A 54,913-nucleotide genomic window follows, 5' to 3' on the forward strand; every position below is an offset into this window, starting at 1 on the left:
TCTTTAACAGAAATAACAGTCATTTGAATTATATTACAACAAATCTTAGCACAGTTATACCTTTAAGAATTTCGACCTCATCCCATGTAGTTTATGCAGTACAGCATGAGTATATAACAAGGGTAAAACATGCATTCAATATCTAAATAACCAGTCTGAACGGAAAAAGTGGTTTCATTAAGACGTGTGCAAATTAATTAATACTAGTATGAAATTATTGATACTATTTGACCGTGTCCTATGACTTTTTTACAAGTTAATGCTTTTTCTAACCTATGCAATATTAATTTCCTAGAATAAGTTCCATTAATTGTCCCTTTCAACTAGCCTAATCTTTAAAAAAAGCCAACTAGTTATCTCTCATTGTTATATTGTCCTCTCATTTTAATTTCCTACAATTTTCTTCAATAAATAGTAACTCATTATGCATTTAATTAAATAATTGTCAATAGAGTGATTTGGTAAATGTTTTGGACTCTTGTTAACCAGTTGTGCCCCAGACACTAGTTAAGTAATTTAAAATGGATTTTTTTAATTAAAAATATTATTAATGTACTTTTAGTGTGATTTCTAATATTCAATAAAAAAAATTATATTTTGAATTCCTTATCATTTGCAAACGTTTTTTTTCTTTATAATTATTTCATATACAGTGCAAATTGTCCAATTGATAAATAAAGATTAATTTATCCTTTTAATAAAAGTGATCGAAATAGACTTTATGTCTCCCAACTCCCAATTGAAGCAATCACTACAAATTAGATAATTAATGAAACACATTAATTAAATCATTAATATTACATAAGCAAAAATTGTTTATACGAAGGATAAATAAACTATTGTATAAACTTAGTTTATTTGTCTTTCGTATAAATGATTTTTGCTTATGTAATAGCAATGATTTATTAAATATATGAAGATTCATATCACATGCATAGACATTCTCCATTATTCATTTAGTAGTATTATTTTGCTTTTCTTATATAAGAATTAAAAATTAAAAATTAAAAATATAACTCATACCCATGAAAAGAATTATTTCTTGGAAGATATAAAGTTAATCCAGGGGAAGGGAGAAGGGAGGAAACAAGGTCACAGATTTAATTTTTTTTTCAATTAACATTTTTAACAAAACCAACAAATTAACATTTGTGAGAAAAAAATAGCAATATTATATCTTACCCCACCTAAACCAATTAATTTTGTGCATATTTTAAAAATTAAATTATTTTTTTTTATAATATTAATTAAAATAAACTAATTTAACTATTATTATTCGTCCAATGAACGGTGATAGTATTTATTAAGACGCATCCATTGATATGTTTCACAATGGTTGACTGGTGAATGTAGTAGCATTACTTTTATGAATCATGATGCAAGTGACAGGAATTTCTAAGTAATTAAGCAAGTGGATGTTTCAACTGCGCTAGCTGCAAGGGAGAATGAATAATTATTAGACTAAAAGTTTAAGAAATACAATAATAAGACTTAACTCCACGTTGACATTGACCATGCCCACAAAACACAATTTCCTTTGATGGTATAAGTCGCAACAGCATTAATAGGGCAATCTCATATTTTTGTCATATTCTACTTCAAACAAGGTTATGAGAAATATGGGAATGTCTTCGATGAGTTTCCTCATTGCTTTTCTAGGATGTCTAGTTCTTGCTGCTCTGATTCAAGCGCAGGACCAATCAGGTTTGATCATAACAAAACATAAACTTTAATATATATATATATATATATATCATTAGGACTTATTTGGGTGACCTTTTTCAAAATTATACCTGTTTTTAAGAGAAAAAAATTAAAAATGAAATGAATTATTTCATAAGTTTAAATTGATTTATACACACGTTAATTTATAGTTTTTTTGCATATTTTAGGAAAATTATATGGGAGGACTTTTATAAATTAGTTTATATAAATATGCATTTTTATGTTTTAGGATTCATCAGCATAGATTGCGGAACTCCTGAAATGAACTACACTGAGCAGTCAACAGGCCTAAATTATACTTCAGATGCAAATTTCATAAACACTGGTGTGAGAAAGTCAATAGCATCTCAACTAAGAAATGGGTATCTGAAACACATGTGGTATGTCAGAAGCTTTCCGGAAGAAGGAAAAAGGAACTGTTACAAAATAGAAATCACAAGAGGCACTAAGTATCTCATCAGGGTAGAGTTCTTGTATGGAAACTACGACGGTCAAAATATGCTGCCTCAGTTTGATCTTCTTCTTGGGGCTAGTCAGTGGGCTACAGTGACTATAAAAAATGCAACCATTGACCAGGCTGAGGAGATCATACATGTACCTTCACTAGATTACCTACAAATCTGTCTGGTTGACACAGGCCATGGGACACCATTTATATCATCTATAGAATTGAGGACTTTGAGAGATGACATTTATGTCACTCGATTTGGATCGTTGCAAAATTACTTCAGATGGGATTTAGGTTCTAGCAGAGGTTACAGGTAAAGTCATACTAGTTCTGCATAAGAAAAAAAAAAGAAGAAGAAGAAGCTTAGTTCTAGTTTTATCTCAAGAAATTACTATTTGATGTATTTTTTTTATGTCCTGAAATCATGATCTCTGAAAATGATAAATCCCAAGAATGATTATTATTTTTGGGAATGAAAAAATTTGATTGATTGGTCATAAATATTTTTGGAAAAGTTTCTTGAAAATAATAAATTTACTTGGTATTTTTATCGGTTATTTTAGTTATTTATCAAATTAAATTAAACCATCGAGTAACATAATATTTTTATTTGTAGTAAAAGGATACTTTTACTTGCAAAACTAAATTCTCACCTCTCTCCACATGTTCGCGAAAATCTGCACAGAAAATATTTTAGAAAACTTCTTTTACAAGAATCTTATCTTATTTTTTTAAAATAAATACTAAACATAATAAACAAAGATTCTCAATCAAAGATTTTCAAGAAACACAAAATTTCTCCCCTAAAATTCTCTCCCTAATTTTAAGGAATTCAAAATTTTTATCGTTTTACCATTAACAAAATTATTGTTTTTATCTCAATTTTTTTTATTTGTTTTGACAAATTTTGCATTTAAATTTTTAATTTTAACCAATTCTATCATTATTTTAAAAAAAATTGTAAATTTTATTCTATTTTTTTTATTTTGATGAATTTTACTTTCAACTTTCATGTTTATTATTAATAGACAAATAAAAGAAAGTAGAATATGTAAATTTTTTAAAAGTTAAAATAAAATGTGTCAAACCAATTTGTTGGGATAAAAATTGTATAAAAAATAAAAAATGCAACTAAGCCCGATTCAATTAGTTATTTTGATGATTTTTTCACAGGTACAACTATGATGTTTATGATCGTTACTGGAGCTACGGCAACATCAATGAATGGAAAATATTAAGTGCTTCTATTACTGCTGATTCTTTAGACCAGAGCCAGGATGATTTCAAAGTGCCAGCAATTGTTCTGAGCACTGCAATTACACCACTAAATGCTAGTGCTCCATTGGTAATATTGTGGGAGCCAGAACATCAAACTGAGCAATTCTATGTTTACATGCACTTCACAGAGATTGAAGAGTTAGCAAAGAATCAGACTAGAGAATTCAACATCACCTTGAATGGAAAGTCATGGTTTACAAATTTGTCTCCACAGTACCAAGGTGTCACCACTATCCGGAGCAAGTCAGGCACCAGTGGGAAAATAATTATATTTTCACTTGAGATGACTGAGAATTCAACCCTACCTCCCATCATCAATGCCATTGAAATCTATAAAGTTATAGAGTTCCAACAAGCAGACACATACCAAGGAGATGGTATGACAAAAAGAAATACATGCATATGATTTTTTTATCTCAGAACTCATCCAACAATGAGTAAGACCTAAGTAAAACATGAAAGAAATTTCCAAATTCACTTTAAATTTAAATTTAAAAAATTAATAAAAAAATATTTTTTCTATTGGTAAGTCTAAAATTTAAATTTTAGTTATTTTATCCTTGAATCAGCTTGTCTCATATCTAAAATTCATTTCTCTGGTTAACACTAATACAAGTAATCTAAATTATTTTCTACAATTTTTAATTGTATTTCGAGGAACAAACAGTTGATGCGATTACAACCATCAAGTCTGTTTATGAGGTGACAAGAGACTGGCAAGGTGATCCATGCGCCCCTATAGACTACTTGTGGCAGGGTCTGAATTGTAGTTATCCCGAAAATGATTCTCCAAGAATCACAAGTTTGTAAGTTATGCTTCTTAAATTAATATTTGAATTTAATTACCATACACTCTAAAATAGTTTTATTATTAATTAAAAATCATTATTGATATGACTTTTTAATTAATTATTATAAAATCCAATAAATTTATTATATACGATATCCTATGATTCAAGGACACTGTAAAACTGGAATAATAACATATATAACTATTGGTTGTGCATAACAGGAATTTATCTTCAAGTGGATTATCAGGAAAGATAGACCTTTCGATCTCAAAGCTCACCATGTTGGAGAACTTGTGAGTTTTTTTTTATTTTTTAATTTCACCTGGTCCAGTAAATGATGAGATCAGAAGAACATACAATTTTAAATATTTTTATTCTTTCTGCTATGTACTTAGTTTCAAGTTTCAACATGTCTTTTGGTACATGTGACAAGATTGAAAGATACTTTAAAGGGTTAAGTTATTTGTGTTCCAGGGATTTATCAAACAATAGCTTAAACGGTGAAATTCCCGAATTTCTGTCTCAACTACAACACTTGAAGATATTGTAAGTTGCTTTGTCAGTTGTTCCTGTGATCCTCTGTATCAAGACATAGAAATTGATATTATAGTTTCCATGTTTTGGCAGAAACTTGGAGAAGAACAACCTCTCCGGTTCAATTCCACCAGCACTAAATGAAGGTTCTGTCTCACTAAGGTATGAATCTTATTGAAAATTCTCATCAATCTTCTGTAATTTATAAATCTTTTGTAATTATTATTCTAGTGTGGGCCAAAATCCATATCTATGTGAATCTGGTCAATGCAACGAGAAGGAAAATGAAAAGGAACAAGAAAAGAAAAAGAAGAATATTGTTACACCCTTGGTAGCATCTGTTGGTGGGGTTGTGATCCTTCTGGTGGTTATGGCAGCTATATTGTGGACTATTAAAAGGAGAAGATCAAAAGGTGACACTAAAATGATAAAAGATTCGTAATTTTTATTGATAATTTGCCAAACTCACACAATTTATAACCTGTTAGTTTTCAAAAATATTGCATGATGTTTAACAGATTTGATGGTAGAAAAGGATCCAAGTCAGATCTCACCGCAATACACAGAACAAGATGATTCATTACTGGAATTCAAAAAACAAATATATTCATACTCTGATGTCCTTAAAATCACCAACAATTTCAATACAATTGTTGGTAAAGGAGGATTTGGAACAGTTTATCTGGGCTATATTGATGACACTCCAGTTGCAGTGAAAATGCTTTCCCCATCGGCCATTCAAGGTTATCAACAATTTCAAGCTGAGGTAAGTTGCTAATCACTTTACACTAGGTTTTTGAGCTAAGTAACAAGTGTATATGGTCAAAAATGGTTGTGATTTTGTTTACCAGGTTAAACTTCTAATGAGAGTTCATCACAAAAATTTGACCTCCCTTGTTGGTTATTGTAATGAGGGAACCAATAAGGCTCTCATATACGAGTACATGGCTAATGGAAACTTACAAGAACATCTATCTGGTTAGTTTCTAAAGAGATGTGATACACATACAATAATTTATACAACATTGTTCTTTGTGTCTATCTCTCTTCTCCCATCATTTATTACATTTTCAACTTCTCTTTTTTTATCTTTCTCTTAGTTGTACAATTTGATATACAAGTATCATTTTTCACTCCAAAATAAAATTAATTTCTTAAAAATTGTGCCAATAAATCTCCAAACTAGTTTTTGATTTATGAAACAGTGGGTATGGATATTTCCTAAATGGACAATAGTACGAGTCATATAACTTAGTCAACAAAAAATAGTATGTACATAAAGTTATTGAACTTGATGATTCTGAAGGTAAACGCAGCAAAACAAAAAGCTTGAGCTGGGAAGACAGACTTCGTATAGCAGTGGATGCAGCCTCAGGTCAGAAAGTACACTTAATTATAACTTTCTTCTCTTAACTCATCCTTTTCTCTCTCAGTATATTTTTGGTCTCAGGATTGGAGTATCTGCAAAATGGTTGCAAGCCACCTATAATCCACAGAGACGTAAAATCTACAAATATCTTGTTGAATGAACACTTTCAAGCAAAATTATCTGATTTTGGTCTATCCAAAATTATACCTACTGACGGGGGAACTCATGTGTCAACTGTTGTTGCTGGTACTCCTGGTTATCTAGACCCTGAGTGAGTACTTCAATTATATTGTCCTATTCCTATCCATCATTTTCTTGGAAAATATATATAGTTTTTTCTTTTACCAGCTAATGTTAGTTGTTAACTTTTTTTTAGAATGTTAATGGGAGAATATGAACACGTGAACTTTTCCCTTAACCCTTAGGAAATATTTATTTCAAGATATATTATTGCATTCTAGGAATCTCATTCCTAGGAATGATATGTTAGAGAATATTATTTCCATGAACATGTTTAGTTGGCATTAGTGATGGTAAAAAAATTAAATAAATTTCATTTAATTAAAAATAAAATAAAAATGATCATGGAAAAAAAGGAAATGTGAAACAGTGTAGTGGGGGAGAGATGATTACTCTAGAAAGTAACTTTCATACCCATGGGAATCAAGATATCCATCTCTTATCATTGAGATGTGAAAATATGAAGATTTTGTATTCATGTGAATGTTTTTTTTTTTAACTTGTACCAAATATGAGAATATAATGTTTCGAAGTTTACAATCTCAAAAATCCTTTACAAAGTTTCCTTAAAATTTTTCATTTTCAATCATCAAGTTAATCTTATAAACTTCTTAAAAATATAGTGATTTTAAGTTGGCTTAATTAAATGTTTTTTATTCTTATAATTAAGTTAGTGCGTTTTTATTTTTGATTGCTATAAATTCTTTTTTTTTTTTAATTTTAGTACCTGTAAGTTATTACTTTTTTAATTTTGGTTGGTGTAAGTTATTTTATTTATTTTTAGTCCTTGTAAGTTTATCCTTCTATAATTTTAGTCACTTTAAAATTCTAATTTTTCATTTATACTTTTCATAAGTTCACATTTATAGGAACAAAAATTAAAAAAAAAATGTAAATTTATAATGACTAAAATTAAAAAAAATGAAATTACAGAAATCAGAAATGAAAAATCACTGGACAAAAACATATTTAAACATTTTATGTCCACAAATTCTGACAAAATAAAATTGAGTTACATTTATTGTCTTTCAGGTACTACAAAACCAATAGATTAACAGACAAGAGTGATGTCTATAGCTTTGGTGTTGTTCTTTTGGAGATAATCACAAGTCAACCAGTGATAGCGAGGAATCAAGAAAAGATTCATATAAGTCAATGGGTTAACTCCTTGATGGCGAAAGGAGATATCAAGGCCATTGTTGACTCAAAGTTAGATGGAGATTTTGATAGTAACTCAGTTTGGAAAGCAGTGGAAATAGCAATGGTTTGTGTGTCTCCAAATCCCGACCGAAGGCCAATCATAAGTGTGATAGTGACTGAACTGAAGGAGTCTTTGGCAATGGAAATAGCTCGAACTAAATATAGCAGTGCCGATACAAGAGATTCAGTTAAACTTGTAACCATGAATCTGAGTACCCAAGTTGTTCCCCAGGCCAGGTAAAAAGCTTGTCCAAAATAAGGTGGTTTCCTCTTGACGAATGCTAGAATAGATCAAGCCACACAAGTGAATATGACCTTGAATAAGTAGTGAATAGGTGCTTTAATTTGCATGTATGTTTTCTGTGGGAGACTTTGTTTTAATAGTATACTTAATACTTGTCCTCCAAGTGTGTTAGGATTGGTGATTCAAATGGAGTGAGCAAATAGAAGAAAAATAAATAAGGAGGAATGAATATCATTGTATAATTGATCGTCATTGGATGCGATTTATAAAATAAGTTGTTTTTACTTTGTGTTTGTATTTGAATTAATGTAATGTAATTTCATATTTTAAAAATATGAATTGTTTGCGACTTCACGTACATGAATGCCTTTTTTTGAAGGAGTTGCTTCATAAGAAAATTAATCAAGAGATAAGAGGGTAATTTCATATACTTAAAGAGTTTTGAAATTTTGGGTTTAAAAAAAAGCAACAATTTATGTAATATCAAACTAAACAAAAAAAAATCTAACAAGATGCAAGGCAATTGATAAATAATTAAATTACTTAAACATGCTATATCATGTGACTGAGAAAGACAAAACCCACTTCAATATTATTTGCATATTTTATTAATAGGTGAAAAAAAATCTTGCCACCTAAAGTCAATTTTAAGAAGAAAAAAAATTCTTTAAATGAGAGAGTTATATATTAAACTTTTTTTTATCAATATATGCGATCTTTTGGTTAACATATTTGAATTTTTTTGCTATATAAAAATTAATAGTAATTTTTTTATACTGGTGGGCCTAAAGCTTAAAATTTAACTGTTTTACACTTGAACTGACCTAGTGCAACCTTCTCCGCATCCATCTTCATCATTTTCTTTCTCTTCACTCCTTTTCTTGTATTGTTTTGAAACCCATCAAACCTGTTACACCCGTGAGACACACAAGAATGAAGAAGGTAATTTGAGTTGAAAAAAACAATATCTATCCCCTTTAAGAAATCTCTATTTGCAGCTCTTTGAGTTTAATTATTTGGATTTTTATGATTTTCTCAAAATCCTAATGCTTATAAATTGGACATTTTGTTTAACCTCTTTATTTCTTATTCTTGATGTTTAGTTGGAAAATATATAGTATGGCTTCTCTCCCAATGACATTGGAAAAGATTGACTTGATTCTCTATAGTTGTGAGTAATTAATCTACCTAGTGGAATTTGTATTCGTATTTTTGGAGAGACGTTTAAATTTTCAAATTAAATAGGTTTCTTTTGACTATAGATTCAATGAGCACTTGAGAATGAAGATCAATATAAAGACCAATATAAAAACTATCTACTTGCTATGAAATTGATTCTCCATGGCTCTTAATAATTATGATATTGTAATTTAAATATGGATTTGATTTTTCGTGAGTTCTATGATACAACACTATATGCTCCAGCAAGGAGAGAATGCATGAAACCATATATGGATTTAATACTTATAGTTCCTATAGTTGTCGTTTATTGCAACGAATAGAGAATACAATTTATGACATAAAAGTGTGTTTGGATAGAGAATTTTAACTGAGGAAAGTACTTTATCAGAGAATTTGAATTTTTGTAATCTAGAATTCACTGTTCGAATATTTTTTTGTGAAGAATTTAAAATTTTGAAATTTTAAAACAAAATTTTAAACAACTAAAAATCTGGAATTTCAATTTCCTTCTAAAATGTGAGAAATTAAAATTCTCTTCTTACAGACTTCTTCAAAGTCTTCTTCAAGAAATCTCGTCTGAGCTCGTGGAACATTGATGGGTGCGAGAGCATAGTAAAGGAACACGTATAACTAGCACACCAACCATATATTTTCTTTTCTTTTTTTCATTCATTTTTTTTACCCTCATAATTTTAATTTTTTTTATCCAAACACAAAATTTTGAAAATAAAAGAATTTCAATTGAAGTATTTGAAATTCTTAGAATTCAAAATTTCTCAGAATTTAAAATTCCCCCTTCCAAACACACTCTAAGTGTCATAGCCCCATAGATATCTGATAACGGTTAAATATGAGTTATTTTGATAATAAAAATATATTGAAAATATCTTTAAAAATATTTATTTAACAGTTATCTTTGACTTAAATATTAAGATTTGATATTTATCTTATTTATGACTTGCAGATATGAAAATGAGAAATTAAAAGAGAAAAAGATCGAGAAAAATATTCAAAATATTAGGAAGTCTCAAGAAGATATGATTAAAAGCAAAACAAATCCAAAAGATATAAAAAATGTCAAAAAGTAAGATTTCTAAGGGTTTCATTTACTCCATTTCTTTCTTTCACCCCTCTTATCCCATCTTAGTTCTTATACACATCCATTGTAAAGCCCTTAATGGCCATGAGTGATTAAACCCCTAGTTAGGGCCTGACAGGCCTAAAGGTCAACAGACCTAAAGGTCATGCGATGTATGATGTACTCACTATTTATCAATGTTGTTTTCTATTCTATTATATTTTATGCTTTTATTTTACATTATTCATCTTTGGAAAGTCATTGCTAGGAATAGAATGATAATTTTATGCCCATGCATTCTTGCAAACATCTAGAATTCATACTTCTTGCATTTTATTTGTGTTGAGTCTCTGCAAAGAAAGGAATTTGGAAGATAGATAAATAAAATAGGTTTGTCATCGTGAGGAATCAGAGACAAGTCATTGAACAGATGTGGGTAGAATATAATCACTTAAATTAAAGAAAAATCATAAACTCATACATCAGCAAACAAGGCAGACCAGGTCCCAACCTTATCAAATTTTGATTTTATTTTATTTTTATCTTCTATTTTTATCTTTTACTTTTCTTATCTTTTATCTTCTATTTTCTTTTATCTTTATCATATCTTAATTTAAATATTTTATCTTCTCTATCTTCTATTTTTATCTTTAAATATTTTATCCTTTCTTTTAAATCATTATCTTATCTAATATATTTCTTTATCTTTATTTTAAATTCTTTATCTATTGCTTTTAAATTGGGTTTGCATTAATCTAAGTACAAACAAAGTCCTTGTGGATTCGACACTCAGACGTGCGAGTACTTTACTACTTGTGACAAATTTGGTACACTTACCAACGATTTAACAAGTTTTTGGCGCCGTTGACGGGGACTTTGTTTTTTGTACTTGATTATTTGCATATTCCAATTTTAAAGCAATTAGTTTTCACTTCTTATTTTTTATTTTACTTTTTTATCTATTATTTTTTTAGTTGCTTCATTCTATTTTTCAATTTTTCTCTTTATTCTTTTCCTTTTTATAAAAAAAATTAAGTTTAATTTTTATTCTGTGATAACGTGCAAGGTAGTTGTTTCTTCTGTGAACAGTGCACATCCCTTCTTTAAACTATTATTTTATCCCTAGCAATGACTTTCTTATGAAATCTTTTCTTTTTGTTCTATTAGAAGTTACCCTCTCCGAGCGTCTAACCCCTAAAATCAATGCATGCATACCTTCTTTACATCTTATTTAGAAGTTACCCTCTCCCGAACTTCTAACCCCTAACAGAATATAAAAGATGAATAATGCAAGATAAAAGCAAAGAAGATAATAGAATAGAAAACACTTTTGCATTGATAAATAGTGAGTACATCATACATCGCTTGACTTTCAGGCCTGTCAGGCCCTAACTAGGGGCTTAGTCACTCATGGTCATTGAGGGCTTTACAATGGATGAGTATAAGAACTGAGATAGGATAAGAGGGGTGAAAGAAAGAAATGGAGTAAATGAAACCCCTAAGAGAGGGGGTTCTGTGGTGTTTTTTTGCTTGGCTTGACTTCCTTTTTATAGTTGTTGTAGTGGACTTGAGTCTGATGTTAGAAATCTTCCTTTTTGACATTTTTGATATCTTTTGGATTTGTTTTGCTTTTAATCATATCTTATTGAGACTTTCTAATATTTTGAATATTTTTTCGATCTTTTTCTCTTTTAATCTCTCATTTTCATATCTGCAAGTCATAAATAAGAAAAATATCAAATCTTAATATTTAAGCCAAAGATAACTGCTAAATAAATATTTTTAAAGATATTTTCAATATATTTTTATTATCAAAATAACTCATATTTAGCCGTTATCAAAATCTCCCAAATTAAAACTTTGTTTGTCCTCAAGCAAAAACAAAAATGAAAGCAGGCTTCGAATGCTCCAACACTTTCAATAGCTACAATTTTTTCAAATTCTTTAAACATGCAGTACTTTATGCTACCTTAGAGTGTGAAATTGAATAGTAATTGTAACCATAAACCAAATGGGAAGATAAAGGATAAGTGTAACAAGTTAAACACATAAGCCCCATATTAAAATATGTGGCGGTGATGTTCTTTTTTAGGATTGCCTGAGCAATGTTTCTAATATCTTGTGAAAAATTAAACACAATTTCAACAAAATACTTAAATAAATTATAAATGTTAGTTTCAAAAACAACAACCACTTGCCAAAAAGGGTTTCCATGTCTTTCGCAACATTTCTTCCACTTTTGCTCCTCAATACCATACTTTTTATAAGGAGTCTCATCATCGCCCTTGACTTTTGCAAATGCCCAATGAGTGGTCAAGTTTGACTTAAATTGCCTTCATCTCATTCCTGCCAATAAAATGATCTTCCTTCTAGCATTTGATACATTTGGAATTTCAAAGTGTTCCTTCATTACAAAATGTTATTTAAGAGCTACTGAATAATAAGAATATATATGCAAGTTAAATACATCAATTACCATAACATAGAGAGTTTAGTGGAAATTCCAAAATATCCTCCCAACTCATCTTCTCAACTTCTAACAGATGATCCCAGTTATGATGCAAAATACAAACATTTTCTTGAGAAATAATTATAACATCCCAAATTTATGGACATTAGTAATAAACAATTCAGAGACCTTTTATGGAATAGTCTTTAATCTAAATGGTTAAAGGATACCCTTAGGCATTATTAATAATAGTTAGCATGATAGGATTTGACATACATAATAATAGGACCCAGATGGGCAAACAAGGCCCAAAATGGGTCGAGGCCCGCTAAGCTCAACACACACACTTTAAATAGAATAAGGAAGAGATAATTAGAGAGATAAACAAGAAAGAAACAATTAGAGAGAATAAGGAGAATGAGAAGAGGAAGAGTGAGAAGGAAAAGAGATCTAAAGACATAGTGCCCAAAGTTCATATCCATGTGTTCTTGGAGGTGAGTGCTTACTCCCTTGCCCATCCTTATCCCTTTGGTTTGTTGTTTACTCCTTTTTCCCTTTTGAACTCTAAGCTTGGAGATAGTAGGATTTTGAGGATTATGTAAGGTTGATGATGTTTTTGAGTCAATAAATTGGTTAGAAAGCATAAGGGATCAATATTGATGTGTTTATTGTGAGTTTAAATGCTTGGGTAGCCATTAATGGGGGCAAAAGCTTGGATTATTGAAATATAACTTGGTGCAGATTTTTTTTTTAGCTCAAGCTACGTTTCTGGCTGAAGCTAAAATTCATTAGGATTGAGTCTGCTCGAATTTAGATTAAACTATGATTATTAGCTTAAACTAAATTCTGGTTGTATTAAGTATGCATGAATTTAGCAATAGCCATGATTTCTAGCTCAAGCTAAATTCTGAAGAACTGGAATCTACACAAATTTAGCTCGAGCTAAATTTTCTAGCTAAAGCTAAATTGATGTAAAGTGCTACTTTCTTTAGAGTTTCCAATCCAATTCCAAGTGCACAAATTATTATTTTTTTATTGCTAGGATAAAGTTGATTATAAGTTGAGATCATTTAATTCATATTTGTATGTGGTTTTGGTGAAGCGACTATGAGAACTCTAAGTGTGGAATGTCTTACCTTGTTTAGGAAACTAGGAGTGGGTTCATAAAGGTGTCGAATAATGAATTAATGATATAATGAATGTTATGTGATTGTTTGAAATATTATCATCAAAGTGGATAGTAGATATTATGAATCCTAGCAATAAATGTTGAAATATATTGATTAGTCTACAACTATTTCTTCTACTATTGAGAACATTATATTATGTTGTTGTTGTTGATATGTATTTGGACCTTAAGTTAGGCCACGAGAGATGGTGGGTACGGAGGTGTTGTATCTAACACCACAAAGGATTCTAAATATGTTTTGTCGATGGTATACAATGGTTGCATAGTTGGTGCACTGACATATACCATTTATGCACTGTTGGTGCATAGGCTATGCATGGTCGGTGCATAGTGCATATGAGTTGACACATAATTTGAGGGTGTTAGCTGGACTCTCAACCTAGTGTTGGAGGATTTTGTGGTAGCTAATAAGAATGGACCTATATAATTGACAAGTGACAAAATTTCTATGGATGTATGGTCTTGCAAACCTACAGATGTCACTATCCACACTTATCTATATTCGATAAAACCACACTTCCTCCGTAGGATTAGCCCAAGAGACTCCCTGAATTGTCAAAAAATGAGACTATGTTAAGAGATGAAGCTTATGGGAGATTTCTCACATTGTGTAGAAAACTCCATGGAGTAGAGTTTGTTGTTAATGATGTTGTCTGCATCAAATGTGATGGTAACTGTAAGAGGATTTATGTTATGATGATGTTGTTGTAATAGATAAGATTGTTGAACTATGAAGTTGTTGACTATCGGTGTTTATTGGTATACATTAGTTATGATGATGAACTTTAATAATTAATTTATGAAAATAATCTTGTATATTTGATGGTTAATTGTTGTCTTATGGTGATTAGTTGGTGATCGAACTAGGAAGATGGTATCTATAAAAGAACATGTTTGAGATGACTTTATATAAATAGTGTTTTGTTATAATTCCTAGAAATTATATACAATATTTTCTAAATTTATAAAGTTTAGTTTTCTTCTATTTATCTTGATTGGAATATGTTTATGTTAAGTGAATGGATGAGTCTAACTTAGTGATGTATATAATTGTTGGGAATAAATGTGTATGCCTAAGATCTAAGCCATCACGTTATCAATTTTAGTAAATAATTTTTCTTTATTTTATTATCATATTTATTGTTTTTATTAAACTATTAATTTGATAATCATTGATTAAAATTAGAGACTTGTTATCATGATAAGGATTATGATAATGAGAAACAAGTCCTTTATAATTTTAATTTTAATTGTTTTTTTATCATAGAATTATTATGAATAGGAGATCAATAATCCGAATAGATCAATATATATGTAATATTCTTTATTGGATAAAGATTATTAGATATCATTTATTAAATTGTATATATAGATGATGTACATGTAGATGTCACATTGAACTGACTCAATTAAGATTTTCTAATGGTTAATATTACCTTAATTTGTCAATAGAAAGTTTTCAATAAGAAATATAATAGTTTTCTTTGACATGAGATTATCATAGTAATTAATAAGTTATTTGTTATATTTTAATTTCGGACACCTAATGTCTTAGGGAACTAGTTGAATGAATAATGGATATGATTAAATACTTGTAGAATTAATGATTAATCAAGAAGGAATTTGTCAACTCTAGGCAATGAATTTGAGTTCTATGATAAAATTAAAACCTTGATTAGGGCAATTGAATGAAAGAAGAAAAGTGTTTCTTAAGTCATTCATTGATTAAATATAATGTGTTAATGTTGATGGATTAACAAGTGTACTAATTCATCCTAAGTAATAAAGTTAAAATGAAAGACCGAGTATCGTATCCACATGGGCTTTGTTTGTACTAAAGTAGATGTGTATTTGATTAGTAAAAGAAGTTAAAGAAAAATTGATTTGAAAAAGATATGAGAAAAATAATAATTTAAGTTGACAGAAAATTAAATCAACACAAAGAGAAATTAAATAAGAATTCAAATTAATTAATTAAAAACAGAAAAAGAGAAGTAAAGTCAATTATTATAGAAGTTAAATTCAAAAGATGAGAATGTTGGAAACTTAGCCTACCAAAGCTACCCTTTGATGTAATGTTAAGGATTTTTCTCTAGTTATAATTATTCCAATTTATACATACATCTACTAGTATACTTTAACTTTGGTCCCTCAAGAGCCTAATTTATCTATTTTCTCTCCCAAATTCCTTTGCAGAACTAAAATAGTGAATTGCATTAAGAATAAATAGAGATGTATAACAGACTAAACAAAATCAACGTATCCCTAGTGATGACTTTATTTAGATACTCTTTTCTAGTTCTATTAGAAAATCATGCATGTTTTCCAATGTTATCCCTAAAACTTATCATGTCAATGGGTGATCAAATCACAAGCAATAATATTACACACAAGAAAGGATAATGCAAATGTAATATTCATAAATAGATAAGAAGAGAAATTACATCAAGAATAGTTGGTTGCCAAGTTCCTAACAAAAGGGATTTAACCTCTCATAGTCATAACAGGTTTTACAATTGTAAGAGGAGAATATTTAATGAAGGGGAATAAGATAAGAAAAGGGGATGGAAGGAAGGAATGACTCATAATAATTACCTTTCCTTCTTCTAGCTTTTGCCTTCTATAAGGAATTGTATTCTCTTGAAATTTCTGTATGTTTTTCTTCTTCTCTCTTCTTTTTTTATAGGTACAGATTAGCTTAGCTAGGTAGGCTTCTCGCGCTAAGTTCATCTTTACTTTTCTTAATTAATATGTTTTCCTTAATTAACTCTGCTTTTCTTAATTAACCTATTTTCCTTAATTATCCCTGCTTTTTTTGGGCTTTATTTTACTCACTAAGCATCATAAATTCATCACTTTTAATATTTTCTGCACAAAAACTTAAATGATGTTAATTTAATAATTATTTGCTCAAAAAGAAAGAATTAGGAGAGAAAAATTATAAATTCCTATGTAATTAAATCCCAAAATATACTCATAATTAGTCGTTATCAGTTAACTTATTAGAGTTTGATAATAATACTATACTCTAGAGTTAACCTTGAGCTGTAAATGATGGAAGAAAATATTACATTATTCTTCTATTAGTTCTTGAATGTAAAAAAATATTATTTCATGTTATCCGGACGTTAATGACTATTGCTAGATGCTTACCTTGATTAGTAAATTAATTATGATTAATTTACTATTGTTTTAGTATTGAACTTACGGAATCACACACAAACAAGTGTTTCAATCTTTGCAAAAGAAAATAATATATTTGATAATTAAATTATAGAATTTAATTTAATCAAATAAATATTTTAGTAAAATATTTTTATATTCTTTGCTAGCACCAAGAATATAATTAATATAAACAAAGATTATTATTTTATAAATCTAGAAGTTGATCATAAAATAAGGATAAGATTTATTACTACATAGCATAATCAAATCATATGATTAGTTATCGTAATTAGTTATGTGATTATTTGAGAATGATCTTTGTCTTATATCAGGAAGTTTCTTAAGATGAAAAGATGAGATAATTTTTAATTTTTAAATATAAAGATAAAGATATATAAAAATATTTTAAATAAAATCTCTCCTTTTTGAAATTATTATAAATAGAAACATCTACCTGAGAGTAAAGTATATCAGACACAAATTAGAAAATTCTAAGCCTAATTTTTAAACTTGAAAAGTAGAAATAGAGTTTGCTCTTTAGAGTTCTACTCATCAAAATGGTCTCGGTGTGGATACACGTAGAGTCTTCACATTATTAAAGAAAAAATTTGTTGCTTCAAGAATGTGCATCTAGATACACAAATCTATTTTTTTTTCTATTTATTATTGTTGTATATTTTGAATGCAAAATAAATCCTAATTTTGTGCTGCAAGTGTTAGGAACACTTCTCGTAACTATCATGTAATTACCTTGTAAAAATATGTCATGTCATGCCCGATAGAGAGGCAATGTAAGCCCTAATTGCATAACTTAGAAAATAAAAGGTTATACACATTTTTATAAAACACAATAATTAATGAAGTGAGATTCTAGTGAGTGACCAAGATTAAAAGAATGATGTTTAAGTGACATAGAACACTAGTGGACTTAGAGATAGTCCAGGTAATCAACTCTAGGTGCCTAAGGGAAGGTTAAAGTATGGTCCAAGGAGATATAAATGATAAGCTGTGACAATAGTTGTGAGATTAGAATGCTTAAGAAAAGAAAGGAAAAACCATGAGAGTTAAGAAAAGATCTCTAGAATAGGGTTGGCCTAGAGTCCTTAGGGTACTCATTGAGACATTATGTCTCATCCCTTTTAGTTTTTATTTTTACAGGTTAAAACAAGTGGATGCTAGATGAGTTGAACTTTGTGCATGAAGCTTTTGCTTGGAGGAATACATATATAGTTATGTATCCCCCAATGTATGGGAATAAGTTTTATGGACTATGTGTTTTGTTTATATTTTGTAAGTTACATAAATGCCAAGAGCTTTATTTTAAGTTTTATCCATGTTATGTATTTAATAAGTTTTAGTTTCTGCATCGACAACTCTAATATTTTTATATACTAAAGTTTTTTAAAATTTAGTAATATAAGCAACAACAAAAAGAAGTAACACTCTTTATAGTGTTACAATGACCCCCCAATTAGGTCTTCAATTTAGTTTTATATGGACTTAAAGCTTTTCCAGTGTCTAGATCAATATGAACTAGTAATCTCTCCAATCAAGTGCCTAATAATCAATCTTCTAAGTCGTGTGAATTATTTACTCCTCCTTAAGGTAGACTCTGAAGGAGCTGACTTGACAGAAGGAGAGTTCGATATGTCTATTCAAACAAAAAAACAATTAAGGTCAATAGCAAGTAAACAAAATTAATAAATTATAAATATTAAAATAAATATATTGAAAAAATGATTAGATTATTAATTAATAACATTAATATTACTTATATATAACACAATTAAATAAGAATATTCTTCCATAAGCCTTCGTAATGATCATGATAATTTGTATGTACGTCATCCAGTTCATTTTCTTCGATAATAGTAGGCATGCATGTGTGGAGAAAGGAGTCACACAAATTTTCATTTTATTGGACTAATACTTATCATGTGATTCAAATCTACCTTTTAACTTTATCAATATATATCTTTGCTTATAAAAAAAAAAGGTCGAATCAGGTGTCCTAAACATTCTTAATTAACATAAGAATGTTTACTAACGGACAAACTTTTTGAATCTAAACACAATGTCCTGAGAGAAGATTATTCAGGTTTGAGCTTCACGTAACACAACAAATAGGAAGACACTGCAAATTCAACTTAGTAAGTGATAGTCAGAATTAAGCGACTAATTAAGGCTTTTTATCTAGTGTTTGATCTGAGTCAAACATGTGCTTATTTGTCAAATGATGAGTGCGAAAATCCGGGAAGAAACCAAGTGTAAACAAGATTGAGAATACGGTTTTCAATTTCAATGTCTCCAAAAGCTAAGCCAAGAAGCGGCGCTCTATACCTTTTTTTGGATTTTTGTTTATAAGATTGCGCAAAAACTGGTTCATGAGGTACTCGATCGCGTTCTGGCTGCTCCAAGTGATCCATGCCACCAAAGCATGCATATCAATTTGGTAGTTTGAGGTGCATTATAATAATATTATTATTTTAACTAAGGTTTTAAATATCCTTTTATCATGTTTATTGATATCGTGACGAATTACAGACAAATGTAACCAACACATGCAGGTTTAATTATGATCATGTTACGATTACAAACACTTAAATCTTCTTGATGTTGTGGCACAAAATTTCGGTCGTAGAAAACCTTGAATTTATGACATGTTCTGTTGCATTGCAATTAACAGCTATACTTCTCTACTACTGAGGAAGAAAACATAAACTTGTATCCAAAGTGATTTTCAAGAAAATCAACTTCATGCTGACGGGGACTACGTTACTTTGATCAATTTTTACACGAATATAGTGTAAACTTACATCACAACTAATCAAAGTTAAAGATATTTATAACATAACTTTAACACCGACTTTAATATAGATCTTAGCATTAATTTAACTTATCTTGTGTTTTTTATTAGTTGTGTCCTTATACTAATTGACAAAAACATGATAGGCGATAAAATTGTCACCATTTATAAGACCTTTGTATAATAGGAATTATTTTTTGTAACTTAACAAAAAAAACTAATAAATTGTTGGTATAACCATTACAGATCTACACTAATAATATGATATGTATTGCATTAATATTTGATGTACTAATCAATACTTAAAAATACTTTTAAATGTATTGTTGCATTCCTAGTTATGACAGACAGTATATATCAATTTTTCTTTATACAAAACAAAATTCTCTGTTAGCATGATGCATTTGTTAGTATAATCGTGTGATGTCTATATTAATAATATTGTTTATGCTAGAAAATGACTATACTAACAAAGACTAATGCAATATTAAATTGTTAGTACATGACATTTTTTTTTAGGATTATCTCCCTGTACTCTCATCATTTTTGTTGCCGGCTTCTAACACACTTTGTGCTAAGTTTGACTGCTTATTATCAATTATAATCATGCGTCTTTGTTATATATATATATATATATATATATATATATATATATATATATATATATATATATAATATATATATATATATATATATATATATATATATAATATAATATAATATAAAGGGACATGATGGTTTTTAAGCGTGTATATATATAGTCATTGTATTGTACTCAAGGAAGTATTGTTCATCATTTTGTTCTGCAACTGTCACTATGGATGGTACTAATTAATAACTCTCATTCAGCTAGGAGCAAAATTAAAATTTAATTCCTTTATTATTAACCATCCAATATATCTATGTATAAATCCAACCAATCCGGTCCATCCACTTATAAAAAGAAATAATGGATTGGTTGGATTGGATCATCATTTATTAATGAATCATCTAATATACTTTTATAATTTATGGGGTAAAGTAAATCCAAAGTTAATTGGTTGAGCACAAGCTTTTAAGGGACAATTAAGTTCTGAATGTATTTGGATATAAAAATGTGTATAAATATTGAACTTTATTTTATAAATATAATATTTAAAAAATATAATACTGTATACTTTAAATGAATGGATTGAATATATATTCATAAAAAATGATTAATGGGTTGGATTTTTTGTTTATCGAATGAATCGTAGATGAATTAGATTTTTTAATACATTATTAATGGATCATATATAAATGAATCAACAATTTCTTTTCAACTTAATCATAATTCAGCACGAAATTTCTTCGATCCATTCATTTGACACAAAGGCACCTGCATTCACCACACATCAAATATTCAAATTCAAACTAGGTATCCATTGTACCATTTCACAGCAAGAATTAGCTAGTTATGTATAGTTGTCCTTTGAATCAAGAACGTGTACCCCTCAACGCCATTCACACCTACACCAGACGAGGGCATGCATAGGATTCCCATATCTCTTAATTAAGCCAAAAATATTAATGTTAAATGTAGTGTTCGTAAAGGTAACGGCACCAGCACTAGTAAGCAAGATGCATGTGTACACATAGTATAGTATAATATTTACAATTAACAAGAAGCTAGATAAAATGGTTATAAATGGTTCAATAAATTGGTAGCTAGGAATTAATTGTGATGGAGTTTGAAGAGGAAGTCACGTTATAATGAGAGGCCAAAGTCTTTATAATGAGGGGGCTTTTGATTTTTGATTCATTCATTACGTTCATCTGCGTGGTTGACCAGCTAAGTAGCATAGTGTGAGTGAATTTTTCATGTGCAATAAGAGTGGGGAGGTTGCGTGGGAATCCCTTTGGTGAATTTTGTGAGAGATCGATCAGTCACTGAAACAAAGCCTTCCAGATCCCGGTTTTGCACCTATTTTGTTATGAGGATTTATGTGACCGAGACCTTGAATTGTGTATTCTATGTTGGATCAGCACGTGTATAAGCCACGGACTTTAAGGAATTTTGCTTTCTCTCATACCCTCTTTTTTATGTTTTTATAACCTTTAATTCTTATAAGTTTGTGCAAAAAATAGAATGGCAAACCCCACGCCATCCTTGTGACATTTTGGGCATATATTATCCACCTGACCACACACTAGAATTTCAGGAAAAAAAAAATGTACTTAAGCAGTATACTAACCAATTAGTAATTTTAACGGGATGTCAATACTCTTTCATTACTAGTTAATTTGCCAATCTCATCGTGTCATGAAAAGAAATTACACAAAATTAACAATAATAAGAACCATTTTATTTTATTTTCTCGTAAACTTAAATAGTCAAATATATACTATGAAAGATCAAGTTAAATTTATTTATTTTTACATTATATATGTGTGTGTGCGCGCGTTTGTTTTTGAGAGAGGAATTATAGTCCGAATATTTCGATTGCAGCCAAAGTGATCAATCTGTTCTCAATGAAATTAAAGAATCATGAAAAAAAATCCACATGACCCACTTTAAAATATTGCGAGCCTCTAGACAATAAGTATTAACAGAACCAAGGTGCCTGTCTATATATGTTATAAAATTAAATATGATAGAGTTGTTTGATATATATACAGACAATTTGTTGCCTTTAATCACCACATATTTTTCTGCTTCATTTCGGATACATATATGCTAAACAAGGAGTGTTGTTATATGGTTAAAATTACATTTGATCGTTAGATGCAGTCAGCATGTATGACAAAAGGTAATACGCATCTTTGGATCAGAATAAATTTCAAGACAAAGGTGTGGTCAAGGACATGTTATGTTATCCACGTATTGTGTACTAGCAAACAAATGTGGTCTCACGTAACCACACCAAATGTTCCCATCTTTTTCAATGGAACATAGCAATTAAAATATAAAGTATAAACCAGCCAGAAAATAAGGAAAAATAGAAGTTAAAAGAGCAATAATTAGGGCAAAATTACACAAACTAGGTAGAAATTTTGTGAACTTTGTGGGGGCTTAAATGGTCATTTTTGTTTAGCTTGCTTTAGCTTGACTAATTCTTCTATTTTTATTACCACCTAGGATCCGGAATCATGATGCACCATTCATAGGTAAGCTGCATCTCAATAACCCACAAGATTTAAATTGGTAATTAACTAATATTGCGTATGCTCTTTGCCAGAGAATTACGACTATATATACACATTGGTAGACTTGGAACTCCTAAGTTTGACACTTACACTGAATTTGATGCAAATTTTTCACTTTTTTATGAACATGATTTCAAGGATAGCCGCTGGATCCTTATCCTTTGATTAGTTGACTGAAGCTTTACTAACGCTACGTACATTCATAAAGTAATTAATTATCCTAAGTGTAAATTAAAATATATAGATATACATAGCTAGCTCTTAACTGGCTTAAATTAAACCAGCCAAAAAGGAAGCACATGCTCACTTGTATAGGTTTCAGGATATAGTTTGGACTTGTGAATCATGATAGTACTTGCAAAATAATAACATATTATTATTGTGTAATAACAAATGTATTACTATAGTCTTGTAAGAATAATTATTATATTATTTAATAACATTAAGATGCATGTATTAGGAATATTGGAATGAGCAGAAAATGCCCTCTATCTGTATCATTCTTCTTTGACTTTGACTAGTGCGCGTGATAGTGATCGAAGACGGATACATTTTCATCTTGTAATTAAATTAAGGCACAAAAAAAAATATACAACAATAAAATAAAATCCACCCTTTAGCTTTAAATTTACATTTTATATAATATTTGGAAAAAAATAACACATATATATAAAGGAAATTAAATGAGGAAAAAACCAAAAGAAGTTACTGTGACTATATTATAGATTAGTGATTGATAGTTAAGCAGATTTTCTTCATTGTAATAAGGCGGAACATGGGAGGAAGGTCTCCCATTCAACGGACATTTACCAAAGCCTATTTTGTATACTATTCTTAATCTTACAATACAATGCATAATTGTCTGTATATAATATACAAAATAAATTACCCACTTGAAAGTTTACAACATAACATGGGCCAAATGGTGTCAAGAACAAGCTCCATAGGCTTCAATTTGCTTCTTATTAATAATGTACATTTCTGATATCATCATAAGTCATAACACAGCTTGCTCAGTGTACTTCATAATTTATTTAATTATTCTTCATTTTGTTGCAGGTAAATATATAAATAAAATAAAATAAAGTTGAGTTTTTATATATTTCTGTGCCCATTCTTGGTTGTCAGTCCTTGTTTGTGAAGCTAGCAATATTTGCATTGATCCATTAATCTCTCTTTCTCTCTCTCATTCTCTCTTAAAACCCACGTCCGTGCCCTTGAAGCTAAGCAACAGTACAACCAAAGACTCCTCCAAGCTGTCTGTTTTCCTGTGTAGTTCTTTTGTCTGCTTTCCTTTGTCCTTGAGAGGGTTTCATTTTTTTGCGTATCACAAAAGGTTTGTTTCCTAATTTTTTCTCTTCTTTTTGGCATCACTTCTTTGTGTGTCATGAAACCATTTTCTTGCTTAGTTGATTTTCTTTCTTTCTTTCTTTCTTTTTTTGTTTACTCCTGGCTTCCTTTGTTTGCGCCTTGCTTTATTACATAATTTCAGAAACCCTTTTTGGATAGTAGTACTTGATTATATCTCTTATCTCTTTCTTAATTCACAATTTCCTTTTCCTTATAGCTCTTGTTTTAGTTAGGTTAATTTGAAAAAGATGTGTGTGTGTGTGTGCGGTTCAAACAGAAAATTATGTTAGGACAGAAGCAACGAGGGTTTGATTTGTGTGCCTTATGGTTCTTCACTTCTTCCTTTAATTTTCATCAACTTAGTTATCAGATAATGGAGTTATATATATATATATATATATATATATATATATATATATATATATATATATATATATATATATATATATATATATATATATATATATATATATATATATATATATTGAACGTTTTTGACATATATAATTGCATACAAAACCATATCAAGATGTGAAGATGAAGACTGATAACTTTTTCTCTTTCATTTTTCTTCTTGGAACAATGCTTAGCCCTTTTTATGCACGTAACAGTTGGAGGAAACGACTTGTTTTTGTTATTTATTGAAATCAATCCATGGATATGAGCATACATATTCCTCTCTTTCTGCTGTTTCTAAGGAACTGTGTTCTAACGTATATACTACATGGTGATGTAACTAGAGGGAACGAAGCATGGACAAATATATTTTTTTTTCTAGTTACTGTTCTAATAATTTGTAAGCTGTTCAACATCATGGAATATATAAAAGGTCTAGATATTCTGAAACTGAAACTGCTCAGCAACCAGGGACTTGGTCTGAAAAGTTAACTATCTAGCTTTTCTTTTAGATTCTTCCTAGGGTTAGCACTCAGATTTAGATTCCTCGTGTCAGGAAATGTCCCCTATTATGCATGGAGAAGGTTTTACATCCAATATGCTCATTAGTTTCCTTTGTTTATATAAATTTATGATGTGTACAATTCTTACTTTTTGTCTTTGATTTTGATCTACAGAATTCTGGTTTACATATAGCAGTGTACCTAAACAATGGTCTTGGAGAATATTAAATAATTTTCTAAGCTCCTCCATGTTTAATTTATTTATTTTATGGTCAAAAAGTAACTTTTTGACAGTGAATATGAAGAACTTACATGATCTCGAGATTAACAATCTTAGGCCATCATTTTTTGAATTTCTACTCCATGGACTACTAGTATGTTCATACCTTCATGAAAAATAAAACCGTTTCATATACCCTTCTATAAGCAACGTACCCCTGATTTAATAAATGTATGTAATTTTATATCAAATTAAATTGTTTATCATCTAAATAGTAAATACCAATGGATCTTAATTTCTCTCTTGTTCAGGTAACAGAGTCAAAACCCTGCAAAAAGTACAAAATGATGCCAGGCAATGGACAGTTAACTGTTCCTCCGGGCTTCAGGTTCCACCCTACTGATGAGGAGCTTCTCTACTATTATCTGAGGAAGAAAGTTTCTTATGAAGTCATTGATCTTGATGTCATAAGAGAAGTAGATCTCAACAAACTTGAGCCTTGGGACCTCAAAGGTACACAAAACATTCATAATAAAAGAGATATATAGTTGGTCTATATTTCATTGTCACATGTTATGATACAACTAATATTAAAGAAATAGTTGGTCTATACACTATAGGAGCTACAACTGTTTTTTTGAAAGCTTCTCTACAAGAAATAAAGTTTTTTTCAATAGAAAACTCTCAAAAACACTTCTAGCTTTGTATCTAAACAGGCTTATAATATGCTTAAATTAATACAGATAAAATCATAAATCCATGCATATATGATATATCCTTCCCTTTGTACTATTCTTCTATCTAGGGTTTTATTATCATGGAAAGAAAGACATAGACTTGTTAGCCTTGAAGGTTATAATACTTCTTGAGTTTTTTGTAGCATGAACTAGTTAACATATGTTGATGCTTCTTTTCAGATAAGTGTAGGATTGGATCAGGGCCTCAGAATGAGTGGTATTTCTTCAGCCATAAGGACAAGAAATACCCAACAGGAACCAGAACAAATCGAGCAACTACAGCTGGTTTTTGGAAAGCAACTGGAAGAGACAAGTCCATATACCACACTAATTCCAAGAGGATTGGCATGAGGAAAACCCTAGTTTTCTACACTGGTCGTGCTCCTCATGGCCAGAAGACTGATTGGATCATGCATGAGTATCGCCTTGATGAAGATGATGCTGATGTTCAAGTGAGAAAACCACACATACACATACACTTCAATTATAGATGTCCATTCTCTTGATCTTTAGATTAAGGGCACATTTTTGACAAAAATTTTACTTGAGTATTTACTTGGTTAGAATTTATTTTATGAAAGTTTATTCATAAGCATGATAAATATGATTAAAATAAGCTTAAAATAGTTTATAAGGTCATGAAGCCATTTTCAAAACCTAAATAAACATTGTAATTGAAAACTTTCAAACATCCTTTAAATTATTGATTTGAAGCAATTAAGTTCATTGTATTCTTTAGTGAAACATGACAGTATTTGCTGAGAGCAGTGATTTTTGGAAACTCCACTTTTTCAAACACCTAATTAACACTTATCATTTGTTTCCTCTTTTTATCACTTCATATCACTTTAATCACATATAGTTCAAATAACACTCGTACGGATCCAACTTAATTTCCAGATAATGACAAAGTGTTTTCATGTGTTTAATTTCTTGCAGGAAGATGGGTGGGTGGTATGCAGGGTCTTCAAAAAGAAAAACCAAAGCCGAGGTTTCCAACAAGAACTTGAAGAAGAAGAGCACTTAACCACCCACATGAGAGCAAGTGGTCCATGCCAGGTTCTAGAGCAGAAGCATCTTCACATGCAAGGAGGACCATATGATCATTACAACTTTGATGGGACAATGCACCTCCCACAGTTGTTCAGTCCAGAATCAGCTATTGCACCACCTACAAATTCTTCCTTGGCCTTATCCATGAATGCCATGGACATCCTTGAGTGCTCTCAAAACCTGTTGAGGCTCACAACCACTGGCTGTGGACTTAATCTTATGCAGCAACAACAAGAAGAGAGGTTCAGTGGTGACTGGTCTTTCTTGGACAAGCTACTAGCATCACACCATGGCATGGATCAAAGCAAATGTAACCCTCCTACTAATCATCATGCTGCAACTGCTGTGGGCACTTCTGCTCAAAAATTCCCATTTCATTACCTTGGCTGTGACACCACCCATGATATCATGAAATTTTCCAAGTAGGAAGGGATATTGCATTTTAATGTGTTATTATACTTAAGGTGATCATGAGGTGAGAAATATTTGGTTTCTAAGTATGTGTAATATGTAGCACCTTGTTAGATACTCATTGAGATTCCACTCATTAATTTAGTTATTTCTTGAGTGTCAATTGTATATATGTCTATGATATCTTTTACGTTTAATTACATGCTATCACGAAGTATCTTAGTGCATGGGGTACCCTAATTATCCTTGTTACACAAACTATTTTGGATACTCTAATCTAGCTTTCTACAAAATAAAAACACACTTCCTATCCAACTCATAATTATATTCTAACTCATACACCAATTTCAGATTGGGGTACCTTTCTCATTCTAGCACCAAACCTATATGACATGAGCTAACCTCAAATCCATCACTATATATAACGAAGTCACACCAATCATTTCAGGAAAAATTTCATTCCAAAAGTGATCATATACGGACCAAAGTATAGCATTCCAAATCACCTTCTAAAGCTTTCTTCCCACCCACACCTCCTTTAAAAAAGGCCTGAAATTTCAGATAATGCTCAAATAAGTTATGGGGAGTCAGAAAAACAATACTGATCCAATTGTTTATAATATAATAAGCCAACTTAGTCCAAAATATACAGTCTGCCGATAACAATTAGAAGAAACTTAACTATTAGTATTAGATATTGGAAGGTAAATACATCCAAACACATGCACGAATGAAAACTATAAATCTGAACTGGATAAGTATAACAAAACAATGATAATCAAAAAGAAAAGTCAATTGATAGTGACATAATTACTTAAAGAATTATGTACTTTTTTTTTAATTTTTCTTATTAAAATATTACATAATGGTTTATATTTCCAGTTCTCATTTATTACAATAAAAGAAAGTTCTTATTTGATATGTACATATATAGAGAGGCTCCTGTAAAAATACTTAATTACTGTTATAAATAAAAACTATAAATATAGACTATTAAATCATATTTTAATGATGAATATATTAAAAGAAAAATATACATAATTTTTTAAGTAGTCATCTAATCACCAACTTATAATATTAATCATTCATATAAAAGTATGATCTAAATTTATAGATATCATCAACCAAATATTTTCATAGTAGTCATCCCTTATATATATGGGGCATATATATCAAGTGAGAAATGACAACTATATATTTGAGTAATATAATTATATATAAGTGATCAAGATTATAAGTTAATGGTCACACGATCACTTAAAAAAGTCTCACATGAAACATCTTTTAATTTTCATTATTCAAATATAATTTAATGGTTTATGAGTGTGTTTCGAATAACGTCCACTCACTGCATGAACTACAAGAATCACATCGACATATACTCTGATGAAGCTGAAGCTACTTCTTCATATTTTTTATGGATGTGGAGGGTGGCAATCTGCGTTCCAAATGAAGTTCCGAACACGGGCACTCTATATTTATAGTTTTTGTTTCCCACTTTAAGAAGATATCTTATGTAGAATTTTTTTAAGCTAAATTTTTAAATTTAGAATAAAGAAAATTCTTAGGGTTACTCTACCCGTCTAAGTCTTATAATGTCATATTTACTTATCTTTAACTGTTAAGAATAAAAGAAAATTAAGAGTGAGAATGACATTATTCTTCAAGTAACTTGATTTATCCTTCTATACACACGGTATATGTCTAGTTGACTACTTAAGATAATATACATTCTAGATCTGTATTTTTTGGGCTGATATTGATGCACCCTAGTGCTCTCTATATGTACATTCTTCGCTTATCAAAATAAATAAATAAATACATCATATAACTAACCTGCAGGCAATTCCATAGCTTGTATTTAATTATATTTTTTATGTTTCACTAATATGCAAGAATATGTCTGTCTATTTCGAAAGTGACAATGATAAAAAAGACAAAAATCAAAAAATAGGTGGAATTCAACATCTCATTAACTCTTTTCTTTCTTTTTTTATATTTCTCTCTTTTTATAATATTGTAAATCCTATCATGTTTATAAATTTTTTTTCTTTTTTAACTCTCTCTGGATATAAGGATGTTTATCAAAGATTGTTCTGACAAGCTAGATGCAGAAAATGTGTATCCAAGCAACATTGTACTGGACCTTGTGCTTATCTAATTGGAGAAATATGAAGTGGTCTAAGCACGCGATGAAAACTCCATCTATTCGTACAAAGAAGACACGACGTTACACTAATTCTGAGTGACTCATCAAAAATGTTTTTCAAACATATCATCAATTTTAGAGACAAACAGCTGAAATAATCTGTACCACTCCTTTTTTAAAATTCAATCTTAATTGGGCCTAATAGTGGCTGCTAGAAGTTTTGATTTTCATGAGAGGAGTGGATATGCTAATGCCTTGTAAAGAATATGGTGGCTTAGTATTCTTGTACATTATATTGATCCAAAGGTCACCATCTATAATTTTTATAAATAAGAGAAAGATAAATATTTATTTTGATCCGTAGAGATATAAGATGATGACATATTTAGTCCTAGAAAAATAAAAAATAAAAAATTTAATCATTAAATATGTAAAAAGTATAACAAATTGGTACTATAAACAATTTAATGATAAATTAAACTTTGTAACTTAATGTCAAATATAAATCATTGAAAATTATAATTTATCGTTAAATTGATTCTTGAACATTATAACTTAATAACAAAATAGTCTCACAAATTTGATAACAAGACTAATATATTGTACTTTTTGCACATTCATAAATTAAATTCAATTTTTTTTCTTTATAGATTAATTTATCACGGTGTCACATCTTCAAACACCAAAATAAATATTTAGCTATAAGAAAACGTATGATACTATTGAATCTCAGTGTCATTAATTATCATGTATTCGCAAAACTGAAACATCCTCAATCCGAAAGAGAAATCCAAAAAATCACTAAGAACCAATCACTAAGCTAAGCCACATAAATTATGTAAAAGTAATATTAGGAAGCCTTTGTATTAGAGGACGTTGACTATTATTTGTGATCCCTTATATAGTTTATAATTCAACGAGTAGTCTAGCTGGACCATCGGTGTTGATCAGTTGGAATTAAATAAATGCTAAAGCACAAAGAAATCTTAATAAGAAGATAGAAGATCAAGGTGCATAACCTTTTGTTTTAGGGGAGACTTGCTTAATTAGGTCACAGCATAAGTCTTAACACAGGTTTATAGTGAATTAGTATTAATGGCCAACACCAATAAATAATCACTTCCAAGTGTCTATATGACAGTTTCATATTAATTAACATAATTTCTGAAGCAGTAGTGACCTATGTGACCATTGCTTAATCGTACGAAAATTTTAATAAAGTGGTGAATCAACTTCTGTTTCAGTGGTTAAATAACAAAGTAAATAATCAAAGGAAGGAGGCGAATTAAAATACATCAACCTTAATTATGACCATTGGTATACAGTTATATAGTGTTCAGATTTGCATCTTTCGTATGTTCGTGTGTCAAAATAAATTTTATGATGGCACAACCGATTTCTCACAGCAGGTACGTTTAAAAAAAACGATACAAATTGGTTAGAGGACCACCTTTTTTAAATGTGAATAGTGTTTTGGTTAGATGTTTAAATAATTTGGAGGATAGGTTAGTTGAGTATTTATTATATTTTTTTTGGGGGGGGTATATTAACGTAAAAAAGTCCCAAATGACAATTATACATTAGCGAGCCACTAATACTTATCATTAAAATTAAACATTGTAAACTTTTACTTTGATATGATAAACGAATTAAACTATAACAGACGCGTTCAAACTGGAGGGGAAGTGAGCAACGTTAAAACACAGCCACAGCCACAAGTTAAAATTGAATATTGGAAAAAAAAAATATTTAGAGACCTATTCGTAATGTATATTGAACAAGAGAGATTAGAAAGAAGAAGAAAAATACACAGAGAGAAATATAAATAATGTGATGAATAGAACGCTGAAGCTTCCCACCAAAAGCAAAAGGGGTGGTAAGGGTTAACTTTGATTTTTTATTTTTTTTTTGGTACGGGTTAACTTGGATTTGAAAGTGAATTGGAAAGATAAATTCATCTCTAGTTTTTTTTTTCTTTTTTTCATGTCGTTTTCTTATATAGGTTGGTGGGTCTCAGTTTGTTTAAATAATTAAGAAATTAAAATATACCAAATAATAATAGAAAAAGTAAAAAAGTATGATCTTTTTAAGAAAAATGATTAAGAAATAATAAGATTTAAGTTTAAGTCAGAATCTTCATAAACTTAAAATTAAAATAAAAAAAATCGATAGGTTAACTCATTTTCCTTTGATCCATCTTAACTTGTGGTCATGGGTTAGATAGGACACGATAAGTGGATTGATATATAATATTATGGCCTGATATATAAGAAATAAAAGATAATATTTTTTTTTAATTATAAAAAATTTATAAAATTATTTTATTATTAATTTTTTCTATTCATAATTAATTGTGAGATCTATAATGATATACTTTCATTTTCTTCATAAAAGTTGATGTATTTATTGAGGTATCAACAAATAGTTATACTCATTTGTTGAATTTCAAAAATAATCATCTCTTAAATCATTTAATATCATGAATAATCTTAATATAAAATTAAAATTTATGACAATTAATCAATTTAACTATTTTTATTGATCTTGATGTATTAGAAAATTATTTTTTATATACAAGATCGGGGGTAGTATATGAAATTAAACTTACTAAATGATAGATTAAGTAAATTAATTCGATACGCGACATGATTAATATTATTATTCCTAAATTAGTGATATTATATGGAAAAAAAAAATTATTCAGAGAAACAAAACACACTTCAATAATCTCTACGGTTAGTTTTATGACTTTCGTTTCTGAGAATATCTTACTTTTAAAAAAAATTAAGAAAACCAAAAAAATTACAAAAGATAGTATATGACAATATCTGAATTATCAAATATTTGTCTTTTTGAGCTGGATGCTTTAGACTTATAGTGCATTATATTCCCACTTGTGTTTAATTACACATATGTGGTTTTGTAGAATTTGTTTGTATTTGATCTTTAAGATGAAAAAGCATTTTACATGAACTAACGAGTGTCACATGGGTGACAATAGCACCCAACTTTTCATTTAGAAAACGAAGTTCTAAGTTCTTTGCACATTAACTTGTTTGTCGCTTTCCCCCGCTAGCTAGTTCACACACACATAATCAACGATCACAAGCCTAACTTGTGAGAATCTAATCCTCAAAGCTGATGGGATAGGACTGCCAACGAAGGATACCAAAGTCCAGAATTTTCAACCAACAAAACAAAAATTTTATAATTTTATTATAAATTTGGTCTCTTTATTTGTTTTAAAATTTGATTTTGATCTCCCTATAATTTAATTTACAAATTTAGTCCTCCAATTTTTTGCAATCCCGTTAGGTCAGTTTTCAACTCCAAAATTGAACATTGACTACTACTTATCAACTTTGACCACCACGTGTCACGCTTTTAATGGATATCGACCGTCGCGTGTCATATTTTTCTTGGACGCTAATTTTGTGTACTTAATTAACGTCAACCTCCAATAAAATCGCAATACGTGGCGGTCAACATCCAATAAAAATATAACGCATGGCGATCAAGGTAAGCAATTAACGTCAACGTCAAATTTTGGGCTTGGACACTGAAATAACGAAGTTGCAAAAAACTAATAAACTAAATTCGTGAATTAAATTATAGAGAGACCAAAATCGAATTTTGAGACAAATAGGGAGACTAAATTTAAAATTTAGCCTAATTTTATAGATATGTTTATAATATTTCTATAATTTTTCATCATATTAAATTTAATTTTATATATTTCTCTTCTTTTTTCTATCATTTCCTTAGTTATTAAAATTTTATATAAAAAAGTGTTGTATAAATAAGATTTTTATAAAGAGAAATGTCCAGTGTGGTATACAATTCTTCCCATGATCACAAAGGGCAATATATGCTCCAACAAAGTGGGTATGGAACCTACAATTTTTTTTTCTTGGTGATAATCGAAGTTGGTTGCTTTTACTACATAAGAGTTAGGCATCTATCTAGTATCTAAGATAATGATTTGTGGAGACCATAAGATAATGTCCTTTGCCATATTTTGCCTTTACCCTAACATTATGGTGTTTGATAAAGATTTGTGAACATCATAAACAATGTCCTCTAAATTTGCAATATTTAGCCTTTAACATTAACGTACGTACGTTACGTAGGAATGGGTAGTTGGGTGACCATGATACGGACAATAGTACCCACACACGTACGTATTGTTAATTGTTGCTCAGAACGGTCAAAGGTTATGTACGCGAAGGAAGAATATTACGTTCGTGAATCATATTTTATTGAGCTCTTTCTAAATGTGTGTTAATTCATTCTTGGGTTATGTTAGGTATAATATGCAATCCGAGCAAGGGGAGGATCCTTTTGGATTAATGAGGTGGCCTTGGCTACCTTAAAATAAATAGACATTATAAAATTTGTACGTATATATACTTTTTATTTTGTCTTCCCATAAAATTATAAATATGTATAATAAAATTTGTACGCATATTCTTATATTGTAAAATTTTCTTTCCTTTAACTTGTTTTAATTTATATTTTATATGAATAAAAGTTATAATAAATCTTTTGTTTTATTGGTTAGATTTAATATGTTAATTTTGAAAATATTTTTTTACTCTTTGAATGTGGCCCCTCATAAAAAAAATGAGCTAACTCCGCCCTGATCCGAGCCCTTATATTTTAATAACAATAAACAAAATATAAAATTTGTTATAAATAATAAATACTAATTTTTATTATCCTATTCATCCTAGCTAGCAGCTTAATATCATTTTAGGTACAAAAGGTTCATCTATCCATGCACTACTAAAAAAAGGCCTTCTACATCAGTTCTAATAGCCTTTCTACATCGGTTATGACGCGTGGTGGTAACACAGTGTCATTAAATACCGACATCGATTAGAGGACCGTCTTTGAAGGGCAACCTTTCTACATCGGTTGTGTAGCTCAACCGATGTAGAATGTGAGCTTTCTACATCGGTTCTAAGATTAAAACCGATGTTGAATGATAGAGTTTCTACATCGATTATCAGTCAACCGATGTAGAATAGGTAATAATGACAAGGTTTCTACATCGGTTATAAGTCAACGGATGTAGAATTTGAAGGATTTCTACATCGTTTATTACTGAACCGATGTAGAATTTGAAGGGTTTCTACATCGTTTATCACTTAACCGATGTAGAATAGTAAAATTTTTATTATTATTTTTGCGAAATTTATAATTTCCCCTTCAAATATTGATGTGATGTTAAAGTGCATGATTGTGGTTTACTAAATGTAAAAATACACATATTTGAGTCAGTAATAAAAAAATCACAAACTACATATAAGACTAATGTGAAAAATCAAGAACATCAAGAAACAGTTTTATTGAAATGTTATTTAACAACTTCTATAAAGATTTTGCAGGGTCAAGGAAAGTACCTACTGGAGAAGCATTAATCTGCAATAGATGGTGTGAAAAGCCCAAGTTATAATGCACTAACGACCCATCAACCAGCTGATAGACGAAAACAAGATTTAAATAATTAATATTGCAGAAGATAGGAATAAAGCATGACAATACATTTTCCTGTTTCATGATTAACAAACAATAAAAAAGATAATAATGCCACCAACCTGTCAATTAGTATGACCATCACGACTAACCAGTGTACCAACAAAGACAAATTAAACAAATTGTATTATCAACTTGTATTTATATGATAATTTTTAATAAAGTTTTTCAACTAGTATTTATTTTTCATTATATATTTTTTTATATTCTATTTTTTATACGAATTAAATTAATAGTATAAATATGTATTATATTATCATCTAATTATAAATGATTTTAATATATACTAAAATTCTGAGTTTTATAATATATATATATATATATATATATAACAAACAGGTATGTTTTATTTTTTGTAAAACTTAAAATACTAACTTTTATTTATAGTATATATTAATCAAAATCCCAATTAATTAGGGAAACAATTAACGATAAGATGAAATATGATAACCAATCCTAAGAGATAATAAGGAAATAATGAAACTAATTCTACCTAGAGGATAATCAACGATATGATAAGATATTTTCACAAATTCTAACAAAATCATACTAATCTATATGCATCAGGTGTGGATTTGGTTCAAGCATCTCATAGTATCTCCAAAAAATAAACTTCCACTTGGAAATGAGGATGTCATGGTTGTTAGGAATTAATCAAAGCTTCAAAACTCTAGGATTTCCTCTCTTCATCCTCAATAAAAATAAAATAAGTGCACTGATACAACTAAAAAGATATTAGTAATATATTATGCCACTATAACACCATTGACTCTTCAATCATAAAACTGTTAAAAATAGAACTATTCAAGAACTTCATTTCAAAATAGCATTCTTAAAAACCAAGCTGATTAATATTGGAGTAATAAAATGCTTATAGTTGCCATAAGTAAGAACAATATAGAAATAGATTTAGATTTACTATGCACAGAGTCAGACCTAAACCCTCCTTTAATAATCCGTCTAGTTATTATGATCTATGTTTTTTATTACTACAATTTTTAGTCCATCATAAACTTCTGTACACTAAAAGCATTCTTAATCAATCAATTGCATTTGTGCTGGTTACCAAATCCTAATTACTTGAAAATCCTTCATTGGCTCATAGTGCAAGTGTAAATAATTTATACTTCGACCTCTGGAAGAGAAATTATTAAATAGTCTTTTAACTATTATGTGTTTATATAGTTTGATTAATCTCAACATGACATGTGTCATATAAAGATTAATTGAAATCACAATGATCTGGTTACCTAATAATTTGTCCTGCATGCCAACCAGCCAAATTCATCTTTTATCATCAAATTAACACTTTTACACGTAAAGAAAAACAACAATACATCAAATTAGTTTTTAGAATTTTATAAGTATCGATCGGTTAATCTAATTTCTTTTTTTTTTTTAAGTATAGGTTAATCAAGTTTCTGAAATTATATATAAATATCATTTCAATTTTTGAAATTACCAAATGTTAATCATTTTAGTCTTTATTGTTATAATTTCAAATACTAAAATAATATTTTTATAATTTTAAAGATTAAATTGATCGATTGATACTTATAGTTTTAAAGTCTAATTTTATATATAATTACTCTGTACGTAGAAAATTAAAACACGTACATATATAGTCATGTCATCTCGAACTTAATTATTTGGATAAAAGTATGATACTTGATAAAACATTATGGCGGAAGTTGATCCATGTAGCCGACCCCACCTAGTGGGATAAGGCGTTGTTGTTGTTGTATATATAGTCATGTCATCTCTCATCTCAACTATATAATTAAGAAAGTTTGATTAAAAAATTTTAAAAAAAATTGCTTAAAAAAATGTTTAATGAATTTTATGGGTCAACTTTGTAAGGCACCTAACGTACCAATAATCGCATATTCATCAAGTCTGTTTTACTTTTTTCTACCTCTACGTGGCAAGAACTTGGGCTATCATTTATTATGGGTGAATATCTTGAGCTGCAAAATATAATTCAAATAAAGCTACCATCACTTGTTGAGCACCTTAACGTAACAAGAGAGAGAGATTATAGAAATTAAAACTATATAATTTGAAGTATTAAAGAAGAAAATTGAAAAAACTGAAAATTATAGAAATCATGATCACGTAGTATTAGGTAATTTTTTTTCTTTTGTTAAATAAAAAAAGAGATTCTTAGTATGTTCTATACTGCTGTAAAAAGTTAGTTTTTATTTGGTTAGATTTAAAGGAGATGAGATCTAAGTGTAACTAACTTCTCAGTGTATAGTTCTAATCTAAAAAAATATCTAACTAGAGATATCATGAAGAAGCAAGTCTCAGTGGTTCAAAGTTCACCTTTTTCAAAAGCTACATAGAACACTGATCTGATATGGAGAAGCTTGTAAGGTCCTGTGACAAAGAATATATGAGGATAACCATGTTAAAAATCTTAGTCAAAGTTATCAATCGCACCATTCACTTTAGATTATCTTCATCTATAGAAGAAATAGAGTATATTTTACAACAACCATCCTAGCAACTATACATTCATTTAGGACAAATAAGATTACACAATCAACAATAGAGAGGAGTGAGTCAGATAAAAATTATACACATTCATTTAGGACAAATACATAAAGCAAGAAATTAATTAGTAGAAAGTGGTGTATTATTTTTACCTTTAGCAGAAATTAATTAGTAGTCTATAATCAAAATCCTCTGCTACAGCTCTGCTCCCCTAGTCTGCCACGCCCCTTCATCATCACTTGCCTTTATTCATCTACATAAGTTCATAAATTGATCTCTGCAGGATCGAACAAGTTGAGATTAAACTGATTTAACAATCAATCTAAAAGCTAAAAAATAAATCATACAAGTTTTTCACACATTTTTCTTTTTTGCCTTTTCCTTTCATTACCAGGTTTTGTAACTTGTCATACCTCTTCTATCTATATGACATATAATACACTATCTATCACAGCATCACAAATCATCACCATAAAAGCATTGTATTCAGAAAGCTTACCAATACAAAGAAATAATGATCCTAAACTTATGCACCTCTGTTAAAATATAAAATAAATACCTCTCTTAAAATTAAAATAAAATCCGAAGCACTAAGAACACCAACAAATTGCCCCTTGCAGAAGTCCCAAAGAGGAGCCATGAAAACTCCCTGCAAATTATCCAGATCAGAAAAATTGCATATGCAAATTTCTAATCAGCAATTCACACTAAAACTAAGAAAGCTAATGCATATAAAGGAATAAGGATTAAGAAAAAGACTTAAAATCATTGTCAAAATAACTGGTCAAATTCCATAGAGCAATTCAAAAGCACGAGTTCATTCTCACTTATTTACCAGGGTAAAGGCACATTTAAAATGGCACCAATTTGTTTGGCAAAAATTACTAAATATGCTTAAAGGACTCTGGAAACTTTCATTTCATCTGAGAGAAAAAAAAATAGCTACCTGCTCATGCAATATATGAAATGCCTGTTTCACTGGTAGATCAACATCCAAAGCAACAACCTGTGGCCAGGAGTCACTATCACTATTAGTAATTTTATGATTCATGTTTGAGGTTTGTAAATTTGATGTAATGTAGGCAAATCATAATGTCAAAATAAAGGGTAAAGGTAAAACTTTCAAACCTTGCCTGACTCGGGAAGTAATTCATAAGCGGTGTGTGAAGATAGAAATGCAGAAATACACTGACGGGATATCTGTACATCAGTATCTGATATTCTTGGTTACTACACTTGACATCATTTTTTTCATTTTAGTCCCTATCTTGGTCACATTAGTCACTACATAATTAAAAAAAAAAAACTACACTGGGTCTCTACACTTGACACATTATTTAGTTTTGGTGCCAATAGGTGGGGAAAAGCAATATAACTTTAATCAATGGTACAGGCTAGGGAGTAATTTGTAGACAATTTTTCATGCAAGGACCAAAATGTTGAGTTTTTACATTAAGGGACTAAAACAATCTTGAATATAGGGATTAAATTTATACTCTAACAAAAAAAAAAAGCAACTAACCTCATTCATATCGTGCCATGTTTTTCAATGTATCCAATATCCTTACATGTAAACAATTTTTATAGAAATATTTATTCTTACATACGCAGGGACGAGGAATCCATAATTAATAGGAGCAACAATATGAAAATATGATAAAAAAAAATACTCAAATAAGATATTAGTTACACATTTTCGAATCTAGTGATCACTAGCACTTTCCAGTTCTGAGTAATACCATTAGTAAGCTAGTATTATCTCCTACTTTATTGATACATTTCAAAGTAATAGATTTATGTGGGACACTTTCATTGATATAATAAAATACTAATATATTTCTCTTAATTAAACGTGGAGCTCCTAATAAAATTCTCTTGTCTCGATCCGTACAGAATATGACATTCTAATATAAAAAAATCTAAACATAAACGGAAAATTAATTAAAGCAATCCGTGAGATCATGGAAGTGAATTAAGTCAGTTAGATTAGGTTTACAAAACAAAAATCTGGTTTCCTTTTCAAATTAAATGCTCAAGTGCAGTCTATTTATTTAACATGTACAAGTGTTTTTGAAAATTTTGCCATATCATTTTAAAAATCAGGCTAATTAAACTTTTATACTTCAAGTTCATATGCATGATAATAAATTAAATCCAAACTCTAAAGGCATATAGTAACCCTGCAGGATTTTAAAGCTAAAGAAAAACATTTAAATTATTAAATTGTGACTATAACATATAAGTAACAAGTGGCAAACAGGAGGAATAAATACACAAAAATACCAAAAAAAAGCTACTCTTCCATGATTGCAGAACCAAATGGTGAATAAGAAAATAGTAAAGTGGCTAGGGAAAAGAAATGTGACACCAACTATCTCCATGAACAACAGCCAATAAATTGATAAATAAATAAATAAATAAAATTGAATAAATTAAAAAAATAATCCATTTGAATAAATTAACTTATACACGTATTAACTTAATTAATTAAAAAAATACCAATAGTATATATGGTGAAATAAATGCTAAAGCTGAGAGAGTGCATCATAGTCAAAATTCAAATTATAGGAGTATCCTGTAATAGATTTTTCATAAACATTAGTATATGAGATAGAAAATACTAATTCTAGAAGTTAAGGGAAGAAATAAATGTTGTATCATACCTGAATGATAGTTGGTCCTTTCAGAGATTTTTTGTATTTAGCCAACATGCCTGCCATATAAGCTTCCCTTTCCCCAGTAACCTCATCATCTATATCAGGCTCAGTGACTTCAAGGCACGTGGTGTGAATATTTCTTCCAAGCACTATCTTTCTTTCTCCATTTTTTGTACCATTCTGAACAACCCCATTTCCCTATTTGTAGCACAAGAATTATCTGACAGACATAACACACAAGTGAATTATCAACAAATAGAAAAATCCAAGTGCAAACAAAATAAACTATGAACATAAAACTCAATCATCACTCCTTATCAAACATTTTTCTGGAAATCGCCATTCTAAAAAAAAGAAATGAAACAAGTCTAACCAAAAAGCTCGAACTGCTATACATGTTCATCTACACATATCCATGTTAGACATTTCTAATTGCATTGAATAGTATTCATTTCACTTTATTATTTTTTAAGCTTTTCCCGCAATCAAATCAAAGAGGCTGTTTTGTCAAAAGGCAACAACTTTATCCATGCGCCACACACCCTCAATCTGTAATGGCTCATACTTAATTTTAAAACAATAATTCTAACTTTTAATTTATTATAAGCCCTTTCATGTCTTACAATCTCAACCAACTTTCATTTAAATATCCTCCACGAAAAAAAAGCATTATAAAAAAAGGAAGTAAGCTTAGAAGGCTTCAAAGAAGAAGAAAATAAAAACAGATTTACTAGAAAAGGAACTAATTCAGCATATCTCAAGCCAAAACCAAAGTAACATGATGAAATGCTCTGTTTCGGAGATAATATACTCAAATAGTCAAATGAAAGAACAAAAATTCACAACTATAAGTAAAGAAGAATAGGCACAAACACAATGAACTACAATTTACAAGCAAGAACAAAATCTCTCTACCATAAAACCAGAAAAACTCATTAAGTAATAAACGAAGCTAAGAAAAGTTCAAAAATCTAAGTATTTGGATCATACAGGAAGCAATCACAATTCACCAAACTTGCTTATGAAAACTAGAGAGCATGGAACAAAAGGAGTAGTACTATTCGAGACTCTAAATTGGATGAATGTAGGTGCTGGATGGAGAAGCAGGGAATAAAAATATCCATAGTGAAAACAACACAATTCAATGAAATTAGGATTCCATCACAGACACACACAGAGGACCAACGCCAAACACTCTTAGTCAAAAGAGAAGAGAAGGCTCACCACAACATCGTCGAACTCGAAGTGGCGAGCGTACTCCTCGACGGCAATCATGGCGGCGGCGCCCTTGCGCTGGAGGGCGATGCGCTTGGCCTTCATGGAGGCGGACTCATCAAGCGCGTCAGGGCCAAGAGGAACAGCGTCGGACGGAGGAAGAAGCGGCGGCAGAACCTTGGGGACGGGGACCTAAACGGTGGCGTCGTCCCTGCGCGTGTTGGCGAGGAAGTCACGAAGCACTGTAACATCGTGAACGAAGGCATTGGGAGCGTCAGGAGCAACATCGAATGCGCGCAGAAACCCTAGCGTGCAATGGGGGAGGAATACGAAAAGGGGAAAGAAAGAGAGAGAGAGAGAAAGAAAGCTGCCGTCAATGGGGGGAGGATAAGCTTAAGCTAGGGTTAATAAGTGGTAAAGGAAGGAATACGAAGGCAGTTTTGCTTTAAACCCGTCGTTGTTCAAGCTTTTGATAATAACGGAAATGCCATCGTGTCACATTCTAAGGCGGTTATTTATAACCGCCTTAGAATGTACGACGTGAAAACAAATTTTTATTCCCTTAATTTCAAAAATGCCACCGCGTCATGTACTACATCGGTTTTTTAATAACCGATGTAGATAGCACGATGTGGAAGCCTACTTTTGTAGTAGTGATGTGGTTTTCCTGCTGACTTAAGGAGAATAAGTCCAATGAACAATGATACGTTAATTGATATAAGCTTAGAAGTTTGGTTAAGATTTAAATCTTCATCCTTAACAAAACAAGACATATAAGATTTCTCTCTCCAATATCAAATGGCATAAAAGCATGGGACAAGACGACATTTACTACATTCTGTGTTGTTTGTGGGTTAAGGTTTCGGGAGAATTCTGAATCTGACGTGACACACCTCACCAATTATGCATAGACCGCCCAAAGAAAGCACGAAACATACCACATAATGGGAAGATTTTGTAAAATTTTAAACATTTCCTATATTAACAATTATAGGAAATTAACTAACAAGATAGATAAATAATATGTACATTTCTCTATAGTGAGACTTCTCTATGATGTACTTTGATTCCTTGAAAGTAGAGAAAAATAAGATTTTACTCTTTTAACTATTTTTTCTGTCTCTCACGTTTGTGATGGCTAAAGATTAGAGATAACATTTTTTTGTCAAGAAAGGGATCTTATTTCACATAAGTGACTATTAATCTCTTTTATAACCACTACTCTCATCAGTTACCTTTAGAAACTTCTCCTATTTAATCTAATTATAATTTAATCTCTAATCATTAATTATTTATTTATTAGTCCCTACATAAGTCACATGTATCTCACATGAGACATTAATTCTAACATTCTCCCACTTGGATCATGTGACATTACTAAACATTATGAACTAAATAAATAAATAGATTAAACTAACACTACGCATTAAAATGACTAAATTGTTCTATGCATTGGGTACATCATAATTTCATGATTAAGAATAGGAACCAATTCGAGTCATGACGGTTGTACATCACTTAATCGATATGATCCCTTTCATGTACTACAAGTTAGTTTTCTCCTTAATATGACCATTATTTAGGAGTACATAATTGGTCTAACATAATATTTTTATTCAAGACAAATCTGTTAACATTACTCTAATACAAATATGCATGCAAACATAAAGAACAGGTAATCAGAAACATATCATAAATGAGTTCAAAGTGTGAGTAAAATACATAAAGCAAATTACACTTAACGATCATCAATAACAACAATGCTCATATTTTCAACATGTTCTATAAATGTCTTGGGCGGTAATCCCTTTGTCAAAGGGTCAGCTATCGTAAAGTTTGTGCTAATATGTTCTATTGACACTCTTTGTTTCTGAAGTTCTTCCTTCGCGACAAAGTACTTTAATTTCATATGCTTAGCACCCTTAGAGTACTTATCATTCTTAGAAAAAAAATACTATTATGGAGTTATCACAATACATTTTTAGTGGCCTAGCAATATTGTCGACAATTTCAAACCCTGAAATAAAGTTTCGCAGTCAATTAGTCTTAATTGTAGTCTTAAAACATGCTACAAATCCAGCTTCCATGGTAGATGCAACAACAACTGATGCATATAGAATTGCTTCCATTTGTTTTCATTCCAGATCATCTCTAAGACATTGTGTGAGACTAAATTTGTCCCCTTTCTAAATTGGAACAGGTGACGCTGAGGCTTTTCCATCCTAAATATCTCTAGTACTTTATCAATATATGTTTTATGAGATAAGCCTAACAATCCTTATGATCTATTACAGAATATTTTTATCTCTATCACATAGTTTGCCTCACCCATATCTTTCATTTCAAAGTTTCTAGAGAGAAACTTCTTAATCTCATGAAGAAGATCAAGATCATTAGTTGCAAGCAAGATATCATCAACATACAAAATTAGAAAAATAACCTTACTTCCATTGGCCTTCAGATATATACACCGATCAACAGTATTTTCCTTAAATCCAAAGAAAACAATGGTATCATTAAAATTCAAATACCATTGGCGAGAAGCTTGCTTAAGATTATATATTGATTTCTTTAATTTGCACACCATGTGTTTCTTTCCTTCAACTGAGAACCCCATTGGTTGGTTCATATAAACATTCTCCTCTAAATCTCCATTAAGAAAAACAGTTTTCACATCCATCTGTTGTAGCTCCAAGTCATAATGGGCTACTAATGTCATGATAATCCTGAAACAATCTTTTCACGAGATCGATGAAAATGTCTTTTTATAATCAATGTCATCTTTTTTAGTACATCCCTTAGCAACAAGTCTAGCCTTGTAACGTTCAAGGTTGCCATGAGAGTGACGTTTAGTCTTGAAGGCCCACTTACAATCAACTCTCTTACAACCCTTTTGCAATTCTACAAGGTCTCAAACATCATTATGTTCCATGGAATTTATCTCTTCTTTCATGACATTTAACCACTTCTTAGAATTATCACAGCTTACAACTTATGAAAATGAAATTGGACTATTATCATTAATGCTTAAGTCTGTTTTTGTTTCATGTAGATATACCACATAGTCATTTGAAATAGCTGGTCTCATTTCTCTTTGAGACTTCCTTAATGCTACTTCTTGTGGTTCTTCCACAACATGTTCATCATGTATCATGGGTTCATTATTGTGTTGTTCTTCTTCATTATTGTTTTGAAGACATACATGACAGTTTTCAAGACATACATCCATAAAGATATGGGTAAAGTTAAATTTCTTAACATACTCCTAACCATATTCATTAAAGTTCTATTACATCTTTCCGATACACTATTTTGTTGTAGTGTACCCAGCATTGTGTATTGCGCACAAATGCTACGTTTCTGAAGGAGTTTAGCAAATGGACCTGAGTGTTGCCTAGTTTCATCGTATCTTCCGTAATACTCACCACCTCTATCAGATCTAACAATTTTTACATTCCTGTCTAATTGTCTTTCTACTTCATTCAAGTAAATTTCTAAGACATTCACTATGTGAGATTTCTCATGCAATGAGTAGACATAACCGTAACGTGAATAGTGATCAATAAAGGTGATAAAGTATACTTCCTTTTCGAAAGAATTAACATCAAAAGGTCCACCAATATTAGTATGTACAATTTCAAGAAGCTGAGTGTTTCTTGTAGCTCCTTTCTTTCTATGTTTTGTTTGTTTTCCCTTAATACAATCCACACAAATATTTAGATCCATAAAATTAGATCATGAAGAATTTCATTCTTTATTAATCTTTCCATCCTTTCTCTAGAAATGTAACCTAAATGTTTATGCCACAAGAAAACAGATCGTTCGTTCACTAAATTATGTTTAGTGTCAACATTATGATGCAGAGTTAAAACGGTTTCAGCATACAAACCATTTAATTTTAGTTTATATAAACCATCACAAAGAACATCAGTATCAATGAGATGGTTATGCTTAAATAAACTGAAACATCCATTACCAAAATTAAAAGAGTATCCAATAACATCAAGTTTAGATAATGAAACTAAATTTCTAGATAAACTAGGTATGTAAAAAGTTTCCAGTAAATCTAAATGATGTCTAGTGTCGAGTTTTAAACAATAAGTCTTGACTGCTTCCGCTAGAGTTTTCACTCTATTCCCTATGAAGACAAAATTCTCATTTGGGCTTATGGTTTGGATTGTAAGAAATCCCTACATAGTATTAAAAACATGAGTCGTACATCCAGAATCAATCCACCATGTATTATAGGGAACTTCAGTTAAGTTTGATTCAAAACATACATGAACATTAAGTCCACCTTTCTTTTTAAACCAAGACTTATGCTTTAGGAAATCCTTCTGGAAGTGTCATAATTTCCCATAAAATTGGCAATTATTGTCCTTTGATACCTTTTTCTAGATTTGCAAAGAGTCTTCATTGATCTTTAATGGCTCTTTGCCTTTTTCATGTTTCTTCACAAATTTCTTTTCAGCTCCTTGAATCCCTTGGTGGCTTATATAATGGACTGAGTGACTTTCTTGATTCTTAAGCCTCGTTTCTTCCTAAACTAACATACTGTGCAATTCATGCACATTCCATTTATCTTTCATGGTATTATAACTCATTTGGAACGGACCATACTTAGATAATAATGAGTTCAAAATAAACTGAACAAGGAAGTTCTCATTCATAATCATTCCCAAAGTCTTAGGTCTTGCTACAATGTTTGACATGTTCATGCATAGTACGTGAACCATCAAATTTCATGGTGGCCAATATAGTCATTAATGTTCCAGCAAGAGACTTATCAGTTGTTTGAGAGCTCTCTCCCACTAGCCCATAAACTCTTTAGCATTATCAGTCTTAGGGAGAGTTGTCTTAATACTGTCTATAACAGTCATTCTCATGAACATTAGGCTGAGTCTGTTAGATCAATGTATATTGATGCTCTCTTTTGGGTGATACACCAACACAATATACAAACATGATGATGCTAATAAAATTCTTAGCATTATTTGACAATTAAATATGCACCAATTAGTAGTACCTATTACCTTTGGGTATATAAATAAAACCAATGATACACATAAATCGCCTACAATTATATTCATTAATTATAAGAATAACTAATCAACCTTTGGCGATCCATAAATGTCTTATATCAATGAATTTCAATTATCCATAAATCAATAATCATATAATTTAGCATCCATTATTTTATGAGTAATTGAAATAATCATTAATTTGGAACTAAATAACCTTATAAATTTGGTCACTTTGGTGACTAAGAAATTCATCATACATTTAATTCCAACCAAATATATGGCCTGTACATACTTATTGCTATTAACAATTCATAGTCATTTTATTAATTTCATTTCATGCCATAAAATAATATCCACATTTATTTGCCTTTTACATTCAAGCACGTGTAAACAAATATGTAGCATGCACATATTTATTGTTACCGATAATTTCAAAGTATTCACATTAATTTAATTCCAAGATATAAACTTGCCACTCCTTCAATGACATTCAACAATAATATTTGGGGGGAAAATGAGCATGTGGCTTTCTTTTAATTACCATAAAATGCAATGTCAGCAGACTTCTGCTTTTCAAAGAATAACTTACAGCAAAAAACATGTACAGCAGATAAATCATGATGGGTTCCATATGTGCAGAAATTGGAGAGGCAATTTTAACGATCATAAAATTTCATACTTGTAACAAAAAAATCCCTAAATTTTATAATTAGGATTCATGCATAATTAAGAAAAAATAAATTATTTTTAGATAATCATAAATTTCATAACACACGTGTAAAATTTTAAGGGTTTTCTAGATTAACAATAATAGGAAATCAACAGGATTTTAAAACCTATTATTCTCACAAATAATAAATAAACAATGCGTATTTTTTTCCATAGTGAGGTTTCTCTCCAATGTATTTTGATTTCTTGGAAGTGGAGAGGAATAAGGTTTCACTCCTTTGACTATACTTTTTGTCTTTTAACATTTGTGATAACTAGAAATTAGAGAAAATATTTTTCACTACTCTCATCAAGTAACAGTTACCTTTATAAATTTTTCTTATTTAACTTACTTACAATTTAGTCACTAATCATTATTTATTTACTAGTTCCTACATAAGTCACATGTCTCTCACTTGATAACATTAATTCAAATAAACTTCGTGTGACACAGGTTGCTTTCTCTATCGGAAATATATATATATTAGTTCCTCAAGCAGTGGCATTGTCAGTGGGCTAAGTTATCTTAAAAAATAAAATTAAACTAATAACTATTATCATAATATAAAAACAATGAGATGGAATATAATGTGAAGTTTAGTAACTTGAAAAGAGAACAAAATATAAGAAGTAGTACTAAAATAAAATTTGAGAACAACTAAAAAATTGGAGACAGAGGGTTAAAATTATACAAATAAAGGGAGCTAAAAGATAACAACTTTGCAGATCAGCAGCTGTCAACAATTAATGGAGGATTGATTTTTCAAGAGAACTTTATTTAGAATTGTGTTCCATAATATTTAATCACATCTTAACAAATATATATCTTATATTCTCAGCTAATTTAAGGATATAAGATACGTTCGAATCTTAACTATTATTAGGAAACTTTATAAACAATTTACTCCTCATACAAGGGTAAGACAAATCGAACACTTTTTATGATATAAAGTAGAAACCTCTAATTTCATGGAGGAACTCTATCCCGGAACAAGAATGAATTGACAAAGGTATGCTTTATGGGAAATATTTTTGTTCGAAGGAAATATGATTAGATTATTAAATTCAAGAGTTTATATAAATTCCTGAGAATTTTATAAAATCAACTTGTGAATTTAACTCATAAATTTGTAAGAATCTACTTTATATAAAAATAATAATAATATATTGATAAATAACATATCAATTTAACATTTTAAAATAAAGCAAAAAAATCATAAATTTCATAATACTTAAATTACTAAGTCTGGTAATGCATCAATATTAGATAATAACTTGCAGATGTTATAGTAGTGATAGAGCATTTTCATCAAGGGTTTGATGTTATTAGAGAACAAGAGTTTGATTTATTAGATTTAAAAAAAAATTATTCAGGAATAATACACTAAATGGAGGTATGTTGAACCCTGAATAGACATAAAACAACCCAAAATGACTTACGTTTTAGTCTAATTTTTTAAACTTGTTAACTCATTGACTCGTTAGTAAACTCAAGATTCTACCGAATTTATTTAAAATTTATCGAGTCCACCTAAAGTTTACTAGAAAAAGAGTTTACACATGAGTCAACTCAAAGAAGATAAATGAACTTGTAAACTCGTAAGAGTTAAAGATATTAACTTAAGAGTTTGATAACCATGAATATGACTATTACAAACAATAAAAGTTTCCTTTAACATATTTAACATAATTACATATGTAAGAATCTCAAATTCAAAATAATTAATTAACTTGGAACAACCTAACATAACTTATCTATGTCTCTTGTACTTTTTTTTATAAAAAAGAGTTAAAATGAGTACTCCCTCCAAATATAAGAAAAAAACTCATGCTAAAGTTAGTTAGTTAGCACTTAGCATCATTTAATTAATTGTATTAATCTTATTTTAAAAAAAAATCCTAATATTTTTTCTTAAGACTTAATATCAAGAATAAAAATAAGTCATTAAAAAAATTCAATCATATGAAAAATATTTTAGAAATGATATCATTAAATAAAACAAAATTAGTTAAAATATACTTATATTTTGAGACCAACACACCATGAACTTATAGTACCACGGGTTTACAACAACTCATGCACATTGATCAACCAATTGAGCTAATTATTTTTTAAACAAATCAATTATATGAATTTGTTTCTTTTATTGAAAATAATTGGTTTGAATAATTTTTAGATTATAAAAATATTTTTTATATTTTACGTGAATTCTTAGGATTAAAAACTTTGAGCGAGCTGAATGAATTGAAAATATGTTATATTAGTTTTGAAAAAAAATTTAAATTTTAGTTGGTATAAACTAAGATCTTAATCTATTATTAAGAACAGAAATATTTTTTTTCAAATATTTAATGCAGTTGCATACTCAAAACACAAACTTAAACCTCTAATTAAGAAGGAATAATCTTATGTTAGTTAATTCACGCATTTGATGATAAATGATATGAGATTATATTTATATTTTGATGGAATATTATTTCTCAGTTTTCCCTTTTTCTTATTTTCTTTTTATCCTTGTTTCATTTAATTTTCTTATTTTTCTCATTTTGATTCCTAAAGTTTAAGGATTGGTGCAAACCCTTGTGTATGAAAGAGTGTATCAATCATTAATCAGCAATATATGAGAAGAAACTATCTCCCCATCTCAAGCTTATATCAGACCTCTCTGGTTAGTCCACCCTCTCCTCTCTTTAGGGTTTTAGCCGCTGCAAGTATTGGGTGGTAACCATATAGTGATAGAAACACCACCACGTCCAGTGATAAAATTAAAAAATTATTATGTTTCGTCCTTTAAATTAGAGAATCTGTTTTATTTTATCTCCATATAAAAATTTATACTTTTTAGCTAGTCTCTCAAATTTGAATGTTGTTTTAGTCCTTCTATCAAAATTTGAGAGACCAAAAAATTCAAATTTTTATTTGAGTGATGAATCACACGTCCCTTTCATTCTGTTGTGTCCATTCAACCATAATAACTGACACCACAATTCTATATATTGGGGACTCTTGGCTAAATTGGCTGTGTTGCTGATTTGCTAACGATTCTGTCTCCTCCCATTCAGTAGGAGGTCCATTCAAGATTCCCGACCGTGCTTATGTTGCATCACACCCTTTGTCATTATTCACTAAACATGTTTAAGAAACATTATTATTGTTACACTACAAATAAACTAAATTATTTTTCAGATATTTAAACAGAAATTGTTTAAAATTTGTTTGAGTAAATTTCATTTAATTGTTCGATTAAATATACAAGTTCAAACTTAAATTTAAATTCGAATATTCTTTGCTTAGATGCACTATATTGAACATTCATATTAATTCTCATTAAATTAGGTAGAAATATAAACTATAATATTTAAATATGTTAAATATAAAATATTTTACACTGCGTAGTCTTTAAATTCTTTTTTAATTCCTATCTTGAACTTGATTAAATTAAATTTTGATGAATTATATGTTAATTAATTCGGTGACCATATAACCTTCTTTAGAAATATATATATATATATATGATGATATCCATTACAAAAAAGTCATTTATTTTCTTATTATAAAAATTATTTTATTTTTTCATAAATAAGTATTATTCAATTACTAGTAAATTAATTTTTTTAAATCAAATAAAATTGTGATGAATAAAAAAATAAAATTAAAATCAGTTAAATGAGACCAGTTTAAGTTTCATCTTTTTAAACAAACTGAGAACAATTTAAAAGGAATTTTATTTTAATAAATAAGTCAAACATTGAGTAACAAGAAGAAGAAGAAAGAAAGAAAACATAAATTGGAACCCCTTGTCATTTTTTCCCCAGAATTTTTTTTTCCTGCTCAAATAGTTGGAGGTTTAATTTATGATAGATTAGGATATGAAATAATTTTAAAAGTTTAGAAGCTGGAGATTTAGTGAAAGTTTGATAAAATTTGAGGATTTAGTGAGACGTGATTAGATTTGAAGAGGAGACAAGATTAGGATTTTTATTTATATTTTAGCTGAAATTTGGTATTTTAGTTAGTGAATTTTTAAAGAAGGTTTAAAATGATTTAATCAATGTAACTTGCCAAAATTTGAATACAAAATAAGAATTTTGAGACTTTTAAATAGAAGAAAATGATTAATTTACAATAGACTTTTTTTTAGGGAGAGGGGATGGTGGTACCCCGGTAAAAGGCAACAAAAATCTTCGAGCTAAAAAAGTAATTATAACCTATTTATATTTGTCTCACTTTAAAGAGACAAGTGGATGTTCAATTAAAAAAATAAGAGATTAAGTTAACTCAAAAAATATTAAGAGAACAAAATCATACATTAATTAAGTATAATAGAAGGACTAAAAGTGTAATTAAAAAAATAACAAAATTAACCATTTAACTTTAAAATCATACTAATTGACATTTTGATCTTTCATGGTGAAAAATAATAATTAAATGAATAGTGTCAAAATAAGCAATAAAGTTTTATTTTGAAATCATACAATGTTAATTAACTTCAGCATACAAATTGATGAAAGAGAAAACAAATTTGAATTAGTGTAAGATTTTATAAGCATGATGCACATCATTCCTATTTTTCTATCCAACTTGCGTGCGTATAGATAATTTAGTTTGACACATTAATTTAATCATTCAAAGCTAGGACCAACTACAACAGTTGTTTTCACAAATCACGTCAAACTAATTAGACCACTAACTATAAACTAGCTAATTATGTTTTAGTGATTTATTATGGGCCGCTAACAGCTAATAACTAAACTACAAAAATTATCATCAAACACTTAGATCAAGTGACATAAAGTTATTTTAAGTTCACTAATGTTTTTGAATTGAAGCTTTAGATATCTAATTATTAAATACTTAGAATAAAGATTTTATTATTCGTAATAATTTTATTTGACTGGACGTAATTATCTCTAGTAAAAAATTATATTTGAACTCATAAGTGATTGAAATGTGTACGCATGGTTTACAATTCTTTTATAGAACGGATGCGTTTAAGATAATCATAACAAATGTTCATCGAGTACATGGAAAAGGAAAAAAGAAAAGAAAAGAAAAAATGGCGGTTATAAGGAAAACCAATTTTAATGATATGATTTGGTAAAATATTCCAATATCTTAATGTTCTATGTTGTCTCATATATATGCACTTTCACAAATTCTAATAGTCAAAGTATATCCATTATCCAAACCTCTTCCCCAAGAAAAGAAAAAATAAATCCAATATAGTCAAACTAGACGGCAAGCATATATCCTTTGCCTCGTCGAAAAATGCATGGCCAGCAGAAAATAAAATGCATGCCGAGAGAACATGATGTAATCATATTGGTTAAGAAAGTGAAATATTGTTGGCAATGTCAAAGGGTGAAGTCTTCTTTGTCTATCCATATCTCTTTTTATTGAATTTCAAAGGTCCATTGAGATACCCAGAAAGCCATGATTAATGATTCGATTAAAATCAAAACAAACTAAGGTTTTCACTCGCCGTCAAATAAGGAAAAAAAAAAGGACAACAGGATCAACCTAATGGTTTAATCCATAAATTGGGGCTGTCGTTATAATTTGACTTTTTTAAGTAAGGAAATATATAAATTAAGAAAATAAAATTATATTTCTTGTTAATTTTTTTAAAAATGTTTTGTAAATTTATTTTTCTTTAAATTAATATATAGTTGTTATTTCTGTTTGAGAAAATTTTGAAGTTATGAAAATTGAGTTCGTTTTTTATGAGGACATTTCAACGAGGAAGCATGCATCTGAGTGTCAATGTCCATGAAATTAGTTTCAATGTTGTCTTACACAGTTATTATTTAAATTAACACGTGGAAGAATGACTTACATTTCATTAACCTTAAATTTTTTTTAAATGACTCAAAAGCTTTGGACTTGATAATAAGTTATACTCCATTTATTATATTCTTTTAACTCATAAATAAAAATAGTGATGCGCTCAAGGTAGGACAATTGTGACTCCTAAATCACATAGACCAATCTACTAATATCGTGTATTTAAATTAATTAATTCTATTTATTTAATAAGGATTTTATATTTAAGATTGTTAGTAAAGTATGTCTAAACAAATTTTTATACTAATAAATAATAATTACCAACGCTTACTTATAATTATTTAATTCTATTAATTAAGAATCAACCATAATAATTACCGAGGCTTACTTATAATTACTTACAGTTAGTTAATTCTATTTATATTGGTTGAGATCAACCAGTATAAATCTTTCTGCTTTTATTGTTTTCATTAGTCTTTAACTGACTTGGAATTATGAAGTTGTTTTTTGAAAAGTTCCTTTTATAACATGGTTCTAAACTATCGTATGCTATTTTTGCTTAAACCTTATTTCAATTTGTTTTTAGACAATAATTTGCTTAAAACACAATTCAAGTCCTCTTTTGTATTTTTTTCTTGTATAATTTGGTATCAGAACTCAACTTCTAAGGCGTTGAACATCTGATAATGTCTAGAGGAAAAGATTTTGACGACAAATCAAGATTCACATGATTAGTTTATCTCAAAAGGGGTTTCCCTTTCTAGATCACCAACCTTTCTAGGTGAAGATTATTCTTATTGGAGAGATTGTAAGAAGATGTGCATCAAGTCTACATAGTATCAACCCTGGCATATCATCATGCATGGAGATATTCCTACCACAAAGCCAAAAGCATAATGCACTCAACAAGACTTCAACATTCTTTAGCTCAACAACAAAACTAGATATACCTTTACTTGTGCTTTGACTAGAGTTGAATATAACAAGTTTTGTAGCTTAAAGACTACCAAAGAAATACAGGATGCTCTTTGCATCATCTATGAGGGGATTGAAGATGTTAGACTCAAAAAAGTTGCAACCTTGTCCAAATGCTATGAGAACTTCACCATGAACGCTCACAAAAACGTGAAGATCCTAAATAGCTTCCCAAGGTGTGGGAACCTAAAACCACTACTATCCAAGGAACACACAACACAAAGACTTTGACCTTGGATGAACTACTAGGAGCTCCATGAGTTCATGAAATATGTATTCAAGAGCAAAATCATATTCCAAAAATGGAATTTGTAGCTCTTAAGACTAAAGAGACGGGCTCTAAAAGAAAAGAAAAGGATGTTTCTTCAAAGGCGTTAAAGGTATAAAAAAAACTATTGAATCGAGAAGTTCGAACAAGCTCTAGAAGATCAACAAACAATGAAGTGGCTCTCATGTCTAGGAAATTCAAGCAAATGTTTAAAAAGAAGGGAAAGTTCAAAGAATCCTCCTAAAAGAAAGACAACAAATTCAAAAAAAAAAAAGAAGAAAAAGACAAAAGTAGTGGCATCATGTATTTTGAGTATAAAGAGCATGGACACATGAAAGCTTAGTGTCCCAAGCTAAGAAGGAAATGGCACTCAAGAGGAAAGAAAAACAAAATTTTGATTGCAACTTGGGATGATACAAAAAGTGATGAAAGCAACAGTTCAGATGAAAAAAATAAACCAACATTTGTCTGATGATTGATGTAGATGACAAAGTTGAGGTTAAAACATGTATTGAATCTGATAGTTAATTTGGTTCCTCATCAAACGATAAAGAAGAGATGCCTT

The 54,913-nt window shown here is 29.6% G+C and overlaps 3 protein-coding genes across 3 annotated transcripts; 2 read left to right on the forward strand and 1 right to left on the reverse strand.

The window, feature by feature from the left end:
- The first annotated feature begins 1,551 nt into the window (after positions 1-1,551).
- Positions 1,552-8,136, forward strand: LOC100818475 (LRR receptor-like serine/threonine-protein kinase IOS1). The gene is made up of 13 exons (XM_006598169.4): positions 1,552-1,704; positions 1,955-2,486; positions 3,347-3,828; positions 4,119-4,257; positions 4,464-4,535; positions 4,717-4,788; positions 4,870-4,938; positions 5,008-5,189; positions 5,295-5,542; positions 5,628-5,754; positions 6,083-6,151; positions 6,227-6,416; positions 7,418-8,136. Exons 1-13 carry the CDS (start codon positions 1,611-1,613, stop codon positions 7,824-7,826), a joined length of 2,685 nt encoding a protein of 894 aa, XP_006598232.2. The 5' UTR covers positions 1,552-1,610; the 3' UTR covers positions 7,827-8,136.
- A 15,707-nt stretch (positions 8,137-23,843) lies between these two features.
- Positions 23,844-27,696, forward strand: LOC100815632 (NAC domain-containing protein 76). Its single transcript, XM_006598170.4, has 4 exons — positions 23,844-24,199; positions 25,644-25,845; positions 26,250-26,521; positions 27,009-27,696. The coding sequence occupies exons 2-4, from the start codon at positions 25,677-25,679 to the stop codon at positions 27,546-27,548; spliced, it is 981 nt and encodes a 326-aa protein (XP_006598233.1). The 5' UTR covers positions 23,844-24,199; positions 25,644-25,676; the 3' UTR covers positions 27,549-27,696.
- Positions 27,697-38,217: 10,521 nt separating this feature from the next.
- LOC102668320 (sucrose nonfermenting 4-like protein) lies at positions 38,218-39,243 on the reverse strand. Its single transcript, XM_026125957.2, has 4 exons — positions 39,239-39,243; positions 38,845-38,938; positions 38,663-38,722; positions 38,218-38,365 (listed from the first exon to the last, which is right to left on the reverse strand). The coding sequence occupies exons 1-4, from the start codon at positions 39,241-39,243 to the stop codon at positions 38,243-38,245; spliced, it is 282 nt and encodes a 93-aa protein (XP_025981742.1). The 3' UTR covers positions 38,218-38,242.
- Positions 39,244-54,913: the final 15,670 nt, after the last annotated feature.

Source organism: Glycine max, chromosome 15 (assembly GCF_000004515.6).
Source record: "Glycine max cultivar Williams 82 chromosome 15, Glycine_max_v4.0, whole genome shotgun sequence".
In the NCBI taxonomy this organism is placed as follows: Eukaryota; Viridiplantae; Streptophyta; class Magnoliopsida; order Fabales; family Fabaceae; genus Glycine; species Glycine max.

What these genes read in the sequence shown, in the direction of transcription:
- LOC100818475 (XM_006598169.4), top strand. Translation starts at nt 1,611, where the DNA reads ATGAGAAATATGGGAATGTCTTCGATGAGTTTCCTCATTGCTTTTCTA. An exon ending in TCAAGCGCAGGACCAATCAG is followed by an intron (nt 1,705 to 1,954) that starts GTTTGATCATAA and finishes TTTATGTTTTAG; the next exon opens with GATTCATCAGCATAGATTGC. An exon ending in CTTACAAGAACATCTATCTG is followed by an intron (nt 5,755 to 6,082) that starts GTTAGTTTCTAA and finishes ATGATTCTGAAG; the next exon opens with GTAAACGCAGCAAAACAAAA.
- LOC100815632 (XM_006598170.4), top strand. Translation starts at nt 25,677, where the DNA reads ATGATGCCAGGCAATGGACAGTTAACTGTTCCTCCGGGCTTCAGGTTC. An exon ending in TGAGCCTTGGGACCTCAAAG is followed by an intron (nt 25,846 to 26,249) that starts GTACACAAAACA and finishes GCTTCTTTTCAG; the next exon opens with ATAAGTGTAGGATTGGATCA. An exon ending in AAGATGATGCTGATGTTCAA is followed by an intron (nt 26,522 to 27,008) that starts GTGAGAAAACCA and finishes AATTTCTTGCAG; the next exon opens with GAAGATGGGTGGGTGGTATG.
- LOC102668320 (XM_026125957.2), bottom strand. An exon ending in TACTTCCCGAGTCAGGCAAG is followed by an intron (nt 38,723 to 38,844) that starts GTTTGAAAGTTT and finishes TCCTGGCCACAG; the next exon opens with GTTGTTGCTTTGGATGTTGA. An exon ending in TTCATATATTGCATGAGCAG is followed by an intron (nt 38,366 to 38,662) that starts GTAGCTATTTTT and finishes GATAATTTGCAG; the next exon opens with GGAGTTTTCATGGCTCCTCT.